This window comes from Polyodon spathula, chromosome 1, assembly GCF_017654505.1.
Source record: "Polyodon spathula isolate WHYD16114869_AA chromosome 1, ASM1765450v1, whole genome shotgun sequence".
Classification (NCBI taxonomy): domain Eukaryota; kingdom Metazoa; phylum Chordata; class Actinopteri; order Acipenseriformes; family Polyodontidae; genus Polyodon; species Polyodon spathula.
The window spans coordinates 38,189,808-38,261,896 of record NC_054534.1 but is presented as its reverse complement, the minus strand read 5'-3'; the positions used below and the strand labels follow the sequence as shown (position 1 = coordinate 38,261,896).

General features: G+C 37.2%; 1 protein-coding gene across 2 annotated transcripts; it reads right to left on the bottom strand.

The window, feature by feature from the left end:
• Nucleotides 1-38,985: 38,985 nt before the first annotated feature.
• Nucleotides 38,986-69,518, bottom strand: LOC121318343 (excitatory amino acid transporter 1-like). 2 transcript variants are annotated; one of them, XM_041254904.1, is made up of 10 exons: nt 69,341-69,512; nt 68,081-68,350; nt 66,876-67,013; nt 56,240-56,444; nt 54,095-54,137; nt 51,986-52,257; nt 51,224-51,457; nt 44,858-45,052; nt 42,702-42,836; nt 38,986-40,157 (listed from the first exon to the last, which is right to left on the bottom strand). In XM_041254904.1, exons 2-10 carry the CDS (start codon nt 68,259-68,261, stop codon nt 39,956-39,958), a joined length of 1,605 nt encoding a protein of 534 aa, XP_041110838.1. In that variant the 5' UTR covers nt 68,262-68,350; nt 69,341-69,512; the 3' UTR covers nt 38,986-39,955. The 2 variants fall into 2 exon arrangements, with proteins under 2 accessions (XP_041110838.1, XP_041110845.1); XM_041254911.1 differs by lacking the exons at nt 38,986-40,157; nt 42,702-42,836; nt 44,858-45,052 and adding an exon at nt 47,054-47,530 and having other exon boundaries at nt 69,341-69,518.
• Between the last annotated feature and the right edge of the window lie 2,571 nt (nt 69,519-72,089).

The following is a 72,089-nucleotide window of genomic DNA, read 5'->3' as shown; positions in this document are numbered from 1 at the left end:
GAAATTTAAATTAGGAAAATGTAGCTGTAAACACAGCATTCATCAATATGATTATAGTACAATGGTGGTGAATTATGAAACAACACAGGTGTGAAACTATTTGCTGTGTTTACGCCACTCTAAATGACTCAGAGAAAAGGGAAAGAGTTACTGTAGACTGACTCCCTTGCTAACACCAAGAACAAGCTCACTGTCTGTCTGATGCAATACATGAATATGAAAGACTACAGGTACAACCGGAAGGACCATTAGCTTTTTCCAGATCAAAGACAGAAAAAAATGTGAATGAAAAATAATGTAAAAGTACACAGCTAATAAATCAGTTTTATTTAGTCTTACTTAAGCCACGTTCAACAGTACTAAATACAGGGTTTTTGCAGAACTGTAATCTGATGATTTCAACCAAATTAGCACTAATCTTAAAAGCTAAGTAGTCCAATATCACTGCTAATGGTGGTCTGTGAAACCAGGTGAAAATGTAGTTTCCACTTAAACAGAAACCAGGGTTTGACATTAACCATGGCCCGGCAGCCCGGGGCCAGTAGAGATCGCAGTTTGGCCAGTAGTTATGAAGCACCACAGGACTAACTGGGTTGGTAATATTTTTTAATAGTATAGTTTCATGAACGCAGGAAAATTGGTCAGTGTACCAAAAAGCTGAAAAAAAAAAAAAAAAAAACTTAATACAAACCCATTTTTAAAAACACCCCCACCCCCAAAACAGCGTAATTGAACTTGTCCGAACTTTCCGACCACACGTCGTATTTGTTGTACAGTCAGCATCATCTGAGACTACGTACTGAAGTGCTGTTGGTAATACTTGTTACCACGACATGGTAATTTCTTACAATTTTTTTTTTTTACAACCAAGCAACCAACTACAATAATAAACCAAAAGTATAGTGTTTAAATCAATAATGATAAAAGAAAGAAATTATGAAAAAAAATTAAGACGAAAATAGAGTGGAAGAAAGACTTGACAGTGAAACAAATGTCAGTTACCCCTTAAAACAGCAGCTTTGTTGGGAATGCAACATTTAGTTACCCTCAAAACCAGTCTCACAGTAATATTTTGCAAGATAGCAGGTGTGACTGCAAACGAAAAAAGATGCACCAATGTATACCCATATACGCCACATGGAAGCTAGACAAGGGGATCGAATTGTCTAACGTTTTGATTTGGGATGTGTTCAGGTCAGAAATGCCACTAGCAATCTTTACAGGACTCGTTCACAGCAGTCAAATTGATGCCGACTTGGGACAGGCTACAAGCGACAACAATCTGAGAACGATTATTTTTATTATGATTAATATCTGAATAGTGTTTATTAGTAGTATTAGTATAAATCTGTTAACCTTTTAGCGTTGCTATTATCATATGGTAACAGTTTGGTTGCGGGATTGCTTGTAAAAAAAACGAGTGTCATTTGTACACATATATTCAAATCTTGAATACAGCATTTTCATTTTCTGACAAGCACGCCAATGCGTGCATGTTAAATGGCAGAAATAATACAATAGCATATATTGAAAGGCTTCCTTTAGCCACTTTTTATTTGACACGTGGGCTCTCTTTGGTTACAGTACCATGAGTCTGTTTGTGTTTACAATGCAGTTTGCAACTGCACTCGGCTCATTTATATGAAGTGTTAACCGGATGTTTACAATATCCTGCAAGGCATATCGAAAGATGGCAGCTATTGATGTATTGCTTTGGTTTTTAATGTAGAAAGTTCTGGGGAGCACTTTGCTAATGTAATGAATACTTTTCTTGAATGCCTACAATAGGAGAATGCAGTTTACGCATTTCTGCACGGTTCTTCTAATGTCGGCATTAAACAAAGTAATTTGAGAAAAGATTTTATATTTTACAAAAGTCTGACCAGACTTTCTACCAGAGCTTCAGTTTCACACACTGTCCATGTAGTTTAGGATTACCTGATTTATACAGTGAAAAACGGTGAGGTTTTTTTTTTTCTTTAATTTACTGTCATCATTGCAACTCTGAAGCCAAAAACAACAGTATATAAAATAACATAATAATAGTTTAAAAATTACACATCGGGTGAATTTATTGCCGATAACTTGTTACCTTCTTTACATTGTCACCTAGTCATAACGTTTTAAATGTACAAAAAACCAGATTTAAAAAATAGATTTAAAATTACCATTTAAACATACGCTATACACCTAATCAGAATGGTTAAACAAATAATCCATGAGAGTGTTTATTTTATTTTTGAATTTTAACTTAAAGTTTTGTACTTATTGTTAAAATACAGTAAGAACACTGCTTCAGTGGCCCAAGGGGCCAGTAGTAAAAAAATCTAAATGTAGAACCCTAGAAAGCCTGGTAATTTTATAAATGCAAATTAAGAAAACATTTATATTTTTGAATATACACTTTTAGTTGTTCTCATCTTTCTAAGTATTACTGATTTGTCTTTGGTAGTTACAGAACTAGAAGACTCTCACATGGGCTTCAGTTTCTCATTGGTGCACTCCCCTCTTCCACTAGGAAGTTCTAAATGCTGTGTATAATTCAGTACACATACTGTATAGAAAAAATACAATGCCCACACCCCCATTTTAATAATGGTTGAAGAGAATGGGAATTACACCCAGCAAAGCAGTCTGATACTTCACAAACTACTACTGAGGTGGAGTACAATCCTTAAACATTTTAACTATAGTAAATTTGTATTTATTGTGTGTGTGTGTGTGTGTGTGTGTATATATATAATATATATATATATATATAAAAATAATAATATATATATATAAATAAAATCTACCCCCCTCCCATGCGTAAGAATTAGTCCTGAACTATTCTACAAAACATTTTCTCTGGTACAGCACAGACATGCCCTTATCTTTTGAATAGTTTTAACACATGCATTGTATAGGCTGCAACAGAACAATAAAGTATGTTTGAAATATGCCCCAATGTTACAGGTTCGCTTGGACTAAAGTAGGTTACCATGCCCACATAAAAACAAATATGGTGGCGAGTACCTATTTTGTGGAATTCCTGTTAATAAAAACAATGCACGTTTAAAAACCTAGTTCTGGAGCATTTGGTGTCCTTCAATAGTGAGAGCAGTGGGGGGTGCCTGGTTCAGTAGAATAGAATAGATAGAATAGTCCTTTGATCTTTATAGAATTTTGCTTTTGTCTATTCTATTGCTACGTCTGTTGGAAAACATGGATTGAGAATTGATTAGGGGTTTGCTACGCATGTGGACTAGCAGAGCTATACTGGTGTTCTTTTCTGAAAAGAGACTAATATTGCAGATAGCAGACTGTTTGGTTCAAATTGCATGTACTGCTAACCACTGATAGAGACGATGCGTCTACAAACTGCCCAACAATGACTGCAAGCTAACGAGATAACAATGCTGTGGACTAGAAGGGAACAGGCTCTAGACTTCAGAGAGATCAAAAGAGATAATCCCACTGGCATCAAAGGGGGTCGCAAGGAGATAACAAAAGGCAGATGTATGGACCTTTTGTCTCCAGGAGTGTGAAGAATGCACTGAGTTCAGAGGTTGTCACACTAGACCACACACACAGACACACACACATTAACACTCACACAATAAATTAAATTACCTTGACCATTGGTTAATGTCAGAGAAAGGGGAGGTGGACCATCTATACAGAAGGGTATTTAATGTCATGCAAACATTGTAATTTTGAGTATTCTGTTTGTCCTGTACCTGGGACCAGACTCCCTGCATATTTCAATAAACCTGGCAACTGATTGAAGAAAAGGACTCTGTGCATTTTCTTGAATCTACTTACTCACCATCTATTTTTTAAGTACTTCATTGGCGAGCCACCTGCGGACTGTTTCCTGAAACTTTTTTTTTTCCAAATACCGGGGGGTTGATACTTGATTACGGAGAAACCTTTTTTGCAAGCCTGTATCCCATGAAGAGGACCAGGACAAAGCAGACAGAAGGAGACTGTTTCTACTTTCAGCTCAGACGGTGTGGAGAATCTTTGAATCAGGACTTCAGATCGAACATATAACCACGTACATTGGTGAGTAGTTACTGTTTTTTTTGTTTTATATGCAGTTTTTAGAATGTAGTGAGAATCAAGGGTAAAGTATGAAAGAGGACTTTTGACTACTTGATAATTCATGTACATTGAGGACACAATTAGTTAAGACTGCTTAACTAAAAGTGTATTGACTATTAGGACTTTATGTATGAAAGAGGACCTCTGGAATCCTAAAAAAAGTCATGAGTAAATCGTGTAGTGTTATGACGTGCCAGTAGAGTTTATTGGACTAGTTACACGGACTTGTATTGCTCAACAGGTACGGGCATACTCGGATTTATGTTTTATGTTTGTTTTTGAGAAGATTTGTTACACTTGTTTTGTCTTTGTTTGTACTGTTTGGTTTATATGTCACGATAAGGGGGCAATAGGATAAGCCTCTTATTTAACTGTCCACATTAGGTGGTACAAATAAGGAACAATCAGACAGTAAGTTCCAGTTAAGAACATTGGTAACAACGAGACAAAACTAAAAAGTGGTGTTGTTTTTTTTGTTAGTTTTGTTTTGTTGGGAGGAGTCTGATCAACTCCAAATATGTTAAAATATAATATTGACGGTCATCAAATGGATGACTGGAGAATATGGAACATAGGCTATGTTTTAAAACATGGCAAAAAGGGAAGCTATGTACAGAACAGTAATGTACATGTTCATGTAACAGATCAGGAGTGTGTGTCTCGTAAGAAGAAAAAGACAAAGGCAATTCAAGACTGGTAGCCCACAAAAAACAGAACAAAAAAAAAAAAAAAACCTGTAATGCTAAAGATTCTATATCAACTTTGAGGAATACATGTTGTAAAAATAAAATTAAAAGGTCACATTAAAATGTAATTAAGAAGTTGTTTATTAATGATTGTTTGAGTAATTCTGATTTTGCTCAAGCGTGGAGATAAAGTAACTTCTTAGTAAAACTACGTACTAATAAGTTGTTTATTAATGATTGTTTGAGTAATTCTGATTTTGCTTAAGCGTGGAGATAAAGTAACTTCTTAGTAAAACTACGTACTAATAAGTTGTTTATTAATGATTGTTTGAGTAATTCTGATTTTGCTTAAGCGTGGAGATAAAGTAACTTCTTAGTAAAACTACGTACTAAGAACCAGCACGAATACTTATTGTCTTGCCCCGATCATAAGAGGGTTTGATAAGGGAAAGAGACCCAGGTTAATGGATGAATTGTTTGACTGCAAAAGAATGGCCAACCTTTGGACTGAAACAGTAACACAAATATACAAAGGAACAATGAAAAAGTTTGTGTTGGATTATATTGATATACAAAGAGCTTTTTGTTTTTCTAAGGGTTAACTAGAAAAGAAAGTGCAGAGAGGGAGCGAGAGAGATAATGTAGAGATTGCTGCTACATTGACTGCTTGAAAAAACACTTAGGAAGAAAACAAATGTTTTTGGAGATCAATAAATCTGAAACTAATTAAGTAAATCAACCTTGAAATATTTTATTAAAAATATTTTCATGAAGCAAGTTAAGTGTTTGTTTGTTTGTTTGTGAATTTTATGTTTAAGACACGGGTGAATTTTATGAATCACCTATGAATACATATTTGAAACCACAGATCACATGAGAATGAAATAGGAATGTTGGCACAAGAGATTTTACAGTGCAGTATAGGACTGTAGGCTTAGTGGATGGTGGTACTGGATAATCAGCAGCACTGATTATGGAAAGTTTTTAGAAACTTATTTTTCAAGAATTAACAGATTTATTTAGAAACTTATTTTTCAAGAATTAACAGATTTATTTGTAAATTCTTGAAAATGCATGGCGTGATATTAATCAAACTAACACGTTTTTGAAAAGGGTTTTATAACTTGATTTAAAAAACAATAAAAACAGAGAAAGGAATCTGTTTGCTACAGGCAGATAAACTAACACAGAGACACTAAATAACTTACCTAATAGGCTACTGTTTTTTCAGCTGCAAGAGGGTGGGTTATTGAATTGAAAATTGAATAAGCCAATACCAATAACTTTTTTTTTTTTTATTACAAATACAAGATATCACTGAGGGATAATGTATACTAAATGGACCAGCAACTAAGTGTAAAATCTTTGGTTGACATTAGGCTGTCTGTGTTAGTATACTATCACCCTACAGGGGTTTCTTTGTCAATTATAAGCACAAATCGAAGTAGTGCACAATTAGCATAGGACTAAGCCCCTACCTAAAGGGTTACAATTTCAAATTGGGGAACAAATGTTGCTTATGAAAAAAAAAAAAAAAAAATGGGGGATGGCTAGGGTGCCAATTGGGAAAGTTCCATATGAAACTATGGACAAACTTGTGCAAATCAATAAAGATTGTATAAAAGATATTAACTTGAAGTTTTTTTTCGATTCTGGGTGATGTGCTCAAATAGCTGTTTTGTGATAAGACAAAGATAAACAGACTTTGCACTTAAACACCAGTAGAGATCTTGTAAATAAATAAGCTTACAAAGGCTTAAACAGATCACTGGATTTAAGAAGCGAGTATTATATTTCTCTGTTACAAACTGCTTTAATAGCCTATACATTCCCAGATGAAATAAAGAAAATTCAAGGAGAGAATAACCCCATTGAAGGTTTAAATGAAATCAGATGTTATCAAAAGAATTAATATTGCACTTGATTTTTCTTCTAGGTTTGGAAAAGAAATAATTCTGATGGAGATTCAAGTATTGGGACACAGGTGGAGACAACGGTGAAACAACTGATCGTACAGCAGGGGCTGTGAATGGGATGAGACCATTGAAAACTGCTGTGCTACTGAAGAATATTGTCAGTTATGCTGGACATTCATTTTGAAAAGAACGTGACATTTGAATGATTCAGTGTTGTATATGTCTAAAATGAATGAAGGGAAATTCATGTTAACATTATTTGTAATAGGTTAGCAGTAGAAGTGTTGTGCAAAATGATTATATTTGTGGGGGTATTGTATAGAGAATATCACAAGATATAATTAAGGTTTTTTATAACTATGAGAAAAGAAACACTTACCTACTAATGTGTTACATATAGATAGTTAAGCATTCACACGCTATTTTAGTACTTGTTCAATGTATTGTGATCATTTTTAAGTCATAGTTTTAGTTTGTAATCAATCTTACGTGCATTTTAAGATTGAGATGGTCGAGCTAGAATATTGGATTCTAGAATGATGGAATTTTACATATGCAAGTTAAGAATAACAATGATTCACCTAAATTTGTAAGGTCAGAGCAACATACCAATATCCAGAATTGGCTTCACAAAGAGAAATAGGTAGTACAATAAAAGATTACAAAGAGACGAAGGCAAGGTAGATACCTACACATAATGGAGAGACTTGGAATGAAGGAACACGCTTCACTATAATATATTATACAAACACGTTACTTGATGTGACTACTCAGAACCAGCGAAGAGGACATCTGAGGGCTCGGGATCACGTGAGCAACATGGTTGTAGCGGGTCACCCCCCTCCATCTTATATTCTAAAAGTAGGGTATGTTGGAAAACATGGATTGAGAATTGATTAGGGGTTTGCTACGCATGTGGACTAGCAGAGCTATACTGGTGTTCTTTTCTGAAAAGAGACTAATATTGCAGATAGCAGACTGTTTGGTTCAAATTGCATGTACTGCTAACCACTGATAGAGACGATGCGTCTACAAACTGCCCAACAATGACTGCAAGCTAACGAGATAACAATGCTGTGGACTAGAAGGGAACAGGCTCTAGACTTCAGAGAGATCAAAAGAGATAATCCCACTGGCATCAAAGGGGGTCGCAAGGAGATAACAAAAGGCAGATGTATGGACCTTTTGTCTCCAGGAGTGTGAAGAATGCACTGAGTTCAGAGGTTGTCACACTAGACCACACACACAGACACACACACATTAACACTCACACAATAAATTAAATTACCTTGACCATTGGTTAATGTCAGAGAAAGGGGAGGTGGACCATCTATACAGAAGGGTATTTAATGTCACGCAAACATTGTAATTTTGAGTTCTGTATGTCCTGTACCTGGGACCAGACTCCCTGCATATTTCAATAAACCTGGCAACTGATTGAAGAAAAGGACTCTGTGCATTTTCTTGAATCTACTTACTCACCATCTATTTTTTAAGTACTTCATATTGCTACGTCTTTTTGTACTTCCTTCTTTTAGACAGAAAATGTTTGTGGCTTTCAGTGTTTGCTTCTTATTGTTAAATTGTCAAAACATTAATAAAGATTTTTTTAAAATGTATACCATAACATTAAGACTGTACTTTATTGGGACTCCCCAAATTTTCCTCTTAGACTTTGTTTTTTTTTGTCCTAGACCCTCAATGGGAAAAAGTTGTGAAGAGCCCTGGTACTGTATTTAAATCTTATTTTGAGCAGTGAAAAATGCATTAAAAAGAAACAGCAAACCTACAGCTTGTAATACTGAAAGCTACAGTAATGAAAAAAAACAAACATAAGACTATTTTATTTACAGTCCAATGAGCGAGTGCACTTTCCTTCAGTCCAAGGAGTACTGTCGGCTTGCACGTGCCTTTTCTTTATCAAATATAATATCGGCAATGATACAGTACTGTAACGGTTAACTTCATTTAGCTAGTTAACAAAAACAATTATCTGAATGGCTTTTCAACTGTTAAAACATATATAAAGTAACAAACACAAAATACCAGTTCAGCAGTTACTGATGTGCACATTTCACCACTTCTTGTTTGTTTTTAACCCAGGCATGTCTTGGGACAGATAAATGACAATTAATAACAAACAATATAGTGCTAGTGTGACAAAAAAATAGATGAGTATTTCTGTCATGTGTGGATGCAGCGATAGCAAACGAACACCCAGAACAGAAATACCATCATGCTGTTTTATGACATGCCTTGTCTATACTATGACTGCTTACATCAACAAATACATATTGTAGATACATACTTAATTTTGTTGTAAACACTTGCCGTTGTACAAGTTAGTTTATGAAGAAGTATATTAAAACACACAGTATTTTTTATTGTAATGCATCTTTTGACAGCACTACATTGAAGTCTATCTATGTTTTAAATTACAAGTGATTGTACAGGCTTACTAGTCAGTCACTAATTAACAAATAACTGTAAACAAATACACCAGATATTTATCTAGTTATATAATCTATTATTATATAAAAAGCTAATTTTAATTATGATTATGATGCAATCTAATTTATTAAAATAATGTCATTTAGGTCCTGTGTTTAAAACTGCTTTAGTGTGTCGCAAAGCAGAAAAACACTATTTTTTGTAACTGGCATGCATTCACAGCTGCCCTTACCAGCCTACAATAAAAACAGGAACTTTAAATAAGCAGCCATCTGTCATACGTTGCCTTTGACAATAAATGTGCGCTGAACAAGGCTCAGGCTACAAATTTACTTTTTACAAGCTTGCAATGGTTATGCATATACATTATAAAACTATACTATTACAAAATAAGTGAAGGTATCACTCAAAACACATGAAGCTGATATTGAATTAGACATCCCCCCATCCCCTTTTGAAATTAATATTTCACAAACTGTAATGCTTATGATTTCCTGTACCACTGCAAATTATTGTATTTTTTCATGGGGGGGGGGGGGGGGGGGGGTTGATATCTAATAGAATATAAAACTTCTGCTTGAAAAATGTAACTGGGGAAAAAAAAAAAAATTCTGTTATAATAAACGGTAACATACTCCACAGGCACAGACCAATCAAATTGTAAACAGGATTTGTTATTGTTAAATGGTATTTTTACTTCACTAACCTAACGGAAATACTGCTGGTTTCAAGTCAAAATCACACACAACTGTACATTATATAGGAATATGATGCTGTTTACTACTGAAGACTATTTCGAACTGAAAAAATGCTTCATTCTTACCCAATTCCTCTAAAAGTTGCTGTTCAGTTTAGAGATCATTCCCTTCTACTAGTGCAGGCCTCAAGCCTGCCTACAAAACCATTAGGCTGTCAAGACTGGATACCATAATCATACGTATATTCTAGGCTAAAACTATCAACAATTATAATGCACAGATCTACTGAAACTGATTTTTTTTTTAACTTAATAATATTCACTCTCGTTTTGCAAGCTCACTGGGGCGTTGTGTCCACCTGAAAACAATACTGTCCGACAAGACGCATCAGAAACCACGAATGCAAAACGTGGAATTGCATTTGTTTAATGCTATATGTGACTGATTCTAGCGTAACATTTCATATGACTGCTTTGTTGTTAATATTATTATTATTAAATGTACTTGCTGTGAAAATGATTATGTTAAATCTGGCGCTTCAATCTGGGCCCGAAATCCTGCTGCAACCAGTCAGAATCGTCTGATAGGAGCAAGCAGCCAGCACAAAAGACAGGAATCTGAGATTAGAGGAAGGGAGGCCTGGATAGGGGCTCAGCGGGATCCTAAGGCTTTTTAAAATTCAAACAGCTCTTTGCCTGTGTAAATGAATCACTGCCTATCGATCTGCACAGACCGTCAGCAAAAACCTCTCCTCGCAACCCAACCGCTCGCCTTTTCAGATACAATATGTTAATCTTTCGATTTACAATCTCACTGTTGCGACATATATTAGATAAATTTTAAAACTAACACCCGCAACAAGAAACATCCCAATACATTCAAATCAACCAGAAACGTTCACCCCGCTATCTGTGTTTACAGTGTAGTAGATCTCATCTGATTTCCATGCATAATCTTTGAAAACAAAATACTTTATTACTGCACCAATGCTGGGGTTCACAAGTTTTTCATATTGAACAAATAAATGAAATATATGCAAGTGTTTTATGTACTTACTACAACAAAGTGGTATTATTAACAACATATTCACAACCAACGTTAAAACGCCTCAGTAGTAATAGTGTATGCATTTTGTTTACCTAATGTGACAGCAATTTACTACACTTGCAAACACATCTGCCCTAAAATGACACCACACTCATTACGTATTCACACATCATCGCTAGTCAAATACAAACAGAGGCCGTCACTGACCTACCCTGACAAGCCAAGACCACTTTAATATTTTGCATACCGTACTGTACTATTCAATCTCCAATGAAGACATGTCCAAGTTACGTTCACCACACATTTGTTTTTGATAACATATGTCTAATTAAAGCTCAATACATTTTATTCTGTTTTGGTTTTCTGCAATACCGGCAATCTACCCCAAACGTCGAATGAGTTGCAGTATTTTGAATCCCTGCTATAACAACTTGCTGAAAGTTTTACTATTTCTTGCTTTTATTAAACTAATGTACCTCAATGTTCATCTAGTATAACAATGTGCGGTTCTTCTGTCGGGATTTGCCCTTCACTATGCTGCTGCATTTTCATTAAATTGTAGGCATTCATCAGCATGCAATTAGCATATTTATTTGTTTCAGTTTATCTTCGGCTGATGACATTGTGGTTTTGCTTTCAGAGACTTATTTCAAACTTCAGATTAAGTTTATTTGTTAAGGCACACAAGCGCGTCGTCTCCCTGGAAATGGTGTCTAGTAATCATGTTTAATTAATTAAATTCATGGTCACAGACTATATAACCTAAAGAAGAGAAAAAACTAAAAAATTTGTAGTCGAATTTTGAAGCGTCCTAATACTTAACAACTGTCAGAAAACACCTTTCTTTATATAAATAATATTGGCGCTAGATAACTGTAATCGGTTTGTTTCCTTGATCGCATTTCAATTCGAACATCGCTTTATATTAGTTTCATCTACAACTAGTAAGTACAACTACAATCAGCACTGAACAAAACATTTTCATTACAAATGTGATACACCATGTTCTCCTCCATACATACATACACAAGCATCATCGCTGGTTTATTTCCATGTTTGATCATGTGAATGGTTGTTGTTTTTATTGTTTCTCAGAGGCCTGTTTGGCCTCTCAGGGCTGGCTGAATCCTCGGACTCACAGTGAATGACAAAACCGCGGCACTGCGCCTCTCAGCGGGCACAGCGCATACAACCACCAAAATACAAAAACGACAGTAAATTCCTCACAAGCTGGACAGTAGAAGCACATGAAACCAAATATGTACAAACCCACAAAAAGTAAAGAAATTACCTCAGAATGTTTGTTTTGTTGGAAAAAAATAAAATAAAACAAAAAGCTTGTAAACGATCCGAGTATGTCGCGCTCTCTCTCTCTCTCTCACTCACTCACAGCTCTGAGAAATAATATAACAACAATAATCCGGGTCGGGAGGGTTCGCTCTTCTTCCGTCTCACTGCAAACATGTAGACTCGAACGGGGGTTACTAAGGAAACGTTTGTTTACCGAATCTCTTCTAGATTTTCATACTTTGAACATGGACATGTTTGTAAATTTCGAAGGTTTTGGAAATATTATGTAAAAAAATCTGAAGCGGCTGCCTGTGATAAACGGATCCACTCAGACTGTCTCGTTCGCTCTTTCTCCCTCTCGCAGAACAAAATGCCGACCGGAAGTGCCGTTGCAGGAATGACTCCCTCCACAGGCGCCAAACCAACCAGCAGCAACACACTCACTTCCGTTGTTCGCTGCGCTCCATCCATCCAGCAAGCACTGCTGCGAGACGCAAGTGACTACTGCCATAATGTGCTCTTAGGCTAGCAGTGCACTGGATTAATGAGGGAATTTGAAAAACACAGCACAGGGTTGGTTGGTATACCACTCTATCTTAATCTCAATAAATCTTTTACATGTGACAAATTAGGCAGTCCTGTTTGGGCTGCTGTGGTCTCGTGTTCTGGTGTCTGGAGTTTTGAGATTTTTTTTAAACATATTTTTAATTGTACTGTTTTGAAGCACAATGGCTTAGATATACAAAAGACTTAATTTTCTCTGTTGGTTTGTCGTGTCATATAAATACTGCCAGCAGCTTGAAAACTAAGATTGACCTCAGTAGAATGTTAGCTCTGGTAATAGCCCGGATTGTACATATACAATGACTAAACTCCCGGAATCAGAGCTAAAACTATCAAATAAATAATATATTTTAAAAAAAAATGCATCAACAAAATGCTGTATTAAACAACTTCAACAACTTTTAAACAGCATTGTGTCATGCTGTCCAAACCTTATTTCCCTCAGCTCCAAAATGACGAGTTATATATTGCATTGTCCTTGCCTATTCTTTCTCCTCATAAAATATAATTCTAGCAACTTGCATGCTGTGTGTTTTTAACTTGAAAGTACAAAAATACAATGCAATGGCTGTTCAATTAAAATGGTACCTTGTCCAGGACGATTTGAGTGGCATTAAAATTAAATACAAAGATTGAACATCTTCAGTAAAAAATGTATTTAGGTCAAACAAAAACAATTGTAATAATAACAACACAGGAGCCTGTGTGGTCTGGTGGTTAAATAGATGGGCTTATAACCAAGAGGTCCCGGGTGCAAAACCCAGCTGACTCACGATGTGAACCTCCTCCTGCTCTGTCTTTTGGTGAGAAGTTGTTGTAAGTGGCTCTTAGTTCACACACCCTAATCTCTTTAAATCGCCCGGATAAAGGCGTCTGTTAAATAAACAAATAATAATAATACAGATAAAGTTAACACTCACTGAATCATACCGGAAATGAATCACATATACCAATTATAAAAAGGTATACAAAAATACATTAATAAAACCGCATTTTACAGGATTTGTAAACGAAAGCAGTTACTCCAAAGACACATATGATCCCTGAAGTACAATGGACTACGTAATGTTTAGGTCAGATAACCCCAAATTAGTACTATTCAGCGTCTGTGAAATCAGCCATTCATTAAAAAACTTACAAAGTTTGATAAGGTACAGATGAGAGTAAGAAAAAAGAAAAAATCATATTAGGTCTCCTGGACATTTCTACACTTCACAGCGGCGTTTTGATTACACCTCGCGTTTTGTACTAAATTGTGCGTATATAAACAGGTCTACATAATGTATTTATTTGTGGTGCGGTGCGCTTCTTTGTCCAGCTCACCTTGGCACTGTTGATTGCTGATTATGATTAGACATTTCCACCGCATTTCACATGATCTCTAAAACAAAACCTGACACGGGATTCCTTTTTATAATCGAATGAAGTTAAATATTTCCACAAGTAGCCTACCTTTTTAGCATAGCCTTTTACAGTAATATCTGCAGTTTAAGTGCCTACTCACCTAACGAAAACAGTGAATGATTTATTGCGTTTTCTTTACTCGAAATACAATCTGATACCGAAAGCAGGCCAAATAATAATAATAATAATAATAATAATACACAAAAATAAGATAATTTTATTCAATGTCAAAATAAACATAAAAAATAATGATAGTGGACTGGGCTACAGATAAACCAGTACCTAAAAACCCGCAACGTCATGAGTCACGCGCGTCCGATCTCCCGCTTTTTAGATGTGCTGTTTTAAAAGTGTATCAGGTGCAAGCAGTATATGATCTGACGATTTATAGTTACATTAGTAACCAGATATATTATCTAGAGAAACGCTGTTGGGTGCAGTGGCGGAGGAAAAGGAAGATGGGCCCCAGTGCAGGACCTTATTGTGGCCCCCCCTTCCCAAACGTTAATTTAACCGTCATTTGTAAACATCGACCACACCAAATCAAGTGTTCAATATTGAACTATTTAATTGTCAGAATGTTAGAATATATGGGACAGTACGTAATAAGAACGTGTTCTACTCGCCTACTTTATTTTATTCTGTGTACATCTTTACATCCAACACTACACTATTTTTTAAATAAAAAACGAACAGGTTTAATCACTAACCCTACCAGGATTCCACAATTCTGCGATCACATAAATTACTACAGAATTCTCACCATTCTGCACAGGCATTTGCAGAAACTGTCTCACATAGGAAATCGTTTTATTATTATTATTATTATTATTATTATTATTATTATTATTATTATTATTATTATTATTATTATTTTAAACCAGAAATACAGGCATGTTGCTTTGCTGTAGTTTATTTTGGTGCCCGCAGCAGCACCCACCAGCTTCCGTCTAAACTACAGGATGAATCGTGCACACCGAATATAACTGCAAATGTCTGTCCTGAATAATACACCAAAACCTTCCATGAATTCTCCTTGGGGAAAAAGTTTATTAACAATAATTAACAATTATATAGTGAACAAAAACAAAGCACCCTTGGTTGCTTAATCTTAGAGGTATGTCACATATAAGACTAAATGGTTTGCAAATATGAAGTAAAATAATAATGTGAAAAATGTGAAGAGATTGCATCACGGATATGCCCAGAGATTAAAAACAATGGTATAGTGAAAAGGGTTGTTTCTACTGAATTCCACCTGTAATGGAACTTTATGGAGAGTCTGTTCTAAGATACAAGACTGAAACCAAAAAATTGGCAACCATCTTAGGTTACAAGCTGTCCTTAGATTATGCCTAAGGAGAATCCTGTGTACTATATATACAGGCCCCACTGGCAATCGTCTACATTTATCTACCTTTATAATTAAAATATATTCCGATTAATTGTTCTACTTCATATCTGTTTTATAACTTAAAGAGTCTTTGATAATTTTCCATAATATGTCAAAACTTAATGGAAGTCAAAGGCTAAGCTTCACGTGGCTACCCAAAATAAATCTGGGTTGGCCCTGCACTGCTTACCTCTTTGCAATACATTTGAAACTTTCTCAAAAGTACTGCAATATATAAAAGTAAACAATACACTTTAACAATTATAACTATGTTCTATTATTCAAAATAGAGCTCAAAAATCATATTATTTTAGTTAATGCTATGTTTAAGTTCTGCTGTATGCAGATTCTTGAAGAAAGATTCTTCTTTCTGGAAAATCTGCAGTTGTATCCAATGATTTAAAATAGCATTTTTCTATGTATGTGAAATGCATCCTTACAAGCTATAGTATGGGTCATAGTGCATTGCAAATGAAGATGCAGTATAACATGTACAACAGAACTAGATAGTAAGTGTTAAATATCTACGATCTGCTATAAACTTGTGGTGAACAGTCCTACATTAATAGCAAAGATCAAAAGAGTGCCATCTAGTGACTATAACACATCTGCAAGTCTCCTGTGACTAGATTTTCTTAGTTTTTTCTCTAAACCAGAAGGTAGTTTTATTGAACAAGAGACTCATTGCCTATGATTGGAAGGCTTGATCAAAATCTAAACATCCTTTTTACTTTATGGCTTTGTCATGATAGACTTTAGCCAAGAATAACTTATGATAATGTGATGTTTCACTTATAAAGACTAACGCAAACTGTAATGTATAATGATATCACTATTGCCTCTACAAACTGGAATTTACTGTATAGCGTATGAGAGAGTGTGTGTGCAAGCCAGTTACAAATAAATTCATCATGCTGGAAAAATCACATTGGTTGGTTAAAGCAAAGGAAGAAAATCTGTAGAAAATCTATTGGATTTTTTTTTTAAGGGAGATGTATCGATCCATATTATCAGTTGCCAAAAACAGACCTCTCCACTTTAACTGTATCAAGACTTTTCCTACAGGTAATCTCAGACTCAACCCTGTGTATTTATAATCTTTCTCCATCTTTACATTTTTGAAAGATTATGTTACTTGTTGGGCTACAGTAAATTCTACAAAACTAGTAAGTCAAATAACACAGGAACACAGTCTGATTGACAGTCATGACAGGTACAACATTCAATGTCATAACAGTACTGGCTGTCAGCATTGCAGAAACACAGTTTAGGGGGGTAAATTAATCTCTGTTTCTTAGCACTAACAGGTGAGAATTTTTCTTGCATATGAATGTAAGCTGGAAATAATCATGCCTGTACAGTATATATAAATTCATATGTCTATATAAAATATACTCCTTTACAAGCCTGTTCATTTGATTATGTGTATTTCATTTAATTTCCAGTTTCTTATACTGCTATTATTTTCTGTTTCTCTTCATTGTTTTTAACCAGCAATATTTTAGGTAATGATCTGTGGATTGATATTAATCTTTAGAGACATGAATGTTAAGCCAAGCCAGAAATGTTTTCAATAGGGTATACTTTACTGCAGTTCAATAAACTGAATAAGCAATTGTATATTTGTCACCCTCTAGTGATGACTTTTATTTCTACACTTTTGGTTTTATATAAAATTCAGACTTTGCACCATGTTTTTTTCTAGATAACAAAATACTGATTTTACAGTCAGAGTTTTCTTGCTAGCTTTAAAATGTACAAGTTTTTAAAACAAAAAGTGGTGGAAATCAGACACTTGTGTGTTCTATAATTCCTAAGGAAATACTTACTGGTTTGCTGCATTATATCAAGTATTTTAAACTGCACTGTGCGTAGGTGTAACCCCTAAAACACATTCTCTATGCAATGTCATGATAAAGCCACAGCAAAGTGCAGTCAAACGTTAGAAATCCAAATTAACAAAATGATGAGAAAGCACAGGCATGGTAAATCACATTCAGATTGGTATTCCCAAAACTCGTAAAACATACCTTAACAGGGCAAAACACATTATACATTTAAGCTAAAAAAAACAAAAACAAAGTTTTACTTATTAAAATGATGAACATGAGTAAATATTTTCAAAATCCTCTTACAAAGTTAAATAAAGAAAGAACACAATAGCAATGGTAAAGCATGGCAGTTGTACGGTGCAACCATGGTTTACTTACTTTTATTTACTTTGGAATGGAAATGGTCATGTAGGTGATCTGAGTTCACAGGTATCAGCTGGATTCAGAACTCCGAACAGTTACAGGATGAATTGAGCTGTGTGAGTGTTGAGCTCAACTGTGTCTACAGTTACCAGCTGGTATCATACAGGTATATAGGCCTGTGACCAAGTGGGTTGCAGTGCACAGGTGTAGAGTTGATGCAGTGCTCAAGTAATGACAAACACGTAAATTCAAACAATGTTCGTTATGCCCGCAAATGATAACCCCAGGCAATACACAGTAATGTGCACTGTTAAACAGGGGTTACAGTCCCAAAATAATAAACACGGTATTAACCACACACGAGAAATTTAGGAATAGGAACACATAGGAAATTTAGTTCCACTACATGATTATTTACACTGAAGCTCACTGCATAGCGTCACGACAAAGATGTGCAAATAGCGATGCCAAGAGCGGTTCTTGTCTGTGCTCGTCCTTGCCTTGTCTTCCACCACCCAGACTGTTTCTCTCCAATCTAGTCTGATAACTACCTGCTCTGGAACCACTGTACACAACCAATTTAGTATCTTTATTTCTGTCTCCCCCCCCACCCTACCTAAATTACTCCCACTCCCCTTACCCCTTGCTTGCTGTATATACCCTATACCCCCCCCCACCCTAACCTATAGCTTAATTGCCAGTCCCTTCATGCGATTAACGGCTATAGCTGTAATTGCCGAGTTCAATGCCAGTGAGTCAAGGACAGTCTTAACCCTACTCCCCCCCCCCCCCCCCCCCCCCCCCTTAGATATTCCCTCCCGGCCCTGTTTCCTGTGCAGGTGAGAGCATACAGGATTCACCAATTCCTTGGGCTGATTCCCATCTCAGACATAGAACTTTGCAGCTCTCTCAAGGTCATTTTTGGCTTCACAGTGACATCCCAAATCAGTTTCCTGCTTACCCAGCTGCTCAGTTTGGGAGGGCGACCTGATCTGGATAGTATGATTCATCTTCCAGATGTAAAAAAGTAAATAAACAAAGCCTAGATTAACATAATTTAGATGTTTTATTTAACATCATGTAATTAAAGAAACTACAGAACGATATCGCACAAGTCTACCGGAAGCCATAATAGTTGTACAGTAGTATTTAAGGCATGTTCGAAATGTCAATTTTTTTTCGTTAAGTATGGAAAACTACAAAGCGATATGTAATTCAGTATGCTAATGTAACATTATTCCACAAGCTTCCTTCGACTGTGAAGCAAAATTATTTAATTATATAGGGAGATGCAAAACTTTTGGTCATAGCTGTACTGCTAATTCACTATTCTAATAGAGGTACACTGTTATGAAACTGTGTTTATGAACAAGTGGAATGTGCTGTGTCATGTCAGTTTGAGAGGGCGCACCAACAACACGGATCAACCAAGCACTTTTCAGTGTCATACTGCATCAACAACTTAATACAGTTTAATGGGAGGGATGACCTCACCGTCACAGTTGGTTTGTACACGTTGTGCTGTAATACCAGTATGTTCTGTATTCTCCAGTGTTTTAGTACTGTGTTGGCAGATAGCACACACATGCATTCTGTAAATATCAATCTTTATGCAGTGCAGATGGATGTCTCTTGTGTTATCTGCACTCTGAGAATAAAAGAAGTCAAAATTGACTACAGAAGAATGAATAGACGTCTGCAGAATGTGACTGAACGTTCCCCACTGCTTTTATGGGGTGGGAATACAGAATGTCGGTTACAGATTTCCTACTTTTGTTCTTCTATATAATATATCGATATATATATATCATATATAATATATATATATAATATATATATATATAATCAGTGTAAAGTGTAAGGATATTGCCTTAACATCCTTACACCGGTTAATAGTCTCGGTCTGTCATGTGACTGATTCACATCACTGTCAGTCCCACCACTTTTAAAAGGAACGCCTTTCTCCCCTGCACTCTTCACAAGAGAAAATGGCTGAACACCGATTCTGTGATGAACAGAAAATGAATTGCAAAACATGCTACAAAAGAAAGATGCTCCAAACACTAAAATGGTGATTAAAACGTCATTGTAACTGTTTTTGGACTTTCTGAAATTCAAACAAATTCAACTCGACAAAAACAAATATGACGGGCGGGATATAAACTGTATTATGCAGCAGTCGGCAAACCAGACAGAGACAGGGGAAAAATTTTGCTAACTATACGGTATGAACATTTTCTGTTATTTATCTCTGTTATTTATTTATTTACCTATGCTGTATCAGCTATATTTAAACAAAATCCCTAACGCAAGTTTAATGTGTGTGGAGAACTACTCACAAAAATTCCAATCAATGAGAATGATGACGAGTCATAATTATGTGGTCCTTCCACGATTCCAAAACACTGAAAATCCGGCAGAAAAAACATGGGACTAGCAGAACAGTTCCTCATTTTAGATCATGAAGTTTTTATAAAAATGTAGGTATACTATAAAATATAACTTTCATTAAGTGTGGTTCTTTCAGGACTAAGAATGAGACAAGCACAGTGAATACCATGGTACAAAAATAAGGCCCCTCTGTGATGATTCTTTGTTTCTCTCTGTGACAGAGAGTGAAATAATTAAAGCTATAAATCTCTCTCCAGAACAGAAAGGGCGCTGTGTAAGGTTGATGGTATGCTTCCTCCTAGATGGGCAGCCTCGAAGGTAGGCGGAAACCGGAAACCATATTAGGGGGAGCGCGTAGCTGCATGTACCTGGAAGGACTCCACTGCAATCAGCTACAGTGCAGAGAGCGATTGGAGAAGCCATGGCGATGTGTTGATTACAGGGAGGAGTTTTATGGTACAAAGAGGAAGCAGCTACGTCAGTACCGGACCTTGCACTGAAAGCAAAACACGGCCAGAGCTTTGGGGGTTTTTTTTGTAATTGTCTGTGTGTATTGCAGAGGAGGATTAAAGAGCCAGGAGCTGCCACCACAGAGCCAGCACAAAACCCTGAGCACTACCTTTTACACACAGCACCTCACAAGCACAAGCATCATTCCCTGGGAAGCTAAGCCTTTTTTATTTTCTGCTCTTCTTTTATTCTGGTTCGAGAACTTTACCGTCTTTTTGGCTATGCTCCTATTTTTTATGGTTACCAAACTAACGACTGTGGCTAACTTGATGACTGGAGAAAGGTGTGATAGCCTGACCATATGTTGCTGCATTGCGGCTAGATGATACTGACTGGTGGAGTGGGTGACATTGGCTGCCTAATTGACATTATGGCCAGCTAAGTGTGTGGGGTTGTGACTGTCTGATGGTGGTGATTAGATGGCGGCAATACAGGGGCACCAGTGCACTCAGTGACAAATGCAGTCTGGAATTCATTCTTCAGATGAATGAAGGTCTGGCTTTTTAAACAATAAATGTCTCAGTTAAAGAAAACTGTTTCAGATGCTTAACATTCAGTCTACATGTCATGTCACCTGTACTGTGGTGCCTCTGGCAGAGTTCTGTTGCAAATATGTCATGGAAGATGCTCTACTGGATTCACTTCAGAAGAATAGCTGCTGACACAAAGATACATGTGTTATATACTTAATGAAGAAGAAAAATTAATTGACAAACTGCAAACTCGCTATTTGAATAATTAGCTACAACAGATAAAAGTTATTCTGTAAGTCACTGTGTAAGTTTCAAACTTTCAAACTTGAACAACAACACTAGTTTACCTAGCTGCTTCTACCACGCTATCTGAAGAAGACGGGAGACAAAATATTGTAGCTAATTGTTGACATAGTGCGCGTTCAATTGCTTTTCGTTTTCATTAAGTATTCCTAGTGATTGGTGAGTGGATATAGAGTTGTTTGCTCTCTCTCTCTCTCTCTCTCTCTCTCTCTCTCTCTCTCTCTCTCTCTCTCTCTCTCTCTCTCTCTCTCTCTCTCTCTATATATATATATATATATATATATATATATATATATATATATAAAAAACATACATAAGATACACAAATTGGTGCTTGGAAATATGTGATATTACGATCTTTAACCATATATATATATGTATATTAGTCTTAGAAATTACTGCCATCTTCTTGCCTTTAGAAGTATTACATGGTCAATATCAAAATACATTTTGCAATGAATGTGCCACAGGCTGTGTGAACAGGATTGTTAGTGAAGTGAAAACTCTATAAAGTTCAAAATTATTTTGAAAATTATTTACTTAGGCCTTTGTTCAAGGCAAAGAAAAACACATTAACATTCATGCTTTCAGGGCTTATAATAAAAATAAAATATTCTCTTTGTTTAAAGCTTTTTGAGACAGTCCACACAGATCCCTTTGTTTCGTAGATGTGTAGTTGACAGGATCCTGTGAGCCACCCCTTTTCACCGTGGAACTTGGGTGCTGCATCGCCCCTGCTAATCTAATGATGCACCAGACTCCGTTCGCAGCTCCTAGGTAGCAAAGACCAGAACCCATGATCAGCAGCTGTCATTGCCATCTTACCATGTGCTGCATGCTGCAGTATAACGCCCAGCTACCAACTATCCAGTGCCATAAACAGGTACAATCCAAGGATGCACTCTTGGATACCAGTGACAGGTTCTTGGGGATCGTCCATCCATTGAGAGCCACCACGAACTGCTCATGGTAAGCATGCCACTTGACCATGCCATTATACCTGTTTGGTTGCTGCTCTTTGCTCATGACCTCTTTTTCTCCAGCTGGGAAATCAACCCTTTTTCTAGCTAGCATACCCACTGCATACTGATACCGGCTCCATCTATATAATTTTTTGCTCAAAGCTTTTTGTAACTTTGAATAGAAACCACCAAATGCATCTAGTACAGTTGATTTATTTGGGTGATACCATAGGCAGGATTCCAGTCCAAGATGAAGTGAAATGTGAAATGCTTTGTTGGGGACCACTACATATTTCAGTTGTCTTTTTTTATTTTATGTGAAAAGCCTTTTATACAAAACGTTTGCATCTGCCTCCACCCACTGCCACCAAGTACTGTATCGATTGGGCAACAGTGATAGTCCTACCAGCAATCATTCCAACAGAAGGCTCACTATTTAACTAGGTAACTACATATAAACTGCTGTACTTTGGGAATAAAACTGATGAGGGTGTCCGGCTTGAGAATGTACAAAACACTTGATAAATGAAGCTCTAATAAAAAATAAAAAAAAACACTTACAATGCATCTCTATGGTTATACAAACTGCAAAAGTAATAACAGGGTAAAGTAACAGTAAAGTTACATATCGTTGAACAGAAACAATTTGGAGAGCAAAGCAGTTCATTCAGCTGCAAACCTCTATCCTTTAATCCTTTAATTAGTCTTTGCTTTGAACAGTATTATTCAACAGCTGGAGACATTGGATTTTTTTGTGCAGCCTCCTTACCTAGCATTACTGTATCTTTAATGATGTCCACATTGAAAAAGGTAATTCATGAAACAGGAGCAAGGGCTGTGTAGAAGAAGAACCTCGGAAATTGAGAATAGAAGTGCTTTGTGAGTATATGATTTTCTCACTGAGTATCGCCCTCGCGGAGGTGAGACCGAACCGATCGGTCTCCAAGACTGGGAAGCAAATGATACTTCTCCCAAGGAGAACCTAGAGGTAAGACAATGGGAAAACGGAAGAGAGTTATGAGAGGTTTGGCCGGGGGTCCCCTTGGGCTTGCTAAGAACCTTCCTGGTGGAGGACAAGGCTAGTGCGGCTGGGCCTCTGAGGTTGGAAGTGAGCTTTATTTCCCACCCAAAAGAGAACCCCTGGCTTCCCGCAACTGCGCCATCAATGGAAAAGAAATAGAGGTTAATTATTAATGTCACCGCTTAGTGGAGAGGAAAAGCTCCTGCCGGGAAGAAACCTCTGGTGGTCCTGCCGGAGAGGTGGCTGCTAGCAATACTCTGCTGGGCAAAGATATATCGTGGAGAACAACAAACACAAGATTCCACTGCAGTGGAAGTCCTGCTGACATTGAGTTTGGCTGCTGCATCTATATGGAAGAAATATATTTTATGTTTAATTATGAAAATTTTGAAATACCCGTTTTAGACCATGTAAATGTCATGAATAAGCCCTCTGAAATAATACATAACCATAACTATATATCACTTTTGATTAAATGCTGGTTAAAATTACTTTTTGCTGCTGAGGTTTCTGCCAAATACAGAATGAATCGGGGGGGGGGGGGGGGGGGGGTATGAAGTCATTGTAGAATAAAGAAAGGCTGTTTCAATGCTGTAGAGGGAAGACCAAATCCTGATGTCTCTCCAGGCTTCTAAACTGTGGTAGAGAGAGCAAGGAGACGCAAAATGAAAATCCTGCCTTGAAGAATGATGCGAATGGTGAAATTGAGATGTCCCAAGAGCGAAAGAAGGTCCCATTTTGAACTGGTGTGGCTGGTCTGGAAGAATTGAAGGAGGGAGTGAATGAGTTCCAGTTTATCAGGGAGGAGGCGTGCTTCGAAGTGAAGAGTATCCAAGGTTATTCTGAAAAGTTCAAGATTCAAACAAACTGTCCTCTACATTGATTAGAATAGCTATAACCTGTCCAGAAACCCACCTCGGGACCTTTTGCAGAAAAGAAAGAACCGCAGATCTACATCACTTCTTTGGGAGACCGGTATTACTGTTTCTTCATACGACTGTCACTCTCTATAGTGATTCTTGTATGTTTTAAAGTATGGGTTTAGACATTTTTTATTTATGACACAATAATCCTTATATCTTGATTTATCACAGCACACAGTTTAAAAGATAATATTAAATACAAGAATGATTTTGAAATTGTTAGCTTGATAGTTGAATTGATAGTTAAAAGCAGTGCAAGCTGGACGATATCTCCAGTGGTACCGTCAGTAACATGGGGGCCTGTGGCAAAGTGCCCACCCCTGTGTGTATTTTCTGTTATATGTTGTGTGTCAATGTTGGTGTATAGTCATTGGTACACGGGATATAAACGGGTCTGTGTAACATGAGTGTTTAAAATGTATATTTGTATTTAGGAACGAGGATTGCACAGCACTTCATGTGCAGGTAAAATGTAATATGTGAGCATGGGAAATTTGATTGATTAGCAGTCGAGTCTTGGTACAGCTGCATAAACATGTTTTCACTCACTCAGGGTTGTGTGTTCGGTGAGTGGAGAACGGGATTGGAGACGGAGGTAATACGAATAATAATAATAATAATATTAGTAGTCGTAGTCGTAGTAAATATCTGCTCACCGTATTTTGTTCAGTCTGTTTTGTTTGTCTGTTTATTTTGGCGAATGTGCCATGTCCTGTTTTTGTTTGTTATAACCGTTTATTTTCTGTCTGTCTGATCATTCATTAAATGCTGAGCAAGACCATTCGCTCAGCTCCACCAAACTCCACCTTTCTCTTGTTGTTTGTTTCCTGGCTCTGGTCTGACGCCACCCACTCCAGCCGTCTCTGTGACAGGGCCTCATGCAAAACACAATTGCAAATCCCCCCCCCACAACATTCGACTCCCCACCCCCCCGGGTTCACTTCTCACAAACGCAAAAAGGTTGTCAGCCTTCGTTCTTTATATCTTAAATGTAAACCACATCAGGAACTTTGAGAATGAGTGATGCTATAGAACATTTATAGTTTTTAAAACCAAATTACAATAAATCAGGCATTATTGTCTATTTTTTCTGTGGGAGTGGAAAAGAATGTAAGAACAAAAACAATAGGTATACATAAATGCATTACTGCTTCAACAAAAACAATAGCTAACAAACAGCAGAGGTCATGCAATTACGTATTAACAAAAAGAAAAAAAAAGAGTCTGTTGCAAACAATGCAGGTACATTGTCTTAAGATCTGTGCATCACAGCAGTGGAGAAAGTACTGGCGGAGCAACAAAGGGGCAGATAAACAACAAAGTAAAATCCCTGAGAAAACTATGCTCTTGCGCACTGCCACTTCCTGGCTCACATTCCTCAAAAACACAATTGGACAAGTTCTGCAAACGCAACACTACATTCGAACGCACAGTGAATTAGTAGCTAGCCTACAGTTGCAGCAACATATCATTCTTAAGTGAAAAGCTTGTTGCTGTCAAATGACTTTTCAAGCACACAATGTTTGCATAGGATAAACAACACAATTGCTGCCAACAAAAGCACAAATACAAGAGCTACAAACACATACTACTGTACCAAAAGGAAATTAAAATTAAAATTTCCGTTTTGCGGATTGTGCAGCCTCATGGTGTGGCCATGAAAAGCCAGGTTCCACTCAGTGAGATGGCACACAATAGCAACAAGCCTTGCTAGAACAGATTTCTAGTACCTCAAGCAATGATAATTCCTGACTGGCACTGTCAATTGTTGTGCCAGTGCTCAATTGAACCTGCAGTTGGCGCCAGATCTTTGTGTTCCCTGTGTGCATTTTTTAGTGTTCATAGTCTTTCAGTGTACGTGAGAGCTTGCTGCCAGTACCAGAACCCCTCTTTAGACAAACCATTACCCCGTTTGCCAAACAGAGTACAACAAAAACAAAACTCTGAATTCGAGGTTTTGAATAGATCGGGAGTATCCTCAAATTTTTTTCCCCATTCTTCATATTTAGCATGTAATTTTCCTTGATGAAACTGCATGGCATTGAGTTGTTATTTTGAGGAAAATCAATGTTTATAATTTGAGATGGCCCTCTCCTAACAATGTCGCAGCGCTGCGTGTCACTAATTTTATCTGGCCAAAGTGCCTAGTTATTTTATAGTACTAGTAAACTTGCTGTATCAAGCACAGTCTCCAGTGTTGTGGGAACCCCCTCCGCGTGGGCGTGCTGCTCATTCTTCGCAGCAGGGTCTGTTTCAGCATTCTCAGGTGCCCTCCTGTAGCTGCAGCGATAGCAGCAGCAGCTGCAGATGTGCTTGGTCACTCTTCTTGTTCAGCTGCTTGTTGTGTAAAAATTTGGTTAACTTGGGATATTTTTCAACCCCTTTCTCCTTCTGTAGTGCTTTTTTTTCACTTTTCAGCACCGCTTGGGTAGTTTCGTTTCATCTTTACTGAACACACTTCGGTTAACACAACGTTCTATGGCGCCCCTGGCATTTTCGACTTACTAAAGAGGGGTTGTTTTTTATCATAATAAATTGTATTAAGATGTTAATACTGATCAATATCAATATATCTATTGGTTACACATAATAATATCCATTATACATTTTGTTGTGATACAGTATGCATTCGTACACTTTAAGTTTAGTAATTCATACACTTAATTATCTTTTCCTTTGTATTTGCCCCCCGCCCCGCCAATGTGTTATAGTATCGTTCTTGTCCAGTAAAACAGCCAAATTTGCAATCATCATGTGACCGCTTTTTTCTGGGGGAGGGCGTTCCTTGTGGGCTCTGTGTATCACTGCTCAGTTTATCTGTTTGCAAAATAATCAAGCTTGGCGACTCAAAAGAAAGTGGACAATGGTCGTGTTGGGCCCTCACTCAAAAATATTGTGCACAGTAATCGGTTAACGTTTTTTTGTATAAACTTTACTATTTCGTGATATTGCAGGATAACACAGTTTGGAATCACAATATATGTGGATGGAAGTGTGTGACAGGGGGGGCTCTGGAACTGACTCTCATAGGATTTTGAGTAAGTTGCTGGATGTAACCAGGTCCTCTGTTGGAGTCGTTCCACTAGTTGCATGTGGATGTTAGGGATTTTAATGAGGAATGTAAGGGCCAGATTGGTGCAATATATTCACAGCAAGCTATATTAAAAGCAATAGCTAGATAGTTCAACTGGAAAGGGACAGGAGCTGTGTTGCAGCTGACCCTGCTAGCTGGAAGTGGCAGCTGCAGTGGCCCTGATCACTTAAAGAAAGTGGGTACAGAAAAAGAAAGATGGTGAAAACAGTTTTGATCTTGTGCAACCCACGTGGGTCCCACCACGATAAGTAGTTTTGGAGAAACCAAGCGACGTCAGTCAACCATCTCTTTGCGCGGATCTCAATACCTTTGCCAATGGGCACAGTAGGGGGATCTGCTCGTATGCCAAAACACGGCAAGACCACCCTTAGAAAGACATGGATGGGCACCGAAGAGTTTGCAGCCACTGTGCAGGATTACAGTGAAAGCGGGCGACACTGAGCGTGCCGGCACGTCAGGACCAGCAGTGTGGAGGCAAAACACTCTCAGAACCTCTGCCAGCAAATACAATTCCTAAACTCAACATTATAATCTTGACCTTATATTAAAAAACAAAAACATGAGATAGTTTAGCTTGTAACCACAAGGGGGCATCAAAGGCTCAATTAACATTGTGGTTTAAAAGTTCACAATGACAGAACGAACACTGATGAAAACAGATAAACATAAAAAACAACTGCTATACCATAAATGTGACCTGCTCTTTAAAAATTTGGAACAGAAAATAGTCACTTTATAGAGATTTAATGTACTAGATCCCACCAGCTCGCTAATGCTAAGTGAGTGCACTACCATTTGAACTAAATCCTTGTGTCAGCAAGGCTGACATTTCCCTCTCAGATACTGTATATACAGTGGTGCTCACAGTATTGACACCCTGTGGTTTCAGATACAAAGATATTTAATTTTACTGTAGTCAAAAGTAAACAGTAATATGATTAGTAAAGAAATGTCCTTATCACAAGTCCAGACACTCATTCATTATTGAAATAGGAGACATTATGGTGGACTTTGAACTCCTTATTCCAGTACTCAGATTGGATTCAGCTGGAGCTACGGTAAGTCTGGACTGTAGGCAAAAGCCTGCATGTTTCCATCTCATTATTAAAACATTAAACCGAAATCAACATATATTGCATGCTACCCTGCAGATGAATAGAGGCTGTCTAATACATCTGGGAAAACTGTAAGTATGTTCCATGTGTCTATTTGCTCTTATTTATTCACATAGTCTTAAAAAGAATGCGAAAAAATTGCTGTCGTTCGAACCACAATTGAAAAAGCAACTTATGGTTGTCTATGGATTCCACTGCTGCTATCACCTCTACCAGCTGAGCTATCAAATTAGGCCTTTGAGCACCAGACATCACAAAGCTCTATCGCTTGCCTAGTGTTGTTGTGGGATGCACTGTTGTAACAGATTAATTCTGCTAACTACACTGCTGTTGTCAGCTTGCACCCAGCCTCTTCCCTGTCACACTAGCACCTCCACACTCTGGTGGCGTTCAAGCACCTCAAAACCTTGAGTTTTTGGGGCCGTTGTAAGGATATGTGCGAAGTGATTTATGACTGCAAAACACCCACATTGCTGCCAAAATCTGTGTTTAGCGCTAAAGTTAGGCTTTAGTGGTCACTTAAAATGCGGCGCATGTAAAGAATGTTTTTCACCTGGCGCTGTCAAATGAGCACTTTGCCATCATTAATCCATTTAAATGATATTCAAAGGAATAAAAGAGCATGGACTTTGGCAGGGAGCTAGAATACTAAGCAATGAGATGTAAGGATTTTGCCTGGCACTTGGGCAACTGCTGACCCTCCCAAAACTGTGTAGAAGCGAGCAATTAAGATCTGTATAAAAGCACACACCTTCAGAGACCTGCCATTGGCCTCAGGATGGGTGCTGTGGTACACTGCCCATGCGGTGGGCCTTGGCTCTTGTTGAGGACAGGCAGGAAAACCTTTGGAGGAGAAGGGCAAGACAGCGAAGACACTGCATTTTCAAACCCAGGGTCACTTTAGTGGGATGGATTGTCTTCTCTGCTTGCCTCTCCAGTGGTGTCAGCTGTGATGTGGATGACGGCCCTCCTCCTGTTCCAGCTGCATGCGTGTACTGCGTTGCACAACACTGACAGCACTGACAGACTTTTTCCAATATAGAGGACCATATGGCCTCTTTGGTAGCATAACTGATGTTGATTGAGGTGCTTCCAAATAACTACATTTCATGCTGAGTGACCTCAGCCATAAGGACTCTCAGCTCCTCCTCAGAAAACTTCTTATTTCTTTTCCGTGCGCCAAGAGGACTGCCTTTCCTCTGACGTATTATTTTGTTTGATTTGATTTTTGTGCTCCACAGATCTCATACAGCACCTGCTGCTCTCTGTACTCCTAACTCACCTCACCTCTGGGCTGTAAGTGCAGCCGTTAAATAGCCCGATGCACAGGCGACGCACTATCACGATTGCAGCTCAGTATTTGCGTGTAATTTGCATTGCTCTAAGCTTACATAGGCCTCAGTGCAAAATAATTGCCTGGCTGCTAGGCTGTATGCCTACGCTTACATCAGCCCCTTTATGTCTAAATTAGAACTGCAAAATACATCACGAGTATGGGTGAATAGTCTTGGATTGCCACAGGGTGGCAGCAACAGGTAACTTAGAACATGGCTTGTGTGTTTGCTTTACAAAGACATGGTGGTACCTCCACAAACACATAGCTTTTTAGAGCTTTATGACATTTTCGTTTCTTTTTCATGAAACAAGTGCTTGGGTGCATTTCTAAGGCAGTTTAAAAGGGATTCAAAGTATTTGTAAATGTTTACAGGTGATGTATTCAAGCTAAAGTGATACAGCTTATTTTCATACTGCATAAAAAAATACTGTAAGATGTTTACAGTATTACATTCTCATTAAGGTGTTATCTTACAGTTGTCTTTAAAGCATCATAATGAAATATCTTATACACTTTTCTTATAAGATTAACAGCTTTCTTTGAACTTCCTTATCTTTTTGCTATTGACTGTTTTGTTCATTAGACTTCATTTTCACCTTATTGAAGCCCATTTGACTGCCACCACCACAATATATATTTGCTTCCTTTGCAAAAGAGGTGATGTTCTAATACCTGTTCCATAGGAAGATCATTTATAGTGTGGTGATAGCTGAAGCAAAGGTAAAGTTTGAAAAAGTATTTTATATGTGGCTTTCAACCTGTATTTGATTGTAATAATATGTTATATTAGTTCAAGTACTTTTTGAACTGCACGAAACTAAATACTGCAGGTCAAATATAATAGTATAAAATACCTGAAGTTGCTGTTAATTTAAATTGCATAATAGTTTGCTTGTCTTTTGTGTTCTTGATTACAAAAAGAGAATAGCCTGTCTGCTGGACTAAACAGAAAGAAGAAGATAACAGTTAAAGAAGGTTATAGAAGTTCCACTACTGGGTTTACTATATTACAGTTGAGTAGCATTATACTGCTGGTAAACTATAGCTTGGCAGTGGTGCACGTTTTACATTGAAAACGTATTGAGTTTCACTGACTTTCAAGGTCACATTCAGCAATTTAAGACCCCCGGCACCCAGTACTATCATCAAAGCTCTGCTTGGGTAGGTTTCATTTTCAAACTTGCTTGCCATGAACTTTGATCAATGAGTCTTAAAATGCACTTTCAAAATGCAATAATTATAACCACAGATAACCAAGAAAACACACACACACACACACACACACACACACACACACGTTGGTGAGGGAGGTGAAAGATTATACAAAACCAGGGACACACAGCTATAACAAAGGTGAACACTGCTCACTGCTCAAGATATTGCAGCTGCTGTAGCTGCTTTGGGATTTGCAATGTACCCCTGACTAGTAACAGTCAAACATAATCTTTGGAGCTCTTAAACGCAACCTGGTGACACTAGGGGAATTCCCAGTATGTTTGCATTCCTTCAAGCTCAAGCTATGGTTTTAATTTGGTGTGTTGAACTGTCTATTAGACTTCTGCTTCCCTGTGGTACACCCACCCCTGTGTGTGTGTGTGTGTGTGTCTATATATATATATATATATATATGGGGGGTATGCGCACGAGTGTTTAAAATGTATATTGGTATTTAGGCATGAGGATTGCACAGCAATTCACGTGCAGGTAAAATGTAGTAATTTGTGAGCACAGGGAATTGCGCTTATTAATTCACATGCAGTTGTACTGAGACTCCAATTGAATGACTGATTAGCAATCGATTCTCGGTACAGCTGCATAAAAGCAGCATGTTTTCACTCACTCGGGGTTGTGTGTTCGGTGAGTGGAGAACGGGATTGGAGATGGAGGTAATAATAGTGATAGAAAATAATAATATCAGCTCACCGTGTTTGTCTGTGTAGTCCGTTTTGTTTATCTCTTTATTTTGGCTAAAGTGCCTTGTCCTGTGTTTTGTTTGTCTTGCAACCTTTTATTTTCTGCTCTGTTTAATTATTAAATGCTGAGCAAAAACAATCGCTCAGCTTCACCAACCTCCACCTCTCTGTTTATTCTGTGTTGGTTCCAGGTTCTGGTCTGGCGTCACCCACTACAGCCGTGTTTGTGACAGTACCTCAGAGTTTCATGCATTAAATTAGGATTTTTTTCCACTTATCTACACACCATACTCCACACTGTTAAGGGGAAAAAAGTTTTTATTGAGAACAGAAAATTATGTATTAAAAATACAAAACTGAAAGATCATAATTGAATAAGTCTCCACCCCCTGAGTTAATACTTGGTGGAAGCACCTTTGGCAGCAATTACAGCTGTGAGTCTGTTGGGATAGACCTCTACCAACTTTGCACACCTATATTTGACCATTTTTCTTTACAAAACTGTTCAAGCTCTGTCAAGTTCCTTGGGGAGCATTGATGGACAGCAATCTTCAAATCATGCCACAAATTTTCGATTGGATTTAGGTCGGGGCTCTGACTGGTTCACTCAAAGACATTTACCTTTTTGTTCCTTAGCCACTCCAGTGTAGCTTTAGCTCTGTGCCTTGTGTCATTGTCATGCTGAAATGTGAATTTCCATCCTAGTTTCAGCTTTCTTGCAGAGGGCAGCAGGTTTTCCTCAAGGACTTCTCTATACTTTGTTCCATTCATTTTCCCTTCCATCCTGACAAGTGCACCAGTCCCTGCCGACAAGAAATATACCCACAATGCTTCACAGTAGGGATGGTGTTCTTTGGGTTATGCCCTGTGTTGTGTTTGTGCCAAACATAATGCTTTACATTTAAGCCAAAAAGTTCCATTTTAGTTTCGTCAGAGCACAAAACTTTTTGCCACCTGGCTACAGAATCTCCTGAGTGTTTTTTGCATACTTCAATCGGGATTCAAGGTGGGCTTTCTTGATTCCTTCCTTATTGCCACCCTACTTTTGAAAGCGCCTTGGTGCTCATGGTTGACACTACCCAGCAGAAGAAACCTACAGGAACGGCATAATTTATCCTGAAATCATGTGAATCACTACAATTTAACACTGGTGGAGGCCACTTAACTTGGTGCGTGATTTTGAAGGCGATTGGTTACAGCTGAACTAATTTAAGATTGCTATTACAAGGGGGGTGGACACTTATCCAACCAGGCTATTTCAGTTTTTATTTTTAATTAATTTTCTACAAATTTCTAGAATATTTTTTTCACTTGGAAGTTGTGGGGTGGTATGTGTAGATAAATTAATGCATTTTAATTCCAGGCTATAAGGCAACAAACGGTGAAAATGTTCAAAGGGAAGGGGTGTAGACTTTCTATAGGCACTGTATGTGTTTATAAAGACGGTCACATCCATGATGTAAAATAATTAACAATAAAAAGTTTTTTAAAACACCAAACCATATACATACACACACACACACACACTATATATATATATATATATGTGTGTGTGTGTGTGTGTGTGTGTGTGTGTATATATATATATATATATATATATATATATATATATATATATATATATATATATATATATATATATGGTTTGGTGTTTTAAAAACACGTTTTATTGTTAATTATTTTACATCATGGATGTGACCATCTCCAGTTGGCTAATTTATTAATATCCTAGATAATCACATGTATAAAAACCTGCACGTTTGGCTGAGCGAGGTTGGTGTTCAGAGTGGAGAATGAGAGGAGTGAGTAGTGAAATAGAGAAAGTAAGAACACAACAAGCACAACACGTTTTGTTGGTTTAAATCTTTTATTTAATTATTAAACATGCACATCAGCGCTTCCATACCCCTCGTATTGTTGTCTGTGTATTTTCTGGTCTGATGTCACCAACAGGCCTATCTGTGGCATTCCCTTTGAAGCATTTATGGTAAGTATGCAAGCAACACTGGGTAAGGAATAATAACATGCTATACAAATTGAACATATGCGCTTCTTCTCATAAACATGCACCCTGTGCAGGGCACGTGATTCTGTTTCAGTTAAATAGCACAAGCTCTTATTGTTTCATCAGCTGTTTTCTTCCTTTCCATTATGCAGTGTGTATGTGCCTATCTGAATGGTGAAGGAGTGAGAAATCATCTCTAAATATTGTATGAGTATTGTGAAGGTTTTCGATCTACTGTTTAACAAGGCCCAAATTTGTGAACCATGTCGTTTTGCACCTTTCGCAACCTTCTCGCAGTTCCATAGAACTATAATTGTCTCTGTGTAACTTTGTTCTGCTGTGCTGCAAGGAGTGCTTTGTTCAGTTCTGATGAAAACTGGCTAGTCCCCAGAAAGAGGAAGTCCTTTTGCAAGAGCCTGCAAACCACAGAGAAAGAGGAAGTGTTGTGCTACTATAACTTCAAATCAGCAGAGCTGTAGCATTGATATTGAGCCATATAGTTAAAGAAACCCTTCAATATTTTTACCGCATAAATATAAGTGACTAGATTATGGTACTTGGTTACCGACACATGAGTTCTGCTTCTACATTTGATATTATTAGGTATTTTTATAAACTAACAGATGATGATTTCTACTTTCGATATGATTAAATATTTTCATAACCTGCAGTTCAATTTTCTGCTAGATACAAATGATAGCCATGACTTGAATATTGCTGATTGATTATGCTTGTTAATACCATAAGGGAGGTGGCAGGTGTTTATTGGCGGAATACATCATGTAGCGTCCCACTTCCTGTTAGTATAAGAACTGCAAGTGATGGTTTTATCATAGCTGATGGGCTCAGAAGTGTCTACACTGGGTTCCTGAGTGGTGCTTCCAGTAAAGGTGCACTGGGTAGAGTGCAGGATGTGTCCTATAGCCTGGAGACCACTGGTTCATATCCAGGCTATTTTTCGAGATTTACAATTATACTGTATTTAAAAAACTACTCACTTCTAAATCTTTTGTAGTCATTTTTGTATTACTTTAGTATAAATACATTTTAATTTGGATTCATATGTTGTTTGTTTCTGACTTTATATGAACGAAAAGACACACATTTGAAATATCACTGTCCTGGTCACAAAAGCAAAGTTTGTGGGGAATAATAGCCATTTGCTATACTTTTGAGGCATAAGCAATTAGGAAATAACACTTACTACCCAGGAACAAAAATTGTGTTACATAGTGTAATCAGTATCTGATCAGTCATACATTCTCACAAGGCTTTAAAACCGAAAAATACAAAATAATGGCAGCGGCTTCACATCTGCGCCGCAAATAATAATAATAATACAAATAATAAAACAGTGCACATATATAAATATAAGAAAGGTAATCGCATGGAAATCATTTACATTGGAAGTGAAACTAAGCACCTCTTTATTAAATTTCATTCATTATAACTTTATCACAACCCTTATAATTGAAACAATTTGTGGTGACAGTTCTTAAGTTTGATATCAGGGCTTCTTTTACTTCAGCTGAAGGTTCCTCAGAATTACTGTACAGTACAGAAAAGTGCACTTATATGCACAGCCTGGTGTAAACATTAAACAATGTAGACAATTTGAGTGATTCTGGGCGTTTACATGCACAAGTCATGACAGTTTTCCTCAAGACCTGTTTGCCGTGCTTTTCAAGAAATGTGTTGCTATGCAGCCTCCTGATTTAGGGGAAAAAATTGTCTGTACCAATGCAGATTACTCAATTCATAGTCAATTAGGGGAGGGGATATTTAAATATCTGTGTCTGCTTACTAAGTAGGAAAAGAACGACTCTGAATATCGTTAGTAGAGCTTCATGCGTTGCCATGAAGATAAAAACATTTAACAAGAGGAAAGAATTCATGTGTTGTCGCGCACATTATGAATTATGCTTATTTGGTTACCTTTCCAAACACACACACACACACACACACACAAAAATGATATAAAATATATTTTCTACAATTTTACTACTTAGAATTAATATTTGTGTGTGTGTGTGTTTGTAAAACATCTAAACGTTACATTTCATTAACACTAGAACCGCCTTTTACAATACATGCTTTTATTTTGAATATAACCTACTATATATATATATATATATATATATATATATATATATATATATATATATATATATATATATATAATGTGCACACGTTACAGTGCCTTGCAAAAGTATTCAGACCCCTGACCAATTCTCTCATATTACTGAATTACAAATGGTGCATTGAAATTTTGTTCTGTTCGATATTTTATTTTAAAACACTTAAACTCAAAATCAATTAAAGTATTGGGAAATATTTTTAAGAAAAATAAAAAACTGAATTAGCTTGCTTGCATAAGTATTCAACCCCCACACATTAATATTTGGTAGAGCCACCTTTCGCTGCAATAACAGCTCTAAGTCTTTTGGGGTAAGTATGTGCCAGCTTTGCACACAGTGTCGGAGTGATTTTGTCCCATTCTTCTTGGCAGATTTGCTCCAGGTTGTTCAGCTTGTGGACTGCAATTTTCAAATAGTGCCACAGATTCTCAGTGGGATTGAGATCAGGACTTTGACTGGGCCACTGTAGGACATTCACTTTTTAGTTCTTGAGCCACTCCAATGTTGCTTTGGCCTTGTGGTTGGGATCATTGTCCTGCTGAAAGGTAAATTTCCTCCCAAGCTTCAGTTTTTTTAGTGGACTGAAGCATACTCTCTTGCAGTATTTTCCTGTATTTTGCTCCATCCATTCTTCCTTCAATTGTAACAAGATGCTCAGTCCCTGCTGATGAGAAGCATCCCCACAGCATGATGCTGCCACCACCATACTTCACTGTAGGGATGGTGTGTCTTGAGGCATGGGCAGTGTTAGGTTTGCACCACACACAGCGCTTTGAGTTTTGGCCAAAAAGCTCTATCTTGGTCTCGTCTGACCACAAAACCTTTTCCCACATCGCAGCTTGGTCACTCTCATGTTTTCTGGCAAACTCCAGACGTGCTTTCAGATGGTACTTTTTGAGTAACAGCTTCTTTCTTGCAACCCTCCCATACAGGCCAGTGTTATGCAGAGCTCTTGATATGGTTAACTGGTGCACCATTACTCCACTCCCAGCCACTGAACTCTGTAGCTCCTTCAAAGTGATTGTTGGCCTCTCTGTGGCTTCTCTAACAAGTCTCCTTCTTGTTTGAGCGTTGAGTTTTGAGGGACGGCCTTTTCTTGGCAGTGCCTGGGTGGTGTGATGCAGCTTCCACTTCCTGATTATTGATCCAACTTTGCTCACTGGGATATCCAAACACTTGGATATTATTTTATACCCTTTCCCTAATCTATGCATTTGTATTACTTTATCTCTAACTTCTGCAGAATGCTCTTTGGTCTTAATTTTTCTTCAGATTCACAGCCTTACCAATGATCCTTCAACAGTGGGGTATTTATCCAGAAAATGTGACAGCAACTTTAATGGTTCACTGGTGGAGGCCAGTTGTAAGGTAATTGTGTCCTCGTTAGGGCAATTTCTTTCATCTGTGCAAACTGGGAGCTTCCACAGCACAGGGGCTGAACACTTATGCAAGCAAGATATTTCAGTTTTTTATTTTTCTTAAAAATGTTTCCCAACATAAAACCAATGTCACCTTACAATAATTGATTCTGATTCTGAGTTTCAGTGTTTAAAAATAAAATATCAAACAGAACAAAATTTCAATGTACCATTTGTAATTCGGTAATATGAGAGAATTGGTCAGGGGTCTGAATACTTTTGGAAGGCACTGTATATATACACACACACACATACAAGCCTGTTGTTATCTTTACTGGACCTGGCAGGCATCAATTCCTTCGTTTTGTACAAGGTAGGAGGGATTTCACCTAGAAGCTAGCCACAGTGCTTCAGCAGAAACATTTCGATCAGAAAACTACAAAGATGTATGCTGCAGCAGCTCAACCTGGATTCTGTGCTGGGAGTGACACACACACAACATAAATCATATGTTACTTTTGTTTTAGATTAAAAACTACTTTTGTTTTTACAGTTTTGTATGTGCATATGTCTGTTTACACACTAGTTTCTTTTGAAATGTTTATTTGATTATAGTTTTTAATTTTTTGAAGTAATGCTTTATATGTGGCAAGTTAGAAAATAAACCCTTTTATGTTTAATTGTTCATTTAAATACGGTGTTTTCGGCTGTGCAGATGTTTGATATGATGTGCTTGAACAAAACTTTGAGTTCTATCCGATAGTTTGTCTTTCATTTTAATATTGCTGCTGTTTAAAATGTACCGGCAGTTGTAGGTATGAGTATAACCATGGCGGTTCTAGTGTTAAAGTAGTTCATAAATGTACATTGTGTGTGTTTGTGTTGGGAGGGTGTCTATGTTTTGTACGGCCTTTCTGCTGGAGATTACGTCACATCATTCACAAGTTTTCAAAGAAAGCATTAGGAGTAGTGTAGAAAGGAGAAGACAGAAAGTGTCACTCTTAAAATTTGAAAGAATGTCCGATAGAAACCATTTTCATTTAAATTTTTTATTTAAAACTATATTTACTGGAGACAAATCTAACCTTTTTTATATCAAATCACATGTGCTGCATTTACTTATAAACCTGGCAGTACATATCAAGCAATAATCACAGTTTTCATTAGAGTTAGTTGTCATAAAATCATAACACAATGTGCTACAATATGCTTTTCTCAAGTGATGTCATGGAAGGATAACCCATTAGGTTATCAAAATAAAGACCACGTCTTTTCAGCAGTTTTACAGCACAGTGGCACAAGTAAACCATTATTCCACATTTCCTAGTCGTTAATGTTTTGTAAAAAAATTATCTATATAATTTTTTATATAAAAATGATTTCCTACAATCTAGGAATTATGTAAGTAAAATAAATGTCTAATTAAAAGACCTCTATTTAAACTTTAAAAATTGTAGCCACAGCTGTTAGAAGGCACGGTTTACCTATACTACTGGTGACAAAATCAACAATTGACAGCAGTTACAGGACAATATAAAAGCAGATTTATATAAAAATATTTTGCATGTACTTGAACATTCAAAAGTGCTTTTAAGCCGTTAATGTTTTTTTTTTTTTCTCAAATGATGATAGAAGCACAACATGGGAGAATTTGTAGGTAAATTGTAGCCTTCTTAAATATTAAAAAAAACACCATTATTATAACTGAATTAAAATTTTTAAAACTGTGAAAATGTATAAAAAGAACCCCTTTACAAAGCTTACCCAGAAATAAAACGCTCTTCAATGCCTAAAGAGAATTTGTCTATTAAGAACGTTCAGTTTTTTTTTTTTTTTTTTTTTTGTTTGTTTGGCAGGAAGCAATAACATTAATCCTTTTGAATGAATATTCAATTACGCCAGGGCTTTGAAAATAATAAAAAGCATCAAAACTGCATGCAACCCCTACCCCTTATCCTCAGTTATCCAGTTCCCTTGTAACCCTATTCAACCTACCTTAGGTACTTCCTTCCTTACTGATATGGCCCCTCCCTTATATCCAACCCCACATTCAATAAAGCAATGATAATCACCATAGCTTTAAATTATTATGTCATATGGCAGAACTCCTAGTAGTGACAATTCTATAATGGCAAATTGTTTTCAGCAAGAAGCAGAAAATGCTTGTGCTTTGGGCAAGAATTAAAAAATATAAATGTTACACTTTTCTGTTATCTCATTTTAGCCATGAAAATGCACAAAACAATGTTAAAGGATGGAAACATTTTAGCCTCTTGAGAAAAACACAAAACAAAATGTAATTTTAACACTAGTATTATATCATTCACCTGGCACTTATGGAAACAAACAAAAACAACCCACAATACTTCTAAATTAGATCCTTTAATGTTAATCTACAACACCTGAAAAAACATATCTGAGAATCTCTCCAGAATTAAACTTGACAGAACAAACCGCTCCATTAGCTATGACCATAGTGTCCAGGACTCACAACCTACACTTTCAGTATTTGTTTTTCATAGATCTTTGTAACCCCAAATCCTTATGAATGTTTATGACAAATAAGACAAGTGATATTAAAATAGAGAAAACAAAAACATGGACCTTGGGAAAACCCTAACACCTAACCTGTAAACAACCCTGCTCCCTCCCAAAAAACAAAAAAGTAAAACAAAAACAAAAACTACATCTTGGTTTCACTGTCTAAAGGCTTTTCATTCTCGTTTTCCTGGGAAATCAGTTGGTATGGTTTCTTCATTTCGTTCTCTTCAACCACTGAGTTACCCATTTCGGCATCTTTCCGTAGCTCATGTCTGGAAAGGTATTCCACGATTCCAGCTCCAATGGAATCACCCAAGACATTGGTGGTAGTACGCAGGCGGTCACTGTGGAAAGAAAAAAACATTTGTGACTTGTGCTGTGGTACTCTTAATGACTTTTTATGTGTTAGGACTAAGTATAAACAATATTTATATTCTGTGTTTCTTGGGTTTAAGTTGAATTTTCTAGTTTTGTACTGGAGAGCTCTAAATTTATTGCACAGACAATGATGATGGTAGCGGGGCGAGGCTTTTTGTCTCACATTGTTAATTTGCCTTATCCCCTCAGTGATTTAGCTGTTGATAGGGAAAGTGATAGGGCTGTTTGACCTCTTGAGATTGATATGCTGCGCTCTTAGCAGCCTTGGTTCTGAACCTTTGTGCCCTCCAGCTTCAGAAGGAAACCCAATCCCCTCCTCACTTGGGAATTCGCAGTTCCCACTCTGCACACAAGGTGCGCTTTGTACCATTTACAAGGGCTAGCTATGCCCTTTCCTTTAGGGGAAATCCAACCCCCTTGCATGCTTTCACTAACGAAACATGATGTTCTCCACTTGATCTTGCTGGGAACCAAAGATTTCCACCTTCTTTGGGACTGTCTAGATATTTACACTATGATGTCACACAGCGTTTACAAATCAAATCAAAACAAGCTTTTGCTGAATGATTTAGTTTTTTCACTTTATCTGTTAAAGGACTTCCTCACATCCAGTGAATGTTTATCAATTTACCAAGGGACTCTTTTATTGGAGGTATGTGTTTCTTTAAAGTATTGTAAGAAAATACATTTCAAACCATTATTTATTCTTTGATCTATTCAGCTGGTTGTTTGTTTTGTTTGTTTGTGTTTGTGATGTAAAATGGCATTACATATGACATCTACTCCTTTTATAGTCTTCTCTTGTCTAACACAAATGGGATATGGCCAGTGCAGAGCAATGGAGGCTAATGGTTTTTTCTTACTTTTTCTGGAGAGTTTGTGAGATGTAGTTTTGAGGTCTCCAATTGTGAGGGTAACAAAGAAACACCTGTTGCCATGGAAACTATTCCAATAATCTTATTTTAGACTTTTGATTTTTAAAGGGCTGTTACTTTCCTAAAAGGCACAATTTTATTTCTAATAAAACAAGAACAAATCCCATAAAAAAACAACAACAACACACACACTCAAGTTTAACTTTTTTAAGAGAAAGGGGTAATTGCTAAGCTTTGCCTAGCGGGATGTGTAGTTTGACACCACTACCCTGAGTTAAGGCGTTGTGTATCTATTACTGGATAAGAGAGGACCATGAACCAAAGGCGTGCCTGTACATTTAGTTAGTTATTTATTTAGTACAGCACCTGTAGGCCTGCATGCATTATTATTCAGAGACTGGCAGTTGATTTTGAACCATTTCATGACCGGGAGAGAGGGGGAAAAAGTTATAATATACAAAATAAAAATATTTTTTGTTTTAAAGGTATTCCCGAGTACAATCTTCATTTGTGTCATTTATAATACGCTAATACATTGTGTGTAGGATGTCTCTTATTATACAAAAGACAACATTTTGCACTGTTTGAGCAGCCAAACATACATACACAACCCGGCAATAATGGGCACCTCAGTGGGTCTCATGTCACCGACAGGGGACTGGACTGAATTGGTAGTGCCAGTGTATCACACAACACTGCCCGTTACAAATATGGTACAAATCTTTACTATGTACAATGCTCACCATATTATTACAAACCTAAACCTAACCCTTACCTTCACCAAATCAGTGTACACAGTTATTACTGGAAAAGCTGAAATAATAATAATAATAATAATAATAATAATAATAATAATAATAATAATAATAATAATAATAATAAAACAGGCTGATCTGTGTCTGCTAAACCCTGTCTGACATAAAATTCTGTGTGGTCAACCTAAACTGGAAACACCAGCCACCACCAAGACTGGACTGGCTGAGCTTTAGCACCACTAGGCTGGTATGCAGAGAGGACTGTTGTCTTACCAAATCTAAGATGCATTCATGTATAGTTATTTAGTTTGTGCACGTATGTGTGAGCACGCGCATGTGTGTTTTAATACTTTTACTATTATGTATGTAAAAGTGTAAACCAACCAATGGTGACTTACATCTTATATTTACATTTTAAATATCTTGAATGCATGAGTAACATAGTAAATGAGGAGGGGTTCATACAGAAGGCAGTACTTGGCATTGGCTGAGCTGTCCATTCCTGTTTTTTTGCCAATCTGGGCTCAAAATGACTACTTGTCTGCTGCTCAAAAGCTAGACTTCATTTTGGAATAGTTTGCTGGGACTGAGAAGTATCAGGAAGCCAGAAGCAGACCACTGCTGCTTTGAAGAAGAAAATCCCACAGTCACAACACCTGGCCTGATAATACTGCAGTACTGACAGTACTGCATGCAGGTATCTCCAGATGGACACATGTTTGAATTGTAGCAAGGATCAGTTAAAGGGCATGCCAAATCAATGTGTTTCGCATACTGTACATCTACTACCTATCATTTTTACCAGAATACCTGTTACTGGACTACCATCATTGCAAAAAATTTCAAAACATTTTATAAAAAGCAGTAAGTATTTACTCACAGGAACCAGTCTACTGCAACAATAAGTGAGATGTCATCTGTGGGCAGCCCTACAGAGGTCAACACGATCACCATGGTAACCAGCCCAGCCTGGGGGATTCCTGCTGCTCCAATACTGGCAGCTGTGGCTGTGATGCTGTTTCACAGGGAAAACAGGACATAAAAAGGTAAAATATAAAGGAATATATCAGTTGAGGTTTACTATGAGTTTGACACAATAGGAATGTCAGCATGATACTATGTGCCAACTGTACACTAATTAGCATTGCAACCAATATATTATCCATTGATTTATTTAAATTTGATCACTGTATATATCCCCTGAATCATAATTATTATGGGTACCTTAACTACCATTTTGCGTAATCATACTTAGCAAACAGTTTTGCAATTGCAGGGCATGAATTTTTAGTTTATGAAGGGGAAGGCAATATTGCCTTCGGTGAAAATCATGAAAATCCAGGGGCATCAAGGCAGTTCTAGGGGGCAAAAAGGCAAAACATAAATCCAACCCAAGGGCACCAAAGCGATTTCATACTCATTCATAAAACAACTTAAAAAAAAATACAACAAGCCTATAGCGTTCATTATCTGAGAAGGGATTGCTGCATAATCTGAAAAAAAAATTAAAAAAGGCTAAATGGAAGTGATTATTTTTTGTCAAAAAAATTAAATGATAAAGGATGGACAAGGGCGTCTGCTAAGCAATTAATAATATTTATAATAATAATTAATAACAACAATTATTATTAATTTTTAATAACAACAATAAAGCAAGCTGCATTTTAATTTATTGGAAGCCATAATATTCATTCTGCTGACTGGTTCAATTTGGACACTCAATTCAAGAATAAAGTGGAATGCTGGTTTTGAGCATACACATTCTAACCCCTTTCATGAAAGCACACGTTACTAGTTAAAAAACACAACTACTGTGTTTCGATTACTAGTGTTCTCTCCAGCTCTTTCATAACGCATGTAATAGCTACTAGCTCCTTGTGTAAGAATTTGAACAAAATTAATTATTTACTTATTGTGCATGGGTGTTTCAGAGGAATAACCCAGCAACGGTCATTGAAGCGTCCATATAAAATAGCAATTATATATATATATATATATATATATATATATATATATATATATATACACACACACACACACACACACACACACACACACACACACACACACACACACGCACACAAACAATTTGAAGAATATTCACAAATCCATAAACAGATCGCTTTACTTCATTTAGTATAATGTGGCCCTATGGAACATTCTGATTTATATACTGTGGTAATTTGCTTTATTCATTTAAATTAAAACAGTAGTTTTTTAATGTACAGTATAAATAAACAGCTACCGGACCAAATTTTCACTACTTAAACATTTGAGAGGGGACTTGGAGGGGGTGAGATTTGTCAGTGGAATAGCGGTTATTATTATTATTTGATGTTAGTATTGGGGGACAAATTATTGTACACCCATTTCCTACCTGACCATCACATCAATTCTGGAACACTTAGCTGTTGTTTTAGCCAGCTCTTCTTCCTTCTTTCTTTTAATTCGCTGCTGGTTTGGCAATTTTCACGGTCGGGAAAAACCACTCAACTGCAGTGACACTGCCAGACAACAACTCTGACTGAAATCCCTGGAACTTAAGTGCGGTCAAATTCAGCTCAGTCTTACAACTAATAGCGCCCCTCCTTCTGTTAACCCATTATTAACCAATGATACGTCGTTCTTGTGGCTTAGTGCTGAGAGGTGTATAGTAAAAACAATGGCAACAATAACACATTAGAATAATAAGTCATTTTCTCACATGACGAGACAAAATTGAAAGGTGACAGAACGGGCCAGCTGATGTTAAGTAAGTTTGTGAATGGGTTGCAGATCAGATGTGCTGGTGACGGACATCGTCGGCAATGACAGCGGGCACAGAAGCAACTTTTGCCGCAACTGGAGAGGTACTGCGGCAAAAAGGGGTTGGGCAGGACTGCAATTGACATTGGTTATTTCGCGCCCTGCAATTGGTGTTACCTGTTCTAAAAAAAAGCAGTGTAAAATACACAGTAGTGTAATTAATGTTGCAGTTTTCCCTCCAGTGCAAGAATAACCCCATACATTTGTAAAATCGTTCAACTAAGTAAATACCTGATTGTGAGGATCTGCCCAAAGCTCAGATCCAATCCATTAACCTGAGCGATGAAAATGGCAGCCAGAGCCTCATACAGTGCTGTGCCATCCATGTTAATGGTGGCTCCTACTGGCAGCACAAATCTGGTGACACGCTTGTCCACTTTATTGTTCTCTTCCAGACATTTAAATGTGATGGGCAGTGTTGCAGAGCTGGAACATAAAATTGAGTGGATTACTAGCCTTGTATTGCATTTGAGGTCAGCTGTAATTTGTACTTTAGAAAAAAAATGTTAACAGCCACCTCTTTCCGCACCTCCCAAAACCACATCCTTCTTTGATAACACGGGATATATTATAAGTGGAATTATAGATTGCTCAGGATCTGTCAGCCAATCAGAGCGCACATGTTGCCTTCTGTATTCCACGACACAGAGAAACCCTATTCATCACCCAAACATACCACTTTCAGTTTTTACTGTGCTGTATTCTCCATATCAGCAAGGTTAACGTCACCTGCTTTAATCATAACTGAATCACCACTCATAATTCTGTTCAACTACAAAGTCATTTCAACCGTCCACCTACCTTAGTCATTGAACAGTATTCTCTTCATCATAACAATGGACTAAATAAAGGTTGGTAATGATTCTGAAACAAATGTAGCTGGATTTTGAACTTGTACTGCATTTTAATAATAAAGAAATATATAATAGCGTTATACATTAGGACTGCAAGTATCTGTGCTCAGGTTATATCAGTACTCGCAGCATGTAAACAGATTCACTTCTACTCATGCTGGTATTACCCACACACAGACATTCGCTGTCCTATAACACATGATATTAACATGATATTAACGTATTATTAACATGTATACTTTTTTAATAGAAATAATAACACTACTATAATAACATTTTGTATAGTTTGTTTGCTATGTTATAAGAATGTTGTAATATATATTACTACATTTATAACAGATCCCCAAAAATAAAGCATTACAACTTTATTTATACTTTAAAAGATGGAAACGATGTAATCACACTTTCAAATGCTTTATAAAATCATACAATTGACCTCGTTTACTGAATTGTGGTCCAATTTTTAATACCATGATACAGTAGCAGATTTAACAAAACAGGCTTTACTCAACCCCCTTTATGGGATGGCAGTTACAATGAGCATGGTGCCATTTTCTCAATGCATTAACTGTCACTGGCTTAATTATCATAAATAGCATCTGATTCTCAAAGCCTTTATGGTGTGATAATGGCCTTAGGTCAAGGGCAGCCCATTAAAACAGTAATGATATTGCAGACAACATGAGATGTTCACTATAAGGACAGAGCTCCACAGAAGTGGTAAGCATTCATATTGTAAAACAAGCAAGACTATACCAGAGAAGCAGGTTGTCCCTTACACGTTGATTTAACAATCACAGTTTGTATTTAACGTTGTCCTGCATTATGCACACCTGACTGTGAAACTGTGCCATATAACAGTTTGGCTAAATAAAACATTGCTGTCTTAAATGAAAATCTGAGCACTGCATTTTTTGGTTAGTCTGCCATGCCTTGATATAGAACAAGGGCTCAATTCTCCAACATTTAAATTCAAGCAGAATAGGGAAGCATGGGAAAAAGGGTTATTTTTGGAAAAAACAGCCATATTCCCCTGGTAAAACAAAATATCAAATTAATCTGGTACCTTTTTTATGAAGTAGTTTGAAAGTGTGTAGTTCCAACAGAATGTTCTAATTCAGGGGTGTCAAAATTTCGTTTGGCTGGCCTGATCCAATACCCTGGCACTTTGGTGCGGGCCAGGTGACAGTTATAAAAATAACCCAAACGAACCCAAAACCTCAAAGTTATTGTATATAACAAATTATCATACATATCATATTTCCGTTCCCTTAAATAGCACACATTGATTATTTTACTCGCCATCACTTCTTAGAACATGTGTGCAAACATACCTCCAGCAAATTCCTTCGCATGAGCAACACAAATTGTTATGTTGCTGTGATTGCTGTCACTCACCGACCACGTGGGTGAGACAGCAGTGCATCAGCTGGGTCGAGTTACGACACCATGATATCAGAACAAGGTTCTGTAGTGACAAGTGACATCGTATATCGGTGAGGAGAAAGGTGGAACAAGAGTGCCATGTGTTTCAAGAGAAATGGAAAGCCAATGTGCTTAATTTGTAAGCAGCATGTGTCTGTTGTGAAACAATACAACATTAAAACAGACTATGAAGCAAACCATGGCAAGAAATATGATACATATACAGGTACGGTACATGAAGATAAATACTATGAATTGGCATAGTCATTGAAAAAGCAGCAATTAATGTTTACTAATGCTTGTAGCATAAGAGATGCTGCTGTTCAGGCAAGCCATGTGATTGCTCACAAAATACCCGTTTCTTCAAAACCATTTTCTGCTGGATAGTTTTGGAAGAAATGCTGCTAAAAGCTGATGAAATAGTGTGTCATGAGAAGCAGCAATCTTTCTCCATCATGAATCTCAACAAATCAAAATACTATTCTCAACTTAACTCGATACTCAAGCTATCCTCAGCCCAGTCATTTGATCCAGATGTTGATGCGTTGGTTCAAGCAAAGGTTCCAGGTATCCAGAGCAGCAGTAGAGTCACTAATGTTCTTTGACTTTATCTTTTTGGTGAGTGCTAAATAAAAAAATGATCAGTATCTATTTATATTTTGCAATATTTTTTTTTTAGTGCTGGGATGAACATGGAATTTTCATGTTTTGATATTCGTTCAAGATTTAGATATTCGTTTTCAAAATGTTATCAAAGTTATTACAGTTGAAAAATATCCCAGAAGGCCTTACTTTACCCTCGTAAATTAACTACAAAACAATGAAAACAATACAGCAGTTAAATCTTGTGTGTATTTCCAATAAAAACAAAGTAGACAACACAATTAAAAAAAAAAAGAATCACTGCCGTTGTTGTGTCTTCGCAATAACCAAAGTGGTCATAGGCATGTTTTCATTAAGTAATAACATTGGTTTAACATGAATAAACGTTTCAAATAAAATAAACATTAAAAAGAGGGCATCGTACAATGAAAAAAAACAACAACAACAATATTTACTCACTTTTTTCTTTTTTTGCATTCCATTTAACAAAAACTAGGGTTGCATCATGAAATAATTAAAATGTTGACTAATATATGAGTTTTGCAAGCATAGGCGGAGCGTATAAGAGGCTTGGGGAGTCTAAGCCTCCCCAAAATAAATTGCCCAAACCCTCACAAGAAATTGTTCTGACCAACACAAAAAAGACTTGTGACAGAAGATCGATTTTTTTCCCGCAAGTGCGCGCAAAGCAGGTCTAACAAACATATTTCTTGTTTTTCTACTGCGCAACCGCCAGACCACTAGGGATTTAGGTGAATTTCAATGCCATAGGAGGAGACAGTGCTTGGTTGGTTTATCGTCAGTTTTTCCTGCCGATCTGAGCCCCTCCCCATACCGCCGCAGGAGGCAGCTGACGAAAACTCTGAGTCTCTTTCGCTCGTTCTCTTGCCTGGAACATCCTCTTCACAATTTCTACATTTATTAAAATTGCTGTTATATGTACAAACAGCTTGATCCGAATTTGATTTTACAGAACTTGTGGCACACTGTCGTCTGTTTTAAAGCGCCGCTGTTTTGGGAGAATTTGGTAACTGCATGTTGCGCTACTTCCTTTGACTGTTTGAACAAATGCCATCTTTCAGAACACTGGTGCCAGATTATGAATGTTTCTGAAGTTTTTTCTTTAGATTTTTCCAGTCATTCACTCCATTTTCAGTGAAAGCGGATAATTGATTTGAATTGGTGTGACGTGATGGAAATGGTGTTTGAACGTGATGGAAATGGTGTTTGAACGTGGTGTAGGTACTGTATGACTGCAGAGCAGGTTAACGGATTTAAAGGTATTAAAAAACAGGGCAGTTTGTTATCTTCACTGTTTTTCTAATTTGCTTAAATAGGCATAACGTGTTTTAAACTAGTGCTATGTTAAACTCCATTTATTTGGCCACCTTATGTTGTGGAAAAAAACAAAAAAATAAACAATGTTAAATATATATGTATAATTCCTGAGTGGTTTCGAGGTCTGTGTTGTGCTGTAAATTATACAAGTTCTCAAAATGACGCAGGAAAATGAATCCGGTTTACAGATTTTATTTGTGTCCGTCAATCCGACTATTTTTCAAACTCAACACAATGAGTGAAACTTAGTATTCAGACTCGCTGGTAACAGAGTAAAAAAAAAAATACATGTCTTAATGTGTGTGTATGTATCGTACTGTACATCGTTGGGTTGAAAGTACGGAATAATAGCGTCCCCAAACGAAAGACTCACACGCCGCCTATATTTGCAAGTATGACCTGTACCATAATATTACAGACAGAAACGGACCTTGATTGTAAAAGCAGTAAGAATCCAACCGTACAGCTTTTATTTTCCAAAATAGATGGCTATTTTATTTTTGACATAGAGTGAACAGCAACAGTTACCATCACGTTGGGCTGATCTTAGCTGACATCAGAGCGCACCAGGAGAACACTTCTACCTGTATCCTAGTGAATAAAAAAAAATTATATTCCACGGGCCGTATGTTTGACACCCCCATTGTAATTGTTGGGTCTACATAGGTCCCTAGAAACACATGGGTTGTGAAAAGATAATGATGCAACACAAGAGCTGTCGACATCAAACTATGGCGGAGGTTACATGCACAAATCATGGCAGTTTTCTTCATGACCTGTTTGCCGTACTTTTCAGGAAATGCGTTGCTATGCAGTTCTGATTTAGGAAAAATGCAAAAAAGCAATGTAGATTACTTAATTCATATTAGGGGAGGGGATATTTAAACATCTCTGTCTGCTTACTAAGTAGGAGAAGAACGACTTTTAATATCCTGATGAGAGCTTCATGCGTTGCCATGAAGATAAAAACATTTAACAACAGGAAAGAATTCACGTGTTGTCGCGCACATTCTGAATTAGTCCAAGCATTAGCTAACTGTTTGTCTGGTTACCTTTCCAACACACACACACAACGTTACATAAAATACAATTTCTACAAATTTTACTACTTAGAATTTATATTTGTGTGTGTGTGTGTGTGTGTGTGTTTGTTTATGGAACATCCATATCATTAACACTAGAACTGCCTTTTACAATACATGTTTTTATTTTGAATATAACCTAAAATATTCAGTTTTTTATAATATATACAAGCCTTTTGTTATCTCTACTGGACCTGGCAGCCATCAATTCCTTCATTTTGTACAAGGTAGGAGAGATTTCACCTTGAAGGTAGCCACAGCACTTCAGCAGAAACATTTCTGTCAGAAAACTGCAAAGCTGTGGGCTGCAGCAGCTCAACCTGGATTCTGTGCTGGGAGTGACACACATGCTGATAAAGCATATGTTGCTTTCGATTTTAGATTAAAAACTACTTTTGTTTTTACAGTTTTGTATGTGCATATACCGGTTTACGGTTTATTGCTTTATAAATATATAATATATGCTTAATAACTATGTTGTAGAGTGTTAATAAAGCATTGCAGATGGTTTAAAACCATGGAATAGCCATAGACGGAATTACGTTTAAACATGCCAGAGTACGATAGGTGGCTAAAAACTGTCCTCTTTGTAAAACGTAATCCTGTCTGTGGCTATCTATAATGCTTTATTAACACTCTAACACATAGTTATTAAGCATATATTACATATATAGGTTTATATAACATTAATAAGCAGCACTTTAATTTAAAGTGTTACCCTAGTTTCTTTTGATATGTTTATTTTATTACAGTTTTTCATTTTTTGTAGTGCTTTATATGTGATAAGTTAGAAAAGAAACCCTTTTATATTTAACTGCTCATTTAAATATGGCGTTTTGGCTGTGCAGATGTTTGATATGATGTGCTTGATTAAAACTTTGAGTTGTATCTGATAGTTTCTCTTTCATTTTAATATGTGTTTAAAATGTGCCGGCGGTTGTAGGTATGAGTATAACCGCGGCGGTTCTAGTGTTGAAGTAGTCCATAAGTGTGTGTGTGTGTGTTGGGGGGTGTCTGTGTTTTGTACAGCCTTTCTTGCTGGAGATTACGTGATATTAGGTCAGAAAAGTGGGATCTTGACTGCTGAAACCTTGTGAGGCACAAGCACGATTCCTGCTCTGGTTTACATGGGTTTTTACAGCTACTTTTATCGTGAGAAAGCGATTGACCCTGCCCTTAAAGTCACACTGCCAAAAGGACGTCCTTTTGCTCTTTCACAATGTATTTGCGTGACAACGCCACACAGTCATGACTGTAGAGTCGATTATCAAGTGCATGTAAGGCCACTCTCTTACCTGGAGGATGTTCCCAGCGCGGTGATCAGCGCCTGAATCAACCCGCCAATAAACACAAAGGGGTTTTTACGTGTCACAATGAAGTAGAGTGTTGGCAGGACAAACATGGCATGAATCATCAATCCAATAATAACTGTTACTGTATACATCCCCAGCTGTCCACCAACCGTACTTATATCCTCCATCTCAACAATCTTTCCAGCAATCAAGAAAAGGATTCCAATAGGAGCGTACCTAGGTAGGAGGGTAAATAAAACCGTCACTTCATAACGAGGTCCATTGGCATGACATCAATTTATAATAAGACAGTGGATGCTGTCCTTATTTAAACAAACTATACCTACAGTGCGACTTCTATTTTGACTCATCTCCTATATAAGTTAATCTCACGCCAAGCTTCTGCTATGCATTTAATATGCTTTTACTTTGCCCAGTCAGGGAAGTTTCCATTTTACATTACTAAACTAATAAGCATGCTTAATCAAAACCTAAAATATCCTGTTACCAGTATAATGTCAGTTGAACCCTGTAAGCAAGTTATGGTTAGATATACAAAATAACGATGTCTTTGAACTAGAATGTTAGCCCTGTCTGGCATTAGAATACAACAGTTTTGAGTGAGGATCTACAAAACTAAACATTAACCAACGACTCACCTTTGTAATGCAGGCAGTACATCGAGAGGTTGTGCTGAAATCTAGACGCTTTGAAAGTGTGATTTGCTGTAAATGACATAATGAAAATCATAATGCCAGCACTTACCACATGATTATTGCCACCAGTTTCATGATAGCTTCGTTGAGGCAGTCGAAAAAGTCTTTGAGCGCTTGCCCCTTTTCTTTCAGGCTGCCAATGATTAGACCAAAGGACATGGAGAACACCACCAAACCCAATGCATTTACGCCATTCACTGAGCCAGGTATGGGAATCACTTCTTCCTTTAGCATTTCCTGAGTGCTGTTTGTGAGGTTGAAGAGCGATTCGTTTACTGTCACAGTTACTTGGACCATTCTCTTTCCATACTGTGTTTTAAACTACAACAGAAACAAAGAAAGCTGATTGTCAAATGCACATCATAAATACTTTCATATAAATAAATAAATAAATAACTCACTAAGTCACACTTTAGTTTAAGGCTGCATTTAGAATATAAAAGGTCTTGGCGACTATTAACAACGGCAAAAGAAGAAGCCAAAACCGATGACGAATGGATGTGTAGCCCGAGTCTGGGTTTGTGTCTATGCAAGTAAAAACTAGTTCAGGGATGGTAGATCCCCATGAAGTATAGCAAGGTGTGCAGACGGGACCTCCATGCACACAACATTTTCACAGCACCTTTTGATTTATAGTTTTTGCACTGTTTTTTTTTGCTTTACGTACATTCCCCTTTATGTCCTCAGTGCGTTACCATTGTTGGTAGTGTCACGTGAGCCATTGTGTGTTCACAATACGTATCCACAATTGGACATACCAACATCAACCTCCATCTCAATCTCCTGCCTGTCACTCAACAGCAAATGTACGCACCCACACGCCAGCAGCCTGTCACATAGATACACACCATATTCAGAGAAGCTGAATATATTAAAATAGAGGAAACCTGTGGTGTAAACCTCAGAATAACTCATTCAGTTACACAAGCAACTCTTTTAAATTGCCCATTCTTTTTTGTTTATTTCTTTGGGGGGAAACATGATTCCTTTTCAGATATATAATTGGCATATTTGATTATTTTGGTCCTTATGCAAAATAATTGGGGGAAGTAGGTTTTACACTTTGATACAGGAAAGTATCTTTCTGATAGATATCATTATCCCATATTGTGTGAAGAAAAGGGCCATTTCGTTAATCTCCAACAGGGTCTATTCTTACAGACATGAAAAGGAGAGAGATTTATATTTCAATTACTGCTGTCTGCTTCCATGAATTCAAAAACAAGTCTCTGTGACTCCATACACTACCCTGGGCTCCAAAGCCAGTTTAGTCCCCTGCAGAGAGTGTCCTGTTTTTGATGCCCTTTTTTGTCCAGTCACAAAAGTCCCCTTCTGGACCCTGCCTAAAACTACGACCCTATTTCTTAGCTGCCAATGTTGGAGACCAACTGTGGTCACAAGCGATCAGGTTGTAACCTTTAAAATGTAAATGAATACTAAAAAAAAAATGAAATCCCTCCGATGCTGTTACACCCTTCACACAAAAGAATATGAGTACAAAGACCTTTGCAGTCCTTTCTGTTTGCTAAAGGCATTCTGCCAAAACTTTATAAATTATGACACTTTTATTATTGTTGCTTTACTATTATTATTTTACTTAAATGAATACTTCATAGTCTGTAAAGAATAACATTAACATATTCCGGCCAGTAGGAATATTGAATAGTTTTCCACTTTTTCAATTTCGGTTAAACTGGACAAACCCTTACCATACTAAGGTAAAGTTACCATGGGAATATGTTTGTCATGCTTTGCTTCTCTAAGGTTCACCCTGTCTTTTGTGTCTTTGACGAAATGGCCTTCTCCTATTTGTATATGTTCTTGTGTTCTTGTGTTTCAGTGCTTTTACCATGCTTCCTATCCATTGCCAAGCTTTTAAACAAAGAAGTTTACAAAGTCTGGCAAGTTCAAATGTTCTGAGATACAGAAGCTACTTCAGTCTTTTTGTATAGTGTGCTAGAAAATACTAGATATTTTAGAGACACTATGGTTATGCGTTATCCAATGTTGGAACTCCCTACTTTGGACTATTCTGTGATACATCAGAAAAATAAACCCTTATACCATGTGTATATATATATATATATATATATATATATATATATATATATATATATATATATATATATATATATATATATATATATATAAAATTTACCTGTTGTGTGCAAGCTTGTACAATGTTAGGAGGGAACATGTTTCTGAAATATAGAAGAGACATCATAAAATCCATGCATTTTATTATCCAAAGCAGTATAAATAAAACCAACATAGTATATATAAACTAAGGTATAAACCACGACGGACAGTGCGGTTCCCATGATATATACCATGCCAGAGGTGACCTCCTCAGAAGTGGTATATATCACTGGAACCTCTCGGCCCGAAGTGGTTTGTACCGCTTACAACACGGCTACCTGTAATTTGTGAGAAGAAACATTAAAACACATTTAAATTAAGACAAAACCAGAAACTTTTATTGTGTATACATCCACAGTGTAATATAGGCCCACATTTAATCTAATTCATTGTTCGCTTATTAAAAATAAATCGCACATGTTTATTTATTGTGAATTTCTGCATTGAAAGTGCCATCTCACTAGAAACTAGAGGACTGATTTTCTGCATTTTTGCACACTTTTCACATTGAATTTGGTCAGATCTTTTTGTGGGTTGTAGTAGTATATAGATTGAGTCTGAGAGAAAAAAATGACACCAAAGTCTGGCGCTTCTTTCATTTGTTTGGTGTGCAAGGTAATTAAACATGCAATCTTCAGGTGTGAAGTAGTATATAGATTGAGTCTTCAGGTTCTAGATGCACATCATGCCATGATCAAAAGAAATTCTTGAAGACCTCCGGAAAAAAGTTGTTGATGCCTATCAGTCTGGAAAGGGTTACAAAGCTATTTCTAAGGCTCAGGGGCTCCACCAAACCACAGTCAGAGCCATATTGTCCAAATGGAGAAAGTTTGGGACAGTAGTGAATCTTCTCAGGAGTGGCCATCCTAACAAAATCTCTCCAAGAGCAGCGTAAAATTGTCTAGGAAGTCACAGAGAACCCTAGAACAACATCCAGGGATCTGCAGGCCTCTCTCGCCTCGGCTAAGTTCAGTGTTCATGACTCCACCATCAGAAAGACACTGGGCAAAAATGGGATTCATGGCAGAGTAGCAAAGCGGAAACCACTGCTCACTAAGAAGAACATGAATGCTCATCTCAAGTGTGCCAAAAAGCACCTGAATGATCCTCAAGAGTTCTGGAACAATGTTCTATGGACAGGAGTCAAAAGTGGTTTTTTGCCCAACATGGGCCCCTTACTGTCTGGCGAAAACCAAACACTGCATTCCACAGTAAGAACCTGATACCAGTGGTCAAGCATGGTGGCGGTAGTGTCATGATTTGGGGATGCTTTGCTGCATGAGGACTTGGACGACTTGCTATCATTGAAGGAACCATGAATTCTGCTCTGTATCAGAGAATTCTATAGGAGAATGTCAGGCCATACGTCCGTGAGCTGAAACTGAAGCTGAAGCACAGCTGGGTCATGCAGCAAGATAATGATCCGAAACACACAAGCAATCTACAACAGAATGGTTGAAGAACAAGAAATTTAAAGTTTTGGAATGGCCTGGTCAAAGTCCAGACCTAAACCCCATTGAGATGTTGTGGCAGGACCTGAAACGAGACGTTTATGCTCGAAACCCACAAATGTCACAGTTGAAGCAGTTCTACATGAAGGAGTGGGCCCAAATTCTTCCACTGTGCTGGTAGAGACTGATCAATAACTACAGGAAGTGTTTGGTTGCAGTTTTTTCTTCTAAAGGTGGCATAACCAGTTATTGAGTCTAAGGGGGCGATTACTTTTTCACACGAGCGCATTGGCTGTTGCATAACTTTCTTTAATAAATAAATGAAGTAAGTATCAAAATGTTGTGTTATTTGTTCACTCATGGTCCCTTTTATCTATTATTAGATTTTGGTTGAAGATCTGATAACATTCAGTGTCAAAAATATGCAAAAATGCAGAAAATCAGACAGGGGGCAAATACTTTTTCATGGCACTGTAGTCCACCAACAAGTAATTGTGTTTACTTATTATAAAACAACACAACATTTGTATTTAAGTAGTGCTTAGAATTCCCAATTCAAACTCACTTAAATATAGTAGAGGCCTATGGTAGAGTGTTTTTTTAAAATAGCTGGCATGAAAAACATAAAGGTCCCATACAGGTGCCTCCATATATTCATATTGCCCAATTAACTCATGTTAGTGATAAATGCCTCAAAAGACAAAGCTACATACCTGACCAGATCTAGAAATGCATCTGCAGGGCTGACTTGCTGGATTTTCTGTTGCTTTTTAAACTCATCTTTTGACCCCTTCCCCGGATGGATGATGAGGACCATTATAATCCCAATGAAGACAGCAATGACTGTAGTCGAGGTGTAGTACACCACTGCTCGGAGCCCCATCTTTCCAGAGGCTTTGCTGTCAAGGGCAGCCATTCCTGATCAAATTGAAACACATAATACTTTGTTCAGTTTGAACCAAAATAAACCATATGTTCAGTCAACAGATACCAAGTCCACAAATCTACATCACCAAGTAAAAACTGTGTCAGTTTTTAAGTTTAAGCTAGGGTAGAATGTAAAACTAAGGCTTCTGCTAAGGTGGTGTAGTCATTTCAGGCCTTGATAACAAAATAGGGGGTTAAAGCAGTAACATTTAATATCAAAAGTCTTTCAATGAAATAAATAAATATGGATTTTTCGGGAACAAAACAAAGTCAGAGAACCGCAGAATACAACAATACAGCTGTGACCTGAAGCAATAACTGGGTGTGGTGTTTACCATCTGGACATGGTCTGTGGTCAAGCTAAAGCCACTGTTCATTTTGTCAATGTTACATTTTTATTTTAGTATAAAAAAATATTAAATCTGAATTTCACAAATGATTTCTGAGAATATGGAAGATTACAACACATATGATTATTAATAGACAATCGCTATTATAAAACGTAAACATGATAAATACAGGAGACAGAGACAGTACAACAACTACTGCGAACTAGAAGTTGCAAGCAACTTTACGGCTTCCAATGAGTTATTGTGAAGTTTAAGCATTTTGATTGGTTGCCATTCAGTCAGTTTTAGACATCACTTTCCATAGGCCTTTTTTGTTTTTTATAAACTTAACATTAATAGCAACAACACATTTAACCTTAAGGAGAGGTCAAAGGTCACGATCAAGGTCATTTTTGAATAGCGCCCATATGGGTTCCTATCAGTGTTCCACAGTAAACATGACTATCTGCACTCTGTAATGAGTTAGTTTTACAGTTGATCTTAAGGAGAGGTCAAAGGTCAAGGTCTATATCAACATTTTTTTTTAACAGCATACATTAATTCCCACAGTCCTCCACTACTCTGTGAAGTTCAATGCTGTTCATTTTATGCGCAATATATGCAGCTAGAGCAATGCTGAAATTTGATTGGCCCAGATTAGTAGTTTTGGTGAAGACATTTGTGTGTTAATTAGCTTATCCAACATGACCGCCGTACCACTGAACCAATCAGCTTCATTTCGAGCACCATGCATCTTGGATAATTCCTAACCATGCACACAGAGTTCCAGAACTCTGTAATAAAATCTTTGTAAATTGTCCCAGATTGTCGTAAAATCCAATATGGCTGCCAAATCATGTGACCAATCAAGTTCATTTGTGGACATTAGTTCCCATTGGCATCTACCAACTTTGTGAAATGTCAAGAGTTTTTGTGCAACGGTTTTCATGTTATGCAACTTTTAAGGTTTTATTGGTGGAAAGAAATAATACTACCCTTAACAAAAACAACAACAACAACAACAACAACAACAACAACAACAGACTTCCCAGCCATGGGCATGGAAGCCTTATAGTAAAAATAATGTAATAAATACAAAAGTAACTCTTGAGTAACAAAACAAGTGGTTGCAAAGCAGCTGACAGTTATATGAAGAAAATCTAATTCTGTTTCAAATTGAACAAGAATTGGTTAAACCATGGTGCAGCATTCCAAGAACAAATGCTTGGAAATAAATATTTAATAAAATTAAAAAGGACTAAAAGTACAGAATCTTTCCAACTAAACTGTGAGAAACTTGCTTTCTGAAAAGAATTAACAAAGGAAGAGCAAAGAAAAAACTCTTCATATCTCATTGAGAGAAGGCTCTGCGGACCGCTGAAGCCAAACTACTCCTTTTTCAGTTAGTATTTATAGAGGAAAACTGTGAGGCGCTTAGTTAAAGCAGTGTATTGCATTTATTTGGGAATGAGAATTGGCTCATTATGCTAAGCTACTTCACAAAGTTCATTACATTGAATTAATGTAAATGGCAAGTGATGGTATGAAGTGTTTATTGAACCAAAGCCTTTGCTACCCACCTATAAAACTAACATTAAGCAGCAGCTTTTAAGGGTTGTACAAATAGCAGGCAGAGGCAAAAGAATTGCAGTTTAAGCTCTTGTGCATATTTATTTACAGAAAACAAAAAATTGTCCACAGAATAAATGGTACTGCATCTTTAAATACATGATAGAGGCCCGTGAAATATTTTTTTTAATGTTTAGTTTTAATTTCACAAATGTAATTTTAAATACATATACACATTAATAAACCAACTCAAATAGAAGCATATCAATAGTAAACATCGTGTTTTAACTACGTACATCATTTTTATTAACAGACCTCGCACAGAAAAATAATTTAGTTACCATTAGCGGCAGTCCCCCATTCTAACTGCCTATTTACAGTAAATGCTGTCCATGCCCTCTATAAAAATACAATAAGATCAATACAAAAATTATATATCAGTGAGAAATTTCACTCATTTCTAGCTTTGCATCCCCTTTTAAAGCACAGACCCAGACAACAGAATTGCACTTTAGCACTTGCGTGCGCTTTTATCTACAAAATAAAACCGTAACTCCCACATGGAGTACTAACTAAATGCAGACTGCCCAGAAAAAGTATTTCTGCCCTGCTAAATACCTGCCTGCTAATCATGGGCAGGTGACATTCATTAAGTTTTAGAGCCAGATTCCTTCCTGTGGCATTCTGGGGAATGTAGTCTTTAAGCCCCTCTTGGACTACATTTGTTTCAAGTCTATAGATAGATAGATATATACACACACACTGTCCTACTATTGTGGGGCTGTCATAATAATTGCACATAAAGCAAAAAAAAAAAAAAAAAAAAGATAGGAATTTCAAGCTTTGGGAGGTATATAAGTATATAACAGTGTACAGCAAGCTTGGGGTTTCTCAGTATTTAAACTCTAAGCAAAGGAGATTCGTTCATTCAAATTAATTGAAAACAGGTTTAGCCATTTTAAAAACAAACGTCTCTCCTCTTCCATCACAATTAATTCACAAACCACTTGTTCCAAATTATACATATACACACGTGCTAGTCAGAGCTCCCTTCAGACTGTGTCAGTGGTAACAGCTGAGCCTTGACCACTATGACTGCAAGTATTTATCTGTATAAACCTCCCAATTTAAAAACGTCATTCTATTGTAGCGATCCGGGCAGTTGTGTTTGTGAACTGTAATTCCCGCAGTAATTGTGTTCCCCTCCCGCTCATTATTATTATTATTATTATTATTATTATTATTATTATTATTATTATTATTATTATTATTATTATTATTATTATACCTACTTCCCAGCTTTAAATACACCAGGTCCCAGCTGGAGCAACAGAATATTGGCCTAGTCTATTTCCCTTGGTAGGCTTCATTGTTGGCTAATGGGGCAGTTTTGAAATGAAAGATGTGACAGCAGGAGGTAACTCAGGCCCACTGGATGACCTCACAGTACCTCTGAACCTCTTCATGGTGGTGGTGGTGTTCCACAGTTTGAATTCTGTTTGCTTCATTCAAAAGCTAAAAAAAAACCTATGTTGAATGAATAAATACCTTTTGAGTCTTTTGAAACTGCTTTCTGAAAGTTAGCTTAATGCTGACACTTGGCTGATCCTAACACAGTTGGGACATTATGAGGAAACAAAAATGGTTAGATGTCACGTTTAAAGCTGCACTACCAGTGCTAAATTATAATTTAAGTCAGCTAATGCAATGCAATACATTCAGCTATCATTCAAAATGACTGTACAGTAGGCCTGATTTAAGTAGTAAAACCTACTTCCTAGCTGAAGGTAGGAAAAGTAACATTTAAAAAATGTATCATATATTTCAGAAATAATGAGGAAAACTTTTAAAAGGAGTACCTGAGCTGACAGAAATTACCTTTGTAAAATACATTTAAAACATGTTTAATAAATAAAAATGTATTTTGAATTCACAAAAGGATATATTAAGTTACACTTTCTCCATATAAAAGGGCAGGTCATAGAAGCAGTTCAGACACAATTTGAAATGGACCTAACGTTAGGTAAGTAATTGCCTCTGACTTTTGACCTTCCCTTCTTCTAATTAAAAAGACTGAGTCAGAGCCTGATTTAAACTAAGCAATTAATAACTTCGGCAAGTGTTCCACTGCTTTTCTTTCTTTTGTTAACATGAAAAGCATATTTATTTATTGTAAGCAGCGCCTTTGATATAACACAGCAGCACACATGGGTTAAAGAAACCCCCCCCCCCCCCCCCCCCCCCCCCCCCCATAGACAGAATGGTCTCTGATAATAAACTGGATTGAGAAGCAATAATGTTAGCCCTGTTTTTCAAAGTATCATGAACTATTATATGTACATTATTTCCATTCAGCGTTTGCTTGCAAAGCTCTTATTGTTTGTGGGAGATGTATGTGTTCCTTTAATCCTGCAGAAGCTCTCTCCCACACTGATCTCACTGCGCTGATACCATTCGTCCCTGTTCGTCTTTCCCCACTTCTATTCCTGACAGGCCTGGGAAACTTGTCGCACTGCCATCCTCCACAATAAGTACACTTTTCTGTCACTGTGGCAACGGCAAGCGAAGTGGATGCAATCTTCGCAGACTAAAGAAACAACGTTTAGGGAAAGAGGGGATGGAAAAGAGTAGAAAAAAACTCCTTTCTTTTCTAAATGAGCGAGAACCAGTCACGCTGTGCCCAAAATAAGGATATAACAAGAGTTTCTGGATAGTATTCAGGGCAAAGGGCAACCATTACATCAATGTTTATTGACAAAGGTGCTATAGAAGGAAAATTTGTTTGTATCACTGTATAAAGAGAGGTTTTAGAGAGCAGCAGAAGGGTTTAGGTTACCACCATTGAGGGGGTACTGTCCCAAGAGTCTTTAGGGTTTTAATAAAAACAACCAAGTTATGAGTTGGTAGCATTTATTTGGGACAATTCAAAGAAACATTTGTTAGTATGTATATTAACTTTGTAAAGCTTCACAGTAATGCTTCCATGCTAATCATGCATTAGGAATGGCAAGCAGCAGTTATACAGTGCCTATAGGAAGTATTCACCCCCTTGGATGTTGTTACAACCTAAAATCTTGATGCATTTAAATTGGATTTTTTTCAGATTTTTTTTCCCACAGTTGGGTAGTGCATTCAAAGCAAAGAAACTACCATGAAGACCAAGGAGCTTTCAAAACAACTCCGGGATAAAGTTGTGGAAAAGCACAGATCAGGGGAGGGGTATAAAAAGATTTCAAAGGCATTGAATATCCTTTGGAGCACAGTCAAGTCGATCATTAAGAAGTGGAAGGTATACTGCACCACCTAGAATCTGCTTGGAGCAGGCCATCCTCCCAAACTGAGCAGCCGGGTAAGAAGGGTATTGGTCAGAGAAGCCACCAAGAGGCCAATGACAACTCTGAAAGACCTACAGCGTTCCATGGCTAAGATGGGAGAAACTGTCCATGTGTCAACAACAGCGGAGGTACTCCACAAATCTGACCTGTATGGAAGAGTGGCAAGAAGGAAGCCATTTCTGAAAAAATCCCATGTAAAATCATGCTTGGAATTTGCAAAAATGCATGTGTGAGACTCAGAAAAGATGTGGCAAAAGATTCTGTGGTCCGATGAAACAAAAATTGAAGTATTTGGCCTAAATGCAAAGTGTTATATCTAGTGCAAATCCAACACAGCACATCACCCAGGTGAAGCATGATGGTGGCAGCATCATGCTATGCAGATGCTTTTTATTGGCAGGTACTGGGAAGCTTGTCAGTGAGAGGGCAAAATGAATTGAGCTAAATACAGGCAAATCCTTGAGGAAAACTCGCTTCAGTCTGCAAAAGACCTAAGACTGGCATGGAGATTCACCTTTCAGCAGGACAATGACCCCAAGCACACAGCCAAAGCAACGCTAGAGTGCTTAAAAACAAGAAAATGAATGTCCTAGAGTGGCCCAGTCAAAGCCTGGACTTGAATCCGATTGAGAATCTGTGGCAAGACTTGAAGATTCCTGTCCAACAATGATCCTCATCCAACTTGAAAGAGCTTTAACAATTTTGCCAAGAAGAATGGATGAATATTGCACGATGCAGTATGCTTAGCTGCAATAATCATACAGTTTAATTTAGCCCTTTGGTATTTATCAATAGATGTGATCCAGTTGCAACTAACTTGCCAAATAAACACTTATTGGACTATTTTTTCCAGTCATAGCAAACATGTATACATGAAAATGGAACATATGAGCTTTATGAGGTGAGTAAAAACAATACACCATAGTAAAAAACGTTTTATCTTAAAACCTCCCTTAAACACTAGTAAAGTTTCCAAGCCTTTCACATTAAGAAAAGCTCTACTCTGTGAACCAACATCAACAGGAAGCAGTTAACAGCAGAAGAACCAGCCACCGGTCCACTTGTTGCTACAGAGACGATGTGAAAGGGCAATGTGCACATGAAACTCTGTGTCATCTTTCTACATGCCCACCATATAAAAATAAAATAAATCTCCAAATGGGGAGATATCAGTCCAGGTACTGGGACACATTTTCACAGCAATTGTCCTGTGAAATGGTATCTGCTAAATAAGCTATTATTTAAGTGCACCCTGTTTGTAAGCCTATATGCTCAGACCAGTTTGTTGGGAATGTGCCTGTGATGTAACTCACATCTGCTTGCTCAGTAGTGCTCAGCTAGGTACCCATGTAACTGTACGCATTTGTTTGTCCATTGCCTTTATGTATTGTTCGCAGTAATGGAATGCAACAAACAATATGCTTTTTCAAGGAAAACCAGAGGATAATTCATCTTCTTTATGTGTGCTAAGCAGAGCAGGAGGCAAAGGCAAGCAGGGGATTCACAGCAAGCCACGGAGGGATGATTAGTAACAGCTGACAGTCTCAAACCAAGATTTTTTTTTTTGTCCAGTTACCAGATTTTAATAGTAGAGTACAAAGGACTGACTGTCCCCATGCCAGGAATTGGCAACCAAGGGACATGAAAAATAGCAGCTAAACATTTCACAAAATAATCCTGCTACCTGCACGGACTTTTACATTAATAATTGTCACAAAACTTGTTTTTAAAAAGCACTGAATTGGCAATCCTTTATTTCTTTGTGCTTTTCAGCATGTGATAAAATAGAGGCTTTTGTTTGCTCTTTATATTATTTTTTTTTAACCTCTGTTTTGTTTGATTAAGATGTGTGGTGCCACAATGGCTGCATCCCCGCATTTTAACATGCTGCATAAGCCTTTATTAACAAATTGTATAGGCTTTTGCTTCTAAATCTCTGGATGTGTTGACTATTCATATCTAATTGTGTAGTTCAAATTTTTAATGACTTCTGACAATCTTTGGACTTTGACTAGCCCACAAAAGAACTGGGATTAATTTATGAGACCACTGCAAGGCTCGAGGACAGAGACTGTGTAGAACGAATGTACTTTGTTGTTTGAAGAAAGAAAGACATACATGGAAAACATTGTGGCCCATAGGCATAAAACTTAGCGTCTCCTGTATGGTGCCAGTGATAGTGTTTAACAAGACAGTATTTCATCAGGTGATTCATAAAAGCGGCGATAGAATAATGTGCCCTTGGAGACCAGTTTTCTCATTAACATATTATTCGTCTGATTCATAAGGCTGTATGGTGCATAAAGCTTTTTAGGAACATTTAAGCCAATAGTAATAATATAAAAAAAGTAAATGTTTAATTATTTAATAATTAGGTCATTTAAGTATTTTGTTATTTGTAACACATACATTAAATTGCATTGTTAAGTCCTCTGAACAGGACAGGCTACTTATTGGTTGGAAAACATATAAGTCAGGGTTTGTAGCCTATTCATTGCTGTAAGTGGAGAAAATGGCAGGCTTTGCTGTGCGTGTGCGGGCTGTACATCAAGAGGAGGGGAATATGTTGGAAGGTGATCCTCCCAATGAGAAAACCCCACAGATTTGAGCTGTGACTTGACCCTCTGGATTACTCTGATGATGTGATTTGTTTCCACTAAACAGGAGCAGAATTATTCACCCTTGCAGAGAACTAGAACATGAAGTGAAGAGTTGAACTGCTAGAAACAAGGCCGTCCCCGTATTAAGGGAAGTCACAGACTCGCTGCATGATTTGGATTCTGATGTGAGCGGGTTTTTTGCAGGTAACCCCTCCCCCCCTCCATAAAAAATGCCGTTCCTACAGTATATTGATCACTGGTAGTACTTAGCTTTACATATTCTTCATAGCATTCCATCTACTGATAGAGGCAGCTCAAGACATTTTAAAGTAAATTCAATTTTATTACAAGTCCCCAAACACCTACGTGTGTTTACTATTTCTATTGAAAAATACATATTCGTGTCAAAAAAAAGTTTTGAGTGTTTGTACCAGTGCAAGCCCATTTGTTACTTCTGCTTTTACTATGTTTGTAGCAGGGCAGCAGGAGAGAGCCCTGCACATTATTAAAAAGGGGTAGGGCAAAGCCCTGCTTGTGTATATGTTTTTGTTATTATTATTATTATTATTATTATTATTATTATTATTTTATTTATTTTTTGTGTAAATATGACGCCGTTGCCGTGTTATTGTTTATTTGTATTTATTAAATACATGGCGACAAGAGCCATAGCTTTTGTTTTGCAGTGTGGATGGGAAGCCCCTTCCACCTTGTTTAGAAGGTTGGTCACCTGCATATAACCCTGCAGCTCTCTGCACTCTGTGTGGGAGTACAGAGGAGAGTACAGGAGAGTGAGAGGAGAAAGGAAATGGAAGGTAAAACCAACCATTCTAGGAACAGTGACAGCAACTGCCCAGCTTGACCCAGGATTGTTATTTTTGGTGTTTTTGATTTGTTTTATTTAACCTTTTATTTTCACTCTGTGAGCAAAGTGGTTTTGTTTAAATATTTATTTTATTTTTGTTTGAAAATAAACGGCGCCGCAGCGCCTTTGCACCGCAGTTTCCTTGCCTTTGTTTTTGTTCCTGCTTCTGGCCTGACGTCACAACACGACTACCCTGTCACAATGTTATTATGCAATTTTTAAATCTACCATTCTTTTTAATGATGTTACTATGCATACAGAAGAAAATAATAAGAATTGTATTTTAAGCTGCCCTCTCCCACTAGAATAGTGGTAGTGTGGATATTTATTTAAAATGTAAAAAGGAGAATGTGGAAGGATACACATATACAGCTATGGCCAAAAGTTTTGCATCACCCTACAGAATGAACTCATTTTGCTTCATTAAGTCGAATGAAACCTGCTGAATAATGTTACGTTAACATATTGAATTACATACCGCTTTGTAGTTTGCCGTATACTTAATGAACAGCTGACAAAAGTAGAAAAATGTGACATTTCAAAATCTAGCATGAAATACTGTACTATTATTATGGCTTCCGGTAGACTTTTGCGATATCGTTTTGTAGTTTCGTTGATTACATGATGTTGAATAAAATATCAAAATTATGTTTATATATATATATATTTATTTATTTTTTATAATGTCTCAATCCTAAAATTCTGGGTGATGCAAAACTTTTGGCCATACCTGCAACTTTTATTTATGTATTGCAAACCTTTACAGGGATGTTAAAATAAACTAAACAAAATCAAAACTGAAAAATGTTGTAAAAATGTGTGTTTACAGGTACAGTAAATCATACTAAAATGAAATGACACGTTTATTTCATATAATAAATAACTTTTTGGGAAGAAGGCATCTCTCAGGTGAGGTTAGAATGACGGTGGCACACATGTCTTACACACTCGTAAAAAAAGAAACGTACTCCAGCTGACAAATGTTTTGAATAGGTATATTTTAAAATTTCAACTCTATATCTACAAGCTTACAAGGACAGTCTGCAAAAATACCGAAAGAAAATTAATATCCAGTTGGGATCATTTTACCCTACAACATTGCAAGGAAATTACTGGTGACCGCATCTTCAAACAGGGAGAGCTAATTAAATGTGGTTGGAGACTCCATACCACTACAAACATCTATAAATATCTGATTAAAAAGATCTGGAAAAAACCATAACTATTGAATATCAGTATTATGATTTTGACACCATTTGATTTTCTCTCACTACAAATTAAATGCATGTTAAATTTTTCATTAAACCTAATAAAGAGAAAATACATGCACTTCTTTTTATCTAAAACTTAAACATTATTAACAAATGGCAAAATAACTCAATTAAGTTGTCACGAACACGAATAGTTCCACAGTCATGTGGTTGAATATTAAATGAGTTACTGTGTAAAATTAAGAAGTTATAAGTTTATGTAAAACACAATAGACCCCTACCAGTATGTACAGTATGATGTCAAGGAAATTGAAAGGACCATTGAATGTACCAAATGCCCAAGGCATTTGCACAAAGTACTGTTTAATTAGGGGACTTTTGGTTTCCTTGGCAATCCTTAAAACCAACACTTGCACCCAAGTGCTGTCATGTGTACACAGCTGACTGACAGGTTGAAATTTAGTTGGAAACATGCCCAAGTTAAACCACAAGCAATATTCGAGTGACCCTTACCTGTGATCAGACTGGACACCAAGAGGGGCAGGACCAGCATTTGTAGCATGCGCATGAGCAGCTCCCCGGGAAAGGAGAAGTACTTCACTTCACGATAGGACATTTTAAATGATCGGAGAGAAAATCCAAGAAGTATACCTGCAAAACAGCATAGCTGATATTGATATACAAGGGAGACAATATGAGCTCTGCTGCAAAGCTACCATAACAATATATTTCACAATAGAGAAGGATAGTGATGTAGTTTATCAATACTATTTCCCACATTGGTGAGATAAGGCTGTAACTGTTTGAAATGCATTTCATGACTTAAAATAAAGTTCTAGATCTGTGATCTTAATCCAGTTTTAGATAATTAAAATTATACATATAGTGAAATTATTTACATGAACATTATATCCTTCAGAAACAGCCTTGAGTTTGATAGAATAAAACATATCCACACGATGCTTTGACATTTAGCAGAGAAGAAGCGATATCGCTGACCCATGGCGGCAATAAATAGCAGAGGATCCCCCTAACCTGTCAGTGGGTCAGGTTCTACAGAGACCTGTTCAGAGACAGAGATTGTCCTTTGTTTAAAAAAATGAATTCAAATACAGAAATCATCGGGACAACACAGAGTTTCGTCAACTTTAAATAAGCTAGGCTTAATAAGTTAATAGTATTATCACTTGTTTGTTTAATATTGCGGACGATAAAGAATAATCATACCCGGAAGTGTGCAATTCTGCACATTGTGAATTAAACATTAAACATTGTGCACATTCTTGAGTATTGGATGCAGTTTCAGATGCTTAAGGAGTACCAAAAGAGAATTTAGCTATAAAATAATTATATTATACTGCAATTGTATCCAAAGATAGTAATGTCTTTGATGACTTTTTCTTTGAAAAACCAAAACAATCACAGGATTGTCTTTTTATTGTTTATTATAAATAAGTTATTTAGCAGATGCTTTTAAATCAAAGACTTACAGAGACTATGGGATGAACTATGCATCAACAGCTGCTGCAGCGTCACTTACAATAGGACCTCAGTTTTACATCTGTCCCAAAGGATGAAGAACTGAGCTAGATCGAATTTTATAGATTTATGGCCACGCATTGTGCAGGACCTAGAGGAATCATCTGAAAGAGCATCCACTTGTCTTTATTACTAGTAGTTTTGTGCATGTGTTATGAAATTCAATGCAAGCTACTAACCAGTAACAACAGCAGTAATGGTAAAGAGCACAAAGGTGTTCCTTTTCAAAAAGCTTTTGACGTCGTCTTTTGTGATATTTTCAACTTTCTTCTTTGCCCTGAGCGAGCGCATTCGGATTCTCTCCTGGAGCTGCTCCATCGTATTCCGGGATCTGGGGTTCTCTCCGTTACTCTGAGTCATTAACGTGTTGTACCTGGAACCTCTTCGGTTACTTAAAACTGCCTCAAACTCCTCCTCCGAACACCAGATCTGATAACCCCTGAGGAACACTGTGGAGAACACAACAAAAATTCAGGAATGAGACACAAAATAATTATAAAAATACATTTGTTTGAACTGGATCAGGGCTGCCCAGTGGTTAGCTCTTGACTCATATGTAGCACTTTTGATGAAGTAAGGATTGGATAATTGGTAGTTTTTGGTCAAAATGCAATGATTGTTTACACATGTAACGTCAAATGAGCAGCAACATGCTGATGTGGTGTGTAACTGGGTTAAACAGTGTTTGTTTGTTAGTGATATTCTTTTGCTGTTGTTTTTGATGTTAGTGTTTTTTTGTTAGTGATATTCTTTTGCTGTTGTTTTTGATGGCTCTTTAAGTACTCCCTGCTCATCGGTTTTAGTCAAAAATGGTTGGACAGCAGTGCTGGAGAACCTGAGCTAAATGTTTACTGAACCTGGCCTCTTCCTGAGATATTTGGCATTAAGAGATTTGAAATGGATATCCAAGAACTATTGGGTTGGTGAATAAAGAAAAGTGCACAAGCTGTCAGCAATTGTTGAATACCAAATATCTTCAGATCAATGTGACTCTAGAGTAACCACATGAAAAAGCAAATCCTTTGTTTTTTTTTTTAAAGCTATAATGTGAATTACGTGTTCCATTTAAGAGTTATATCAAAATACAGGACCTCACTGATGGTAAAAGAAGACTTGATTGGCACTATTAGACATTGAAAAAAAAAACACAAAGACCATAAATTCTATTCTTAAGCAAATAATTCAAAACAAGCTGGCAATCAGCACATGGCAGATTACAATACCTGGTACACACAGATCTGGATAAGAACCAATATCACTTTATGTGAAGAAGACCTGATTGGGTTGTTCCAACAGCCATGAGGGCATATCAGAGTTATTAAAGCTTTTTTCAGCTGCATGTCCACCTGTTTAAACCACCCATAAATAACAACAACTACAAAACACAACAGAAACCTGGAATGAAATATATTGAGGTTAACATAAGCATTTCTACAGACCTTATAGTTTTGGTTCGATGAAGAGAAAGCCTGTAGTCGGTGGGTTGTTGAAATAAATTGTCGAGACTTGTAGGAGCCAAGGACAACACACAGTCTGTGAGAGAGGGTGTGCAGAGCAGGGGAGAGTATGTGTGCTCTGACAGAGTAGAGATCCTCTCACACACTAACTTAAAAAAGTGGGAGGAGATTCCCAACTCAAATCTGGGAGAAACAACACTACTGGAAGCTTCTTGAATAATGACTGGAATGAGCATGGAAAAAGGCTGGCTTGTCTCTGCCCATTTCCTTTGCAAATTACTTTGATGCGTTGTCAGTTCAGCTTAATTAAAAATTCAAAACCAGCATAAAGGGAAAACAGTAGTGAGCTGAAATATAATAAAAGGGATTAAAATGAATAACTTTGAGCAAAAGGTTTTTTATTTTTATACTGCTGATACAAAAGTAATGCTTCAATGAAGCAACCAGTGTTTTTGGAATTCCAGCCATTGATTTTAGTTCGGTGTTCACATTCTGTTTTCAGTATCAGGGCTAGACAAAACACTAATCTGACTGAACTGTTGATTGGCTCACGCACACACACACACCCAGTCACACAGGTGCTTGTTGAAATAGCTGGTTCTTACTGCCTGCACAGTAGACTGACCCCGCTGTGTTAAAATGTGTTGCACGTCTCCATTTATTATTGAATCTTATAAAACCATTATTTACTTTGGATATTACTTTGAGGGTAAGAGCCATTTTATCCAAATAGTTAAAACCCCTTACAGTACTTATCGCTATGGCACCATCTACACATCCCCATGACACAAATAAAGCCCAAGTTATGAATTAGAGTTTGTTTAAGGCAGTTGAATAAAATAAAGTTATGTCTCAGTGGTTTCCTCAATCACCTGTGAGACACCCACATTGTACAGTACATAAGGTTACAGCAACACAAACAGTGTTTTTTAAAAAAAAAACACAGTTAAGTGAGTCCTTCAAGCCATTGCATCTTATAAATGTAATTAAGTATTGTGTCATAGTAATCAAGTTGAGGTTAGTTATTAGAACACAGAATATGTGAATATGTATTATTCACACAATAGTCCAATGAGTATGTGCATTGCAGAACAGTGCTGTGATGCTAGCAGTGGTCGCAAGCAATCTGGCACTTGAAGTGGGTAAGCAAGGGGAAACTAGTCGGGAGGGGCCTTGCATTGTTAATGTAATTTTAGGAAATGTGAAAACCCATGCATTAGTGGACACAGGGTGTGGTCAGACCTTAATTAGAACGTCTCTCTTGGGCAGTGCGTTGTGGCAGCCACAAGGTCGATTGGCTATCTCCTGTATCCATGGAGACAACAAAGATTCATCCTTAGTACTGCACTAAAGCTGGGGATCAGCTAGTCCCCAACTTTGGTCCGCATATTTTTTCGTTGCAACTGGTATTAACTTAGTACACAGCTGGGGATGATCCTGAGATAGTACCATATTAATTAGTAAGCAACTTAGTACTCGGCCCTGCACTAACTCTGCAAGTTTGTTGAAATTTCAGTTCCCACAGTAGTGTTTCAGCTTCATAATAACCTTTCTAACAGTCTCAGAGCTATTCACAGCACACTGGCACCTTTAACACAGCATAACTGTGCCCTCTGAACTTCCCAATGGTGAGTCTAAAACCCTCAGTGCACAGTGGCTAAGGGCATTGCTAAGAAAAATAAGACGACGAAGAAGAAAAATAATCTGCAGGTTTGTGTTGTCCAGTGCCACTGTGGCTTTCTTAATATCCAGCTGTGAAAACATTTGTAGAGAAAAAAAGACAGAAATCTACCTCTCATTCCTGTAACTGCTAACCAACCAACCACAGGCTTTGAGAGGAATTGGTCTGAATTGGTCATTTGTTTTAGAGACTCCCTCTTTCACCCCCACCCAAAACACACAATACACACTATTTACTTTGGTTATAGTAAATGTGAACAAAATGCACACATTTACTACAAAATAGACAGTTGATAAAGATTACCTCAGCATACACATTTTTGAAATGTTTGGTATTTTTGGTCCATTTCTTCTAAATGTCCAAGTGTCCATCATTGCTATCACAGTTTTATTTATTTATGCACATTTAAAGAGATTGCATCAATTAATTAAATTAAAGTGATCTATTTGTAAGACCTGTTTCAAACAAGTATAACAAATTAGTCAAGATAAACTTAAAGGAAGCATGTCTTTTTCAGTTTTCATAAATTAGGCCACATTTACCAATGTGTCTTTTTGTTAAACTCTACTAACTTACTTTAAAAGAGAATGCTATACAAGACTTTTTGTACAAAAAAAAAGTCTTACTTGGTTTCTTCTCCTTGCTTGAATGCTTCTCTTGCAACAAAGATAGAACATATAGCCTAGCATTAATTGTAGTAGAATTATTTTACTGTAGTAAAATTATTTGTTTCTCATTATAAAGCCAGGCTTTGATTAAACAATATTATAAACATAAAGAATGAAAGTGCTCATGGTCGTCTTTTTGTTTAGCAAGGGCTTAAACAGAACCAAAGTGCTTCACAGGCTGACATACTGTACTGGTCATTTGTGTATTTAAAGCAGTATTTGCTATTCTTTTCCTTAAGAAGGAGTAGCCTTTGTAAACAAGTAGGCACTGTTCCCTTAAATGGAATCTTCAAACACAAAGATAATGTGAGTATGAATAATGTACAGTGTTCTGAGTGCCCACTTCATCTGTCAACAACACAGAAAACACCACTTGATCCAG

Bases quoted from the DNA above. Each gene is read 5' to 3' on its own strand.
- LOC121318343 (XM_041254904.1), bottom strand. From the start codon at position 68,261: ATGACTCAGAGTAACGGAGAGAACCCCAGATCCCGGAATACGATGGAG. The intron at 54,138-56,239 runs GTATGTAGCTTT...TCTATATTTCAG, and splicing joins GCATTTCTAGATCTGGTCAG to AAACATGTTCCCTCCTAACA. The intron at 51,458-51,985 runs GTAAGTGCTGGC...CCTCCTACCTAG, and splicing joins CTGGTGGCAATAATCATGTG to GTACGCTCCTATTGGAATCC.